The 61,201-nt window shown below is 29.4% G+C and overlaps 2 protein-coding genes across 3 annotated transcripts in view; one reads left to right on the forward strand and one right to left on the reverse strand.

Moving 5' to 3' along the window:
* Positions 1 to 6,667: 6,667 nt before the first annotated feature.
* Positions 6,668 to 53,841, reverse strand: LOC111629506. Its single transcript, XM_023373423.1, has 5 exons — positions 53,749 to 53,841; positions 40,486 to 40,591; positions 33,388 to 33,458; positions 14,064 to 14,178; positions 6,668 to 6,993 (listed from the first exon to the last, which is right to left on the reverse strand). Exons 1-5 carry the CDS (start codon positions 53,799 to 53,801, stop codon positions 6,916 to 6,918), a joined length of 423 nt encoding a protein of 140 aa, XP_023229191.1. The 5' UTR covers positions 53,802 to 53,841; the 3' UTR covers positions 6,668 to 6,915.
* A 4,262-nt stretch (positions 53,842 to 58,103) lies between these two features.
* Positions 58,104 to 61,201, forward strand: part of LOC111629514 (exostosin-2-like) — an 11,910-nt gene continuing 8,812 nt past the window's right edge. Inside the window, exon 1 of one of the 2 annotated variants that reach the window (XM_023373432.1) lies at positions 58,104 to 58,496. In XM_023373432.1, the coding sequence (XP_023229200.1) occupies positions 58,201 to 58,496 (296 nt within the window). In that variant the 5' untranslated portion in view covers positions 58,104 to 58,200. Of the gene's footprint in view, positions 58,497 to 60,067; positions 60,457 to 61,201 lie in introns of those variants that run through there. The other variant, XM_023373431.1, reaches the window with a different exon arrangement.

Here is a 61,201-nt window from a genome sequence, read left to right on the forward strand (position 1 = left end):
ATTTAAATAATAAATATGTTCTAAGCTGGGGACACATGTACCGGTATACATGAACATCTGGATGACAGTTCTGTCATCTGTACATTCAGGTAACTGGTACGTGTGTACATGGCTCTAAAGGACAATTTAGCATTATTTATATAAAAGCAATATTAAAAAAACTTTTTATTTGCATTTTTTAATTCATTCAAAAAAAGTAAACAAGCTTTAAAATAGTAAAAGCTTAGCTCATACAACTGAAGGTAGTGTACATAATTAAACTTATTAAACATAATAAATAAAACTTTAATGAATATTAAAGTTACATTAAATATTTTACAAATCAAAAGAAAAGAAAAAAATGCTAGTTTTAAAAATAAGCATTACGTATATATTTGAAAATAAACGTTATATATGTATACAAAATAAATATTTATATTTTATTAACAAGTTATTATTTATTTAATAAAATAATTATTTTCATTATTTAGAACATTTCTAAGCTATGAGCCTAGAAATGGCAGTTCTGGATTAAATTTAAATGAAATCAAAGAAAGCATCTCTCATTAGAAGAAAATAATGATTCTTTCTTGATGTCGTACGTATCATTACTCAAATGTTAGATTTTACAGAAATGAAAAAATGATAAATGTCAACCATCCATCATAAGATAAATTTTACTAAAGAAATAATTACACAGCTCAAAGAATAAACAAGATAAAGAATTCATATCTTTACTTATAAAGACAACTTACAAACAGTAAATGAGAGATGAATAATGTCAGATTGACAAAAATATAATTAAGGCATTTCATCATAGGTGGTTATTATTATTATTATTACATTTTGATTTTGATTTAGAATTTATAAGTGTGATTAAAAAAAAAGGTATGTATATACTTTTTTAAATATTGAAGAAATCATTTTAACAATTATGCAAAGAATATTTTAAAGATTTATTAACTGTCACTCCAATAAAGTTGGGGAAAACAACAGTATTCAGTGACAAGAAAAGACTTAAAATATGATAATATTGGAATGACACAAATAATATTGCACATCTTTTATATCTTGACATTTTTCATCTAATTTGTTATACGTACCATCTAAACAGAATTTAATGTCAAAAAAATTTTGTCGGCTTTAGATTAAGTATGAATATATTCTGGAGACGGTCATTTTGCTAACCACTAAACAATTATAAAATTACAAAGAAAATTAAATTAATTTCTATTTGTTTAATATAAAAAGTAGTTAAACAGCTTCTTCTCAAGCAAATCTTATAAATCTCACCATAACCAAATATTTGAATATCATTAAGACTATAAAGAGACAATAAGCTAAATTTATTAATTTTTGTTCAAAATTTCAAAAAAAAATATTCCAATCGAACAGTGTTACTTTGATATGTATTATTTCATGAAAATTTTACTGATTCTATGTAAATGATTCTTAATATTTAAATAATAAATATGTTCTAAGCTGGGGACACATGTACCGGTATACATGAACATCTGGATGACAGTTCTGTCATCTGTACATTCAGGTAACTGGTACGTGTGTACATGGCTCTAAAGGACAATTTAGCATTATTTATATAAAAGCAATATTAAAAAAACTTTTTATTTGCATTTTTTAATTCATTCAAAAAAAGTAAACAAGCTTTAAAATAGTAAAAGCTTAGCTCATACAACTGAAGGTAGTGTACATAATTAAACTTATTAAACATAATAAATAAAACTTTAATGAATATTAAAGTTACATTAAATATTTTACAAATCAAAAGAAAAGAAAAAAATGCTAGTTTTAAAAATAAGCATTACGTATATATTTGAAAATAAACGTTATATATGTATACAAAATAAATATTTATATTTTATTAACAAGTTATTATTTATTTAATAAAATAATTATTTTCATTATTTAGAACATTTCTAAGCTATGAGCCTAGAAATGGCAGTTCTGGATTAAATTTAAATGAAATCAAAGAAAGCATCTCTCATTAGAAGAAAATAATGATTCTTTCTTGATGTCGTACGTATCATTACTCAAATGTTAGATTTTACAGAAATGAAAAAATGATAAATGTCAACCATCCATCATAAGATAAATTTTACTAAAGAAATAATTACACAGCTCAAAGAATAAACAAGATAAAGAATTCATATCTTTACTTATAAAGACAACTTACAAACAGTAAATGAGAGATGAATAATGTCAGATTGACAAAAATATAATTAAGGCATTTCATCATAGGTGGTTATTATTATTATTATTACATTTTGATTTTGATTTAGAATTTATAAGTGTGATTAAAAAAAAAGGTATGTATATACTTTTTTAAATATTGAAGAAATCATTTTAACAATTATGCAAAGAATATTTTAAAGATTTATTAACTGTCACTCCAATAAAGTTGGGGAAAACAACAGTATTCAGTGACAAGAAAAGACTTAAAATATGATAATATTGGAATGACACAAATAATATTGCACATCTTTTATATCTTGACATTTTTCATCTAATTTGTTATACGTACCATCTAAACAGAATTTAATGTCAAAAAAATTTTGTCGGCTTTAGATTAAGTATGAATATATTCTGGAGACGGTCATTTTGCTAACCACTAAACAATTATAAAATTACAAAGAAAATTAAATTAATTTCTATTTGTTTAATATAAAAAGTAGTTAAACAGCTTCTTCTCAAGCAAATCTTATAAATCTCACCATAACCAAATATTTGAATATCATTAAGACTATAAAGAGACAATAAGCTAAATTTATTAATTTTTGTTCAAAATTTCAAAAAAAAATATTCCAATCGAACAGTGTTACTTTGATATGTATTATTTCATGAAAATTTTACTGATTCTATGTAAATGATTCTTAATATTTAAATAATAAATATGTTCTAAGCTGGGGACACATGTACCGGTATACATGAACATCTGGATGACAGTTCTGTCATCTGTACATTCAGGTAACTGGTACGTGTGTACATGGCTCTAAAGGACAATTTAGCATTATTTATATAAAAGAATCTAATATAACCTTTTAACTATTTAATATAATTTATTCCACAAGTATTAAAAATGTTTTGGAATGAAATATTTTGACTTTGTTTAGATTTAAACAAATAGAAATAATTATAAATTAATATATCTCAACATTTCTAAATACACTTAGTTAAATGTAATGATCTTTATTCGTTATGTAAATAAAAAGATTTCAATACATTGAAAATGTAAAAGTACACTTTGCAGTTTGAGTTATTTTTTTTTTAATAATTGCAATTATTATTAAAAATAATTACCTTCAAATTAAAACAGAATCACAATTAACCTGGAACTATTTAACCAAAGTTCTCATTTTTATCTAGGGTGAATTATAAATGTTTAGTCCATAAAAAAAGAACACAGAACAGTATAGTTCATTTCAAAAATCTTACTCATGCAATGTCTAGTACTATGTCAGTATGTTTTAAAAAAAATTTACTCTAGTGACTTCTCACAATAATACAAATTTTAAAAAATATTAAAGAAAGGTTAATATAGTTATAAAATACTTAATTTTATTTATTTTATAGTCATTTAATAGTCATTATGTACAATAAGTAGATTTAAACTAGAAATATAGTACATTGTATGTTAATGCATACAAATCCAGTTTATTTAATAAATTACCAAATATTCCATTTTATCAAAATATTTCATTATTCAAGGTATTTTTAGTCCATATTATCCTGGATAGTTAAAACTCTACTGTATTTGCAATTTATGCCCTGACTGAATTTAAATTTTGATTTTAAGTTTCTTTGAAAAGTACTAAAAACAGATCTGGAGCATTACAGATGTAAGAACATAATGTTTTATTTTTATCATAATACTTCCATATTAAATAGATATCCACTAAGGATATTTCAAGTTTTTGATATTTATGAGATTTCAATAATTTCTAAAAAAAAAATATTGTAAAAAGAAGAATTAAAAGAATGTTATGCAATTATAAAAAATGTAAATAATATTAATCTAAATACAGGCATGCAAAATGAAATGCTGCAATAGTTTCATAAATATAAATGTGTAAACTGATTGTTAATGAATAGTTGTTGTTTGTTGGCAGATAAATTGTTTTAAACTTGTGTAATGAAGAGAACACGATACAAGTTCGAAATTACAATGTTTCTATTAAAGCTTTATGTAAGTCATACTTTATGTATTTTATTTTGTTACAACTGAAGAGAACTATTTATAGCCAAAATGCAATTTTTAACAACAAGCGGAATAATAAATATGTGTAATTGGTAAAACAGTGCATCAAGATTTTTAATTTATTGCTGGAACCACACTTGGACTTATAAAATGGCTGTAGAAAGAGAAATCCTAGTAGACACCTATTTAATACAATAATATTACAATAAAAATAATATTTACCTAGCCACCCTTAGAAAAGATTAGAATTCTTTTATGATTTTAATATATAATTTCTATAATTTAATACATTCTTAATTGGACTATACTCTTAAATCATAATTGATTAATTAAAAGCTTATATAATGCATTAAATCATTGCTTTAAATAAAAATAAATTAACACTAAACTTTTATTTTTCAATAATTAATACGTTATTCACATTTTTTAAAGTCATACTGTACATTAAATGTATAAAAAAGTACTGTTTTAAGTACAAAATAATTTATATGATCTAATATTTTCATGTATTTGTGCATCCATTAATTTATGATAAATAGAATATACTGATCCATTGAATCATATAATATTTAAGTTTAAAATTCTCTACTTTAACAGGCTTGTTTTCTCTTTTCTGATTATAACAGTATTTCTTAATGATGTGAATACCTGTGTTAAAGTAATTGGATTAAGTGGAAATATTTTTTTTGTCATGGAGCAAGTTTGTAAACTTTTAAACCTAGACAGCATATTGTAATGAACATAAAAATACATTACTTTCAAGAAAAAATTTTAGATATGTTTATGTCCATTTTCTAAAATACTTTAATATTAAATTTTTATAAAATTTAACTACTAATTTAATTATAAGTATAAATCAACAATCCTCCTTCTACATATTATTTCAAAATAATTAAATAATAATCTAATTTTTGTTATAAAATTACTTCAAATTTAAGCTCAAATATATTCCATGAGATTATTAAAGAAGAGTCACTTAAAATTTTTCATTTTCAATTATTAATTGCATTATTAGCAGATTTAAATTAGTATCACCTTTTTATTTCTTAAATAAATGAAATATTTTGCTTTTCCTCTTAAATTTGCATCAATCATTACCTAATACACTAGAACTACTTTAATATCTCATAATTAAACTGAATGGTTTGATTAATGTTAGGATCAAATGATTAGAGATGTTCACTGCTAACTAAAGTTAAATAAATGAAAAGACATTTTATTTATACAAGAAAATAAATAAAATAATTGAAGAATACTTCTATTGATCATTATTTTAAAAATTAATTAAAATTCCACACAAAATTTGGAAAAAAGAAACCTATACTTTTAATCTGACACAAATGCAAGAAAATAATTTTGATATTACAGAATTATATATATTCACATCAAATATATACAATATACTCATAGATAATTTTTTGAATATTTGAAAATGATACTAGAGTTCATCAATAGTTTTAAAAATATTGCAAGATAAAATTTAAAATAATATATATAATTTTATAAAAATCTCATAGAATTTGATTTTAATATACATATATCATAAATATAAATAATTTTCTAAAATTTTAATTTATTTAAGGAATCTAAATGAATAAGAATAGTCTCAAATCCATTAGAATATTTGATAAATTTATAAATTCTAGAGTGAATACTTTGGTAGTCAAATTTACAGATGTAAGAAGACATTCTTTAAAAAAGTTAAAATTTGTGAACTATAAAAATAAGTAACTAAATCTATTATCACATTAAAAATATTTAAAAAATTTAATTCAACATATTCTATAATTTCTAATAAATATAAAAACTTTAAAAAATATGTAACAAAATTCAATAAAAATAATAATGACGACGATCACCTTTTCTACAAAAACTAATACATCATATTACATTTAACACAAATACAAACCTATAATTTAACACAAAATTTTTAAAAACAATACATCATGATGTGTCCTCCACCCTTCATTTCCAATTATCCAATGAAAGTTAATGGGCGGATTTAAAGAACACATTTGTTGATGGTTATATACCTTTACTCTTACTTTTCCTATACAAATTTCATTACACCGACTAGAATATAACAATCTATGGCACACAAGTAATCCTTCAAAAATATACACATTAATCAAATTTTCAAAGAGAAAGAAAATATTAACACAAAAGGAGACAATAGTTTTACCAATAAAATCTTAACAATTCCAAACGACACCAATTTAATTTAACTAAATTTACAATATTGTAATTAAAATTATACTTATATCATGAAGCACAGAGTTTAATTAATGATATAGCATATAATGCCATAAAATAATTTACTTTACTATATTTATTAGCAAAAATCTAATGTAAGGATCAATTTTTAAATATATATATTTTTTTCCTATATTAATGATTGCTTTTTATTTAATTACAGTTCATTTAACTTGTATATTTGAAAAATGTATATAAATACATTCTTTTTATGTTTCTTGACTGATATTTCTCATTTAAAATAAAAATATTTTATTTATAAATTAGTTTACAAATTATATAAAATAAGGAATCTTATAATAAAAATATAAATAGGAATTGTTAAATTTAGAAATTTTATAATGCCCTACTCAATCTTCAGCAAGTGGAAGTGTTATGAATCTTAACATGTCAGATAAATTTCCAATTCTACAGTTTGCTATAATTTCAAGATCTTTGAGCATTCTGTATGAGTAAACCTGACATAGATATCAGAAAGACATTTCAGGTCGTTGGTTTTCTGGAGGTACTTCCGAACTTTCACCACTTATGTTCAAAAGAGAGACCACCTATAAAATTTAAGTATTATAAAAATAAAAAACTAAAATTAACTTTTAAAATTAATTATTAACACTATATAATTAATATTAAAATTTTAGCATTCTATTCTTTATATTTAAATTAGAAAAAATTAATTTATGCATAACTGAAAGTAATTTATAAATTTTACATGTAAAATTATAATTAAATGAAATCAAAAGCTACCCAATTCCATTCATTTATATTAAATATTTTGCTACATTTTCAACATTAGGTCTACATAAACTATATAAAGAATGTTCATTAATTTTCATTTCTAAATTGAAAATTTTTAACTTTCTGAATTTTTCAAACAAATCTTTAAAAAAAATTAAATCTTTCATAAACTAGGAATTCCCCTGTCAAGCATGACAGAATACTTTTTTACAAGAAAGTAGAGATTGAAGAATTGAGAAGAGTACAAATTTCAAGAAATTCGAGAAATGTTGTTAATATAAACTTTTAAATATTAATTTGCAGAAATACTATCATCACTATAACACTTACATGCAGTGGCGTTACAGGAGTGGAGTCCTGAACACAGAAATTTATCCTACTTTTGGAGAAAGCTCTTATCCGCTAGCACTTTCAGTAGTGTAAAACTATCATCATCAGGCAGTACATAGAATACGATAGTTTAAGCTTTCCAAACGATATTCCAACGGTTGTACAAATTTCAATATCGAATATTTTGAACAATATTTCTGACAGTTCAGCTGATTATGGTTTTAGAATGTTATTTAAAGGTTCTTACATCATAGTGCGTAGATAAGAATGATAATAAATAAAATATCATAGTGAGAAATGGCCGTAAAAGAGCTTAGTTCATGCATGTAGTGCGCACCAAAGCAAAATAAGCATATGAACAACAAAGGAGTATTAATATCTTGGGTTGAGTTGTTTCAAAGCTGTTATTTAAATTTATGGGAGCTTGAAAGTTGGGGAGTTGCACGGTGTGGTAGTAGAAATGTAATGTGTCTCCCAAATAAATAGCTTTTTTTGTTCATTACAGCATTTCAGTAATTTTATTTCGTTCCATAGAGGCTGGTAGTTGTAGTCAAGTACTTTCTTTGCTAATTCTGTAACTGGCCTGTTATTTTTGATGTCTTCTTGATGTTCATGGATACATTAACTTAATTTTCTGGCAGTAGCCCCCACATAACTAGTTTCTTCACCAGATACTGTGTGCTTTAGCAGGATTTGCTAGACACCAGATTTTTCATTCCACTGATACTTAACCCTATCATTACATAGCAGTCTTCTTAGATTTGATTGCGGTGTAATTGATAGAATATAACCATTACTTCTAAAAAGAAGTGCAATTAAAAATATAGGATCTAAGTAGGGTTTTGGGAGATGAACTATTTTTAAGTTTTCTTGATTAGAAAGAAAAGATTGTGGAAATAAACTGTTTTTTACATGATTTTTAAGAAAAATGAATTTTTAGTGCGAGTAACCTGCTTTTAACATGGTAGACAGAATAATGGCTAATTCATCTTCTACTAGCACCTGAGTAGAAGGGAGAAGGTAAGTCCTCCATATTAGCGAAGATATAGCAGAGTTTTTGTAATATGGTGGTTGGTAAGCAGTGGCTGGAATGATTTGTGGAACATTATTATTTCTATGATGGACAGAGAATATAAGCTCCGGAGATGTGTGTATATCTAAGTCTAGGAAAGATATTCTATTGTTTTCTTGCTCTTTGACAGTAAAATTAATTATAGGATAAATAGAGACTAATATTTGAGTATATTGAAGCAAATTCTCATTGGAACCATCCCATGCAATTAACACGTCGTTGATGTACCGTAGATACATAAGAGGATATTGGATCATTAAAGGGGCATTGAAAACCCAATGATCTATATTTCTCATGACCAGTTCAGCTAGAATAGGAGATAATGGGGAGCCCATTGGCACCCATTGTGTTTGTTTATATATTTTTCCATTAAATTGGAAATAATTATTAAAATAATAAGGCGAAGAGCTTCAAGTAGGTGTAAAATATGTGATGCTGGGTAACTAGAATTGAGGAATAGGGTATTTGCCAGCATGATGGCCTCGAAATACGGAACAGAAGGATATAAAGAAATAACATTGACTTTGTAAAATCGGTAGGAACTGGAGGGGAGGTTTCTTAATTTTTGTAAGATGGTAAATTTGGCTTCAGTGGAGGCTGAAGTTACAAACTCAGAGTGTGGGATTAAGGATGTGATATGTTTTGCTAGTGCAGCTTCAAGACGGTACATGGGATGGGAACGTTTGTTGACCAATGGTCTTAGACGCCATGATGGTTTATGGGTTTTGGCCTCAAAAAATAATCTGGGGCATGCCATTTAATTGGAGCAGCCACTTAATTGGGCCAAAATGGATTAGTCCCAACATGTTCCAATTAAGCAGAATCAACTGTATTTGAAAATACCGTACTTCACAAGTATTTGAAACACACACAATAAATCATTTGAACTATTTAATGGAAGGTGTTTGAATTGCTTAAAAATATGGCATTCACTTACAGCAAACTCGCTTCCATGGAGAAGGAAATGGAAGCAGACAGAAATTGTACAAAAAGTCGGGACAGCTCATACCCTCCTATATGACAAGAACATTGTCTACATAATACAAATATAGAAACGAATAGCAAATAGTGAGTCAGAAAATAAATATTTTAAACTCTATCAAGGTAGCTCACATGGGAGCCCATTGGGATCCTATACTTTTGTAAGTAGATGTTACCATTAAAGCAGAAGTAATTGTTTTCAGTAATGAACAAGAAAGTCTCCCATATATCCAAAACTTGTTACAGTAGAACCTCGAAAACTCGGCTCTCGATAACCCCGGATAACTCGGCCACACCCTGGCAGGGCAAAAAAATCCTTAGTTAATTAATTTTCATTATAGACAGCTTTATAAAAGTATAAAAGCTCTCATAAAGTATTTTTCTGAGGTCTGTCTTATCAGGTAAATTACTGTACACAGTGTATTCATTAATTTTCATTTTCATGTAGTAAAGGCTCTATGCCTTCATAAAGGACGTACTTTTCCTTTGTTTAAGGGTATTTGGGCAGTTTATTCTCTGTTATATTCTCAAGTAAACAATACATACAAGTACAGTACAGTATTTTCTGAGGAAACACTCGTACTTATTTTTTTTAACCCCATTCCCGATAACCCGGCATTTTCACAAACTCGGCCACCCTTCGGTCCACATTAGGCCGAGTTTTCGAGGTTCTACTGTATACAGTTAAACCTTTTACGAGGAGAAGGGTATTATCAAGCATGATTGTCTGAAAATACAAAATGGATGAGTATAAAAACACTACATCTAATTTAAAGCAGCAGTATATTTTTGAAGATAATGAACTGATAGCCCTGATGATGGCAAATTTAGCCTCCAAGGATGTGTGGGTGACTAAGTACGATTCTGGGATTAACAACAAGAATCCTTTAAGATGCAGTCTTTTTACTTAAACTTCTAATGTTTTTAGCCAGTTGACAGACCTTCAGGAAACATTGAATAATTCTGATTTTCTGGGATTAGAGAACCAATTTTCTTGGAGAGAGCTTTTTCCAAGAAGTAGGTAGGATGGGATTGCTTCTTTACTAAAGATTGCAATGGCCACCCTAGCTGGTGTGTTTTTGACTCAAAGAACAATCTAGTGTACATGACATTGGAAGGAGGATCAAGTGGCCCAGGTAAAGTTGATGCAATAGTACATAGAGCCACAATTTTCTTGCTTTTGTTAGTACCCTATGGGTGGAATCTTTGTTTAATAAAACAATCAGATTGGCACAGAAACTCATTAGCTTTAAGCAGGAAATTCTTCTCTTCACAAAGTACTGTACAAACTTCTTATCTTTGTCTGAAATGAGGAGTCTTAAGTCATTGTCAGTAAGAAATTCAACAGTTCTATCATGTACAGTGCAGAGGAAGCCTGAGTCACTGGAATGATGTAGCACAGGGATGGGCAACCTGCGGCCTTCGGGCTGCATGCGACCCACAGTAATATTTTTTGTGGCCTGTGTAAAATATGAATAAATATATCAATTTCCCAGATTAAGGAACTTTGCAGCAAAAATTCAAATTTTATTTTCTACAACTTATGTATGTGAATAGTTTTTCCACAATGAATTTAGTAAAAATTAAAGCAAAAAACCAACTAACAGATACATCAGAACTAATTTAAATCTAGCAGTGACTAATATTTAAACAAATATTTCTGACATATTCCATTTACATCAGTTCTAGAAGCTAAATTAAGTATACCTATTATAATTTATAATTATATATGAATAAATAATTGTGATTTACTGGCATTTTCCATCTCTTTTCTCTTGTATGCGACCTGTGTCAGTTCAAGTTTCAAAATGCGGCCCTTACATAAAAAAAGGTTGCCCATCCCTGATCTAGCAGACATGATTTGTGTAAAGATAGCAAGTTCCAATTGAGATTGCAAGTCCATATGTTGACAAGCTTTGAGAGCTGCCAAGGAAGCTGGCATTAGTTGGCCCAACTTTGTTTTAGCAGGAGGGATAAACTTATGGCCTTGTTGTAAAATCTGATAAACACTCCTTGGAACCACCTTTCCATAGTAGTAGCAGTAATATGGAATGTTGATTTCATTTCCATGCTTGGGATGAGAAGAAAAGATTAACCAATGAAGTTAGCTGTTTTTTAACCAAATGTTAACCATTTTAAATTTGAATTTCTTTTTGCATATTGGTTCTATTATAGAATGATTGTAAACATTCCAGAAAATTGATCAAATTGAAAACAGTTCATATGATTCTCAGCAATTCTCATCATTATCAGCTGTAGGTGTTATATAAAAATTACCATGGTTGTTGAAATACTGAATATAAATGAGGTTTGCTTACAAAATCCGCGCGAGCAAAGTCGCGGGTAACATTAGAGTTCTTAATAAATAAATTCCAAATAAATACAACCACCAACATCAAACATTGTTTATTTCAAAAATATTCAAAACCTAATCTTGATACCCATCTTTACTAGTTATTCTTTTTATGCAACTAAAATTAACAAGATTAAAACTTGGCCATGTCTAACAATCTGAAGTTGCATTATGTAATCAAACCTTAATTTTAATAGAGTTAAATTCAATTTTTAAAAATATCATATAAGAGTTTATTGGCAATTTTTTGTGTTTATTTTCAGAATATAATATTTAAACTAAGCCTTTTATAATGCTTCAACTTATAATAGAATCCTTTTAAATTTTATATGTTAGAAACACTGAAAATAATGATACTTTTTTTTAGTATTTTATTTTTCTATATCATATATTATGCATTAGTTTTAAATTCTATAACAGTAGCCAACTTATGTAAATAATAGATTGGGTCATTATGTTTTATATAAATTTTTATTTCTTTTAGTTGAAGTTTTATAGTCAGTTTAATTATACAGGTGGGACAAAAGTCACTTTACCATTTTAAAATGAAATAATGTTTTACTTTTAATTATTTTATATGTTTCTTTTTAACATTATAATGTACACATCTTGGGATATTTTTTTTGGCCAAAATATGAATGATAACATTTTTTAAATGCCTCTAACATTTTCCACTTCACAAAGGCAAGCTCTTTCTATGGTAAAGTGACTTTTGGCTCACCCTGTATTCAAAACATCATTAGAAATTTTAAGAATGAAGAATGTATTGAAATAGTATTGAAGAGATGATATATCATTTTATGTGGGTAAATTTACCATTTCACTTAATATGATTATTAATTTGATTATGCATCAATAAATTAACAATTCAGTTAATTCCGTTTTAATTATATACAGTCGACCCCCCTATAACACGGGTTCCTATAGTTCAGATTCCTATATGATGGTGAAAAAATTGTGATGATATCCATACATGGAAAAACTCCTATAATTCAGTAAAACGTCATCGGGCAGCCGACCTACTTTCCACCATCCAGCGCCACGCTACGGAGAGTTTAGGTGGTAAATTGTGTTTACTATCGTCTGTACAGTATTACATATAAATTAGGTACTGTATATATAATTATATATTAACTTAATTTATTGTAACTTTATTATAATTATACATATACTTTCCGCCGTCCAGTGCCACGTTACGGAGAGTTTAGACGAGTAAGTTGACTTTACTATCGTCTGTACAGTATGTAAATTAGGTACCATAAGTCTAATACAGCACTAATTTTATACATTTCTTATTCAACGGCCATAAAAATTATTTCTGTTAATGATGTCTCCAAAGTTCAATGAAGTTTTCGCAGAAAAATAACTTATCAGAAATTGCGCCTGCCATTTGGTGCGCTGCTCCGTGACGTAAACAAGCTTAAGCAATGGCGATGTTGAACAGTGCACACTCGGTAAGTAATCCTACAATTTTTTGTTTATAGCATAGTTTATACGGATTATTCCCAAAAAAATATACGTGTTTTGGAAATGTTAAGTCGAATTAGTCTAGAAATCAATTAATTTTATGGAAGAAAACCTTTCAAACAGCCGTAGTCCGTAAACTTCACACGTGTCGGGCTGTGATTGGCAAGGTCTCCTAAAACATCAATTTCATAAAAAACGGAACGTATCTACCGTCTTATAGGGGGGGTCGACTGTAATTATGATGAAAAATAATTACTAAAAATATAATTAACTTAACAATAAAACATTCAATTTTAATTGTAGTTTTTAGATTAACAAAGACAAGTCTATTTTCTTATTTTATACTATAATATTAATGAAGAGGAATTAAAAATATCCAACACACACATCACAATCATATTATTACTATTATTAAATTATTTTCATAATGGATGGGGTGATGGTGGTGGAAGTAGTAATAGTCTTGTAATCATACATAATTATTTTTATAACACTACTTTATAATTAATTAATGATTAGTAGTTATGCAATCTCTTGAACTACCTTAGCTTGTATACTATGCCTCTGCTTTCTTGGAGATCAAAAATTAAAAATATCATAATAGACTAGACAGAGAAGTATAATTATTATTATTTTTATATAAAAAATATCAAAATTACTTTATAAAGCAATTATTTTACCTGTTTGAATTTGGCTCGGATTTTTTGTAATCGTTCTGTGGATTCTTCTTCATGCATACTTGTCTGAGAAAAATTTTTTGTCATTTCTAACAGTGACCTTAGAGCAATTAGCTTTCTATTAAATAAAAAAGTTAATTATAAATATCCTTAAAATAAACTAAGTGAAAATAGATAAAACATTCATAAGTTAAATTTTGCTATAATTTCTTGTGGATAACCCATGAGATCTGTGTTTAAAAGTTAATTTAAAAGTAGATATGGGCTATTTGATAATATGAATAATCTACCAATTTTAACTCACAATTATAAATTTCATCTAAACCAGGATTTCCAACCTCTATCATGTATCAATCTTTTAAGAAATATTTTATCATCAATGCCTTTACACACACAATTAGCATATTTTTAATAAATGTTTTTGACAAGACTATGTCTTGTTTATAAAATTGTACTAACTGCTGTGTTACCAGCTTAGAGGTATGAAGGAGTACATGTCAGGAAATGCAATTTGGCACAGAGTATTAGGTGCACAAATCATGTGCGCGTAAAAAAACCAGACTTATAGGTACTCGGGACCAAGAACAGAGTCAAAATAAAATACAAAATGATGACTCTCTCTACAAACAGGAAAACCAAAGTCAGGTGGTGAGAGCACCACCCACAGGAAGAGAACTCTGAACCTAGGAAATGAACTCTGACCCTAGGACTGGACACACAAAATTTTCTTTGTTAAATAAAATTTGTAATCTAATTTTGTAAATTTGGGAGTGCTTCAAATATCACATTAAAACAGAGTTTTATGTTGTTACAAGTAGGTTTTTTAACACTATCTAGTATACATAGCCCTCAGTTTACGCTGCAGTTCCGTTCCTGCAAAAGCCAGTGCAAATCGAATCAGTGTAAAATGAACCCATATTTACAGTGAGGTGTAGGGTTAGATTCTACATAAGTGAAAAATAAACAAATAATTTTGTTTATTAATACAATATAATATAAAATACATTTTAAAAATTAAAAAAATTATATGTATTTTATCATAAAATAAAGTGAAATGTTTTTATTAAAAAATTTTATTTTCAGATCTCTTACATTTTTCGGAAAAAAGTATCCATCTTTAATTGCTTACATTTTTGTTTTCTTTCATTGAGAATTTCGGAACATGGTTGAATGGATGCGATGATGTTTTTACATTTGCACTTCGCTCCCAATTATTGTCTAACTCACAAAGTTCATCCGTCAAACTTTCCATAGTTGAAAGAATACATTAACCTGACGTAGGAGAGCGGAGACACTGATTGGGTCGACCACCGGTTGCCGTAGCACATGTATAAGGTCAGTTTGAGCAGGATAATTCAAGGTGGCTAAGGAGTGATAGATATCGTCTGGCTAATAAAAAAAGTATTGGCTGGCCAACGAGAAGTAGATTTGTCTCACTAACAGTAGTTTGTGATCGCTGGAAGTGCTACTGCATCGTAAGGTGTTTTCCTGAATAAACTGATACGAGATACATTCATTGGCACTATGGATTTGGACTCCATTTATTGCACTATTAAGTTTGATAACTTGACTCGTGGGTACCTAAACGTTTAGTGTTTTAATATTACTTTAATGCAAATGTATATATACCCAATAATATTAAACAGAAAAACTAAATATATTCAATAAAAATCTTTGTTTTAATGAATGTGCAATGTCATGGCTCGGTAAATACGTCAACATTGAAATGAAAATCAGTCTGGAGAGAAAACTGGGAAATTACACCGCAAAACGGCAAATTGCTTAGTGGCGTTATTGTGAATCGGCGTAAATTGAGCCGGCATAAACCAAGGGCTACCTGTATAGTAAAATTGTGGGTGGGACAGATAAAAATTTGACATTATATTAGGGTTGTTGTTACATCCAGTGACATTATAATCAGGTTAAACTGTATATTGCTTTTGCAAAATAAAAAAATAATTTCAGACGATACAATAACCACAATTATTTTTCAAAAATGGGAAATTTTCATTATGCATCGACAAAAATTCAACCCGGGCCAACACACAACAGAGAGAAATTTTGAAATTGGATAGGTTAATTTCATCGAAAATGCATCGTGGACGGCCTTGTAGTCCTGGCCGGCAAAGTTTGAACAATTGCGCCCAAAAGCAGCGATAACAAAGAATGAGAACAAGACCCACCTTGAGCATCAAAGTTATTCCACTTAGTAGTGAGTCTCCGAGACATAGTCTTGTCCCAAATACAGTTTTGCCGTTTTACTTGTTATATATGAAAAGTTTTGAAAATGATAGTGAAAAATATTTTCAAGAATTTTTAAATGATTGTATTAGTAAGTAATTTAACAATATTAAAATAATATATTCATCGTCTTTATTGACTGTATCTAAAAGTAAACAAAGCCTGAGGCAAGTCACGTGACTGGACCTATTTCAACTTCCAGTAGAACATGGATGGTGTGTTAATAGTCGATGCGAAAGACCTCGTGTGTATCAGTCACAATCATTTCTGTTCCAAAAAATGTCCAGCGAATATTATAAAGGTTTAGATGAATTAAGCAGGCATAGGTATAAGCAAAAATTAATGTTCAACAAGCAAGAACTGCCCAATCCAATGGACGACAATTTAGCAAAAATGTTATTTCATGATAACATGAAAGCATGGCCTAAGATCATGTTAGTGGATCTCTATGCCTACTTTGTAGATCAGCTCTGCTTTTACACAAAACAACAAGTGAAAAATTATACTTCACTTGAGTGTTAGTGAGTGGAAAGGTGAAAGAAATCACTGTTTACCCGTTGACAGATCTGAAGGTAAGAATTAAATTTGCTACTTTAGCACCTGTTGCAAAACAAGTTAGAGTGTGAAATCTTTATTTATAATGTTTAGTAAATTTAAAATATACATAAACAAAAGATAATTTTTCATAGCTAAAGAAATTCTGAAGACTAACCTCTTGTTTCACAACCCATGATCTCGAGTTTGTAAACAACTGCCTAAAACATTTTTTCCCTAGATTTGCATGTTAAAAGGAAAAATAGTCTGGGCAGAAGAAAACATTTCAACATCCCTGCACAGTGGTGCAAATTAATACAGTAGAACCTCGAAAACTTGGCCTAATGTGGACCGAAGGGTGGCCGAGTTTGTGAAAATGCCGGGTTATCAGGAATGGGGTTAAAAAAAGATAAGTATGCGTGTTTCCTCAGAAAATACTGTACTGTACTTGTATGTATTGTTTACTTGAGAATATAACAGAGAATAAACTGCCCAAATACCCTTAAACAAAGGAAAAGTACGTCCTTTATGAAGGCATAGAGCCTTTACTACATGAAAATGAAAATTAATGAATACACTGTGTACAGTAATTTACCTGATAAGACAGACCTCAGAAAAATACTTTATGAGAGCTTTTATACTTTTATAAAGCTGTCTATAATGAAAATTAATTAACTAAGGATTTTTTTGCCCTGCCAGAGTGTGGCCGAGTTATCCGGAGTGCCGGGTTATCGAGAGCCGAGTTTTCGAGGTTCTACTGTAGCATTATTGTAAACCGTCACTGCACATGTATGGCTGGGTATGCAAATTTTATATTAATATTAGATTATTATTATTATTTACTGACCAAGATATAATTTTAGTCTTGGTGAAAGTTGCAGCCACCTTGGTGCATTACTTTTAACAATAGAAGCAACACTGAAAGCTAATGAAGAAACTCCATGCACTTCTCTTTCACGTTCACGGAAGAAATTTAACAGAGAGGTAATAATGTTCTGTAATGGTACCATTATTAAGAATCATTACGTAAACCGTTTTTACTGTGTAATTTTTATTAAAATTATTCATTTACATAATGTAGGTTGAACCAAGCCAAATTTCAAATATTTGTTTTTCAAAATCAAAGCATAATAATCCATTCCTACCAAACAAAAAACAGATATATTATCACATCCTCCAACTCCAACACTGTTGGATCAGAAATTTTTCCTGGAATCTCTGAAGGTAATTATATATTTACAAAATATAACTAATGTCTTTATAACTCTATCAGTTATGATTTTTACTAAAGATAGATTTATGTTGTTGTTCATGAATCAGGCCACTGGTAAAAAAACATCAATCATAGAAGTCACTCTGTCTGAAAGTGATGAAACAGAAACAGCCAGCGAATCAGAATTTGACTTAGCACCAAACGAACAGTCACCTGAACCATCAATTATTCATAAAGTTCTGTGTTTCAAGGATGTTTCATTATCACGTACTGAACTTGAAAACAAACTCATCAACGAAATCAAGTTAACAAAACAGGAAATTCAGTTAGTGGAATCTCAAACTAGAAATCAAGCAAATGAGGATTTGTGGTGGAAGTATCGAAAAGGAAGATTAACTGCATCTCTGTTTGGTCGCATTCTTAGATGTAAAACCGCACACAAAAGCATTGTAAAAGATGTAATGCAGTATCAAGAGGAACTACATGTCAACAGCATTGAATGGGAGAAGAAGAATGAGTCAGTAGCAAAAAGCTTATTTGTACAAAGAATGTTACCACTGCACTCAAATTTTCAGCTTAGCAGTACTGGTCTGTTTATTGATGAGGCACAGTCATTTCTTGCAGCAATACCAGATGGTCTTGTTACCTGTGACTGTTGTAGTTCGGCACTATTAGAAATAAAGTGCTTATGTTCTAAGAGGCATTTCAGTGTCAGAGAAGCTAAGCCAGAATTTCTAGATGAAAATTTGCAGCTCTGTGAAGAACATGAATATTACACACAGATACAAGTACAGATGAGGATTGCAAAAGTCAAGAAGTGTTTTTTGTATGTTACAGTGCTAATGATGTACGTGTACAAAAAATTAATTTTAATCTGGTTTTCTAGCAACATATAGTGCAAAAAAACTCATCATTTTACTTCAATTACATAGTAACTGAAATATTTTCAGAATCTGTTAAAAAAGAATTGTTGTTAGTTAGAAACACCTGTTTATGTAAGGGAATGAAATCGGGAACTGTGATTTTGTGTAGTATGTGCGAATGTGCTTTTCATATTAAGTGTGTAAATTAGTCTAGAACAAAACAAAACTGAAAGTGTGAATCATGCAACAGCAAATAAATAAATGAACAAATAAAAATCAAACCTTTTTTTTTATTTATTTAATCAGTGGAGAGTTTAAATTGCACAAAGCTGCAACAACTGTTAATATTTTGTCAATTGTCGCCATATCAGCATCACTTTCTCGTTTGATCAATGAAATCGGCATCATTGTTGAAAGTGTGAAGGTCCGAAACCCTTTTTCTGTTTTAGATCAGTATAAATCTAGGAATTTTCCTAGTAAAAGAGAAAAGGGGGACTTCTACGGTCAATGACCGAGACAATCTCCTCGAATAAGAAAAAAAAGGAGAATGTTAAAATATCAATAAGAGAAATCATCTCTATTTGTTTAACAGTAATTCTATAGACGTTAGTATCAACAAGAAGGGAATAAGAGATGTTTCTTATCACCTCTTGGTTGCACGTAACACGTGGTTACGGCAATAAATCGCCTTGTTCATAGTCAAACACGACGTTTGATATAAACAATATCTAAATAGTTGACCAGGTTAAAGAAATTATTGTCAAATGATTGTTAATTTATGGATGAGAGCCATCAAACCTATAGGAATTTATATCATAAAATCATATCATTTTGACACCAATAACAATAAATTAAACAAACTTCTCTTAGTCATTTGTCCGAACTATCTAGATCCAAATATCAACACACTAGCAGGTGTGTGGATAAATCATTAATAACGTCATAGTTCTCACCCCCTCAAAATTAGTATATAGAGGGCTCGGCCCAGATATCGGGGTGGCTTTCAAGAAAACAGCAACCAAGGGATTAACTACCTTCAACACTGACCATCGACACCGGACGTATAAGCAAAAAGGCTCGTCTATCTACAAATTAGTAAGTAGAATTCTCTCCCTTCTCTCAGGTGGACTGGGGCTAATTCCTAAATAGATTTTAAGAAGGATCAAAGAATATCCTCTATCGTAAATATGCGAGATGTATGCCGGAAAACCGCCTATTGTAACCTCGGTTAGAGATTAGCAGTATTATTAATTATTGTAACCTTTTCAAATATATCATTAGTTAATTAAATATATATATATATGTTATCTTAAATATGTGTGTTTACTCGTACTCGGTTAACACCTTATCGACTTATCCGCGACATCCCACTCGATTTTCGCCCTCCTAAATTGCCATCCACTGACCCTGTGAGCGGGACTCACCTCCCCGTTGTCGGAAAACGGCTTAAGCTTTGATGCTTAAACCCCGATTCTCACAAAAGTATTCTATAATTTTTCATTCTTCCAATAGCTCATTCAACGTGAACTTGTATTCTTGACATTGCACGAGAATTGGTAACATCAGAACCAGCCAACTGATTTTTACCTCTGGTGCTACATGGAACCAGAAGGCAAACAGATTTTGAGGCTAACAGATCTGTTATTTGAAAACCCCGATTGGCTAACACTGTATCGCCCATCTAGTAAATCAAGTAGACCACTTTCTTTGGTAAGAACCTTGTCGCTGACTCTACCTCCCCATGCCTTAGATATAAAACTCACACAACCATTAGGAGCTATGGCAACCAAAAATTTAATGGTATTGTTGCTCTTGTAGTTGGAGTAAGTCTGGCACCTGGCCAGCAAATTACTGGGTTTTTCAATAAAAACTTCACTATAGTCGATAATACATCTTATTCCTTCAAAGTCTGGATGCTTGTAGCAAGAAGGCAAGCACTTTCTGATTTCTTATCTGGAAGGCCACTTAATCAAAAATTTTAAACTATTATATAATGCAAAACTTCTAACTATTCATGAAAGATTTTGCTGACCATTGAAGATGGTATTTGAAACCGTACAGCAAGAGATTAGGAACATTGAATGTTCCTAATCTCTTGCTGTACGATTGAGTTTATCTTGAGTTTAGTACGATTGAGTTATCTTTGGTACTCTTGAGTTTATCTGAGCAGTTTTTGTTAGTACTAACAAAAACTGCTCAGATAAACTCAAGTGGGTTGATAAAGTTGGTTTCCAGAAACGTTTCAAATAAGCAATGACACACTCAAAAATGTCAACACTATTTATTCCTGAATAAAAATTTAATGCTTATCATCTGTTAAAATAAAATCTGTATCGCTCATGGTCACTGTCTTCTGAAAGTAGTTCGCTCGTAACGTCTGGGTGTCCAACTTCAACTGCAATTCAGCATTTTCTTGTTGAAGTTGTTCATTTCTCTCTACCAACTCACAGTATAACTGCTTTGGTGTGGTAACTTGTTCAACAGCACATTCTTGAGATTGCACTGATTCAGCCACTGCAGCAATTTCATAGTTGTTGTTAGAAGTGTCTGTAAAAAGAAATGAAAGAACATCTCATAAAATTAAATTTATGCTAATTACAATACTATTCAAACTAGTATCAGAGCTAAATTTATACTAGTTGAAGTGCATAGTTGTTGACATACAGAAGTTAAGCAACAGCTGAAATTAACACTTGTTCTACTTGCTCACATATACAAAATAAAATTAATTTTGTCTTCATTGTGTTATATTACATTGACTTCAGTATGATTTCCAGAAGACAAGAAACATTTTAATCCTCTTTTAATACTTTAACATTTTTTGCCATTAAAATGCTAGTAACTTTTTAAAATATCTGATTCATTAACCATGATCTAATTACCAAATTAATAAACTAGTTATGGAAGTTACTAACTTCCTGGCTTTGAGAATGGTACTAAAAAGTTGAACCTTGATTAACATAAATTCATAAATGCTTTATCTACTGGTAAGAACAAAATTTTTATCCAGTGTCAACATTAAACATACCTGAAGCAATTATTTTTCTTCTTTTTTTTTAATTGTTCAAACCTTGCAACATTTTGATGAATTTGCTTCTCATTACATATTGTGTTTGGTAGAAATAATGTAGAAGCCCAGTCAGGGTTATTCTGCTCTGATGAAAGAGCACCTGTAAACACAGTAAAATCAAATGTTTACATTTACACAATCGCTAATTGTGAAGTTCGTAACAATCTTCATATGCTTTTAAATGAATTCTTGCATACCTGAAATGAAATGTTGTGAACACAGCCTACTTGAAGTTGACGGTTGCCAGTTTTTCGAGCAATGGCTGACACCCAACTCTGTGCTGAGGTTCTTGTTTTGGGAAGCAAAACATCTTAATTTTGGATAATAAATTCATCCCAGACCGCATGCTGCAGACTACTGCTACACAACACATACCACTTGATGTCATTTCAGTGAAGATTATAAAAGATTACATTTGCAAGAAGTGTTCGGAACAGATATTGTTTACTTGGGTATGCAAGGAAACAAAGCGAACCAGAAGTATTGTAGCTGTACGCTATATTTTGTATATATTAATATATTAATTTAAGTTTAGTTTAGTTTCTTCCTTCTATCCTTTGCCCTTTTGTTCCATCTCTTTCTAGAACTTTCCTATCTTAATCCCTGTCCCTTGGGTGGGATGACCAGTTCCGAGAAACGAAAGAACAAAGGAGTTAGAATAACCCTTAGAACAAGGATAGAAAGACAAAGGGCATTTGAGGACAGAACGGCGAGGTGTACGGAAGTGGAGAGTGGGCACTCCGGGTCGCTTAAGCAACAAACGGAGATATTGAAACGAAGTTAAAAAAAAGGTTCTTGTCCGGCGACAGCGAAAAAGGAATTTAGAAAAGAAAATATAAATTATAAAGGAAGACGATGACGAGTCGAATTAGAGAAAGTCATCGTGTGGCATCCCACCCGACAGTACAATCAATCCGAACACACCAACAAAAATCCCGGGTGTTTCTTTCCCTATCGTATGTATTCTTCCTTCATTCTTCTACTTTTATTCTTCTCTTTAACTAGTATTAAGTTAGCATATAAGATAAGGTCAGGCCCTATTTGTTATCGCGGTCAGAAACGGTACCGTATGTTTTAATCTAAATATTGTCATAGTAGTAATCTCATACCGTCGTGTTGTATTGTGACGTTGGAATCCATAATAAATATAATTTTTATGCGCAAAATTGTTTCATTGTATAACATAATTTTGCCCTTATCACTCACAGTATCAATAGTCCAGGATGTTTTGGTGCTGGTGCTGCCATCTGGCATGATGAATACAGTCAATACGCAATAGCATTACTTTCTGGATTTTGCTATTAAAATTTAAACAAAAGATGTCACTACCATTTTGATTTAATTTTTTCACTTTTTAAACTATAATGTAGTAATCTTCTTTGCATTATTTAAAACATTAATACACAATTATTATTAAGTAACTTCCAAGTCAGAAGACACATAATTTCATACAACTTCCAAAAGTAATTAAATGAATGAAACAGTTTCAGCATCTTATTAAATTATCTGACCATTAAAACCCATCAGGTATTTACCACATAAAAAAAATTCATTTTTTTCTGAACAGAATGATTATTATTATTTGATAAAAAAATAATTATATAAAATAATGATAAAATCTTTTTCATTTGATGGCAGTTTTGTATTTTTGACAATTCATTTGACATTCAGTCTCCAATATTTTGTTTTCTTTGGTTTGGTAATGATTTCATGTAGTCTAAAAATGTCCTTTAACAAAATCAAAATGTTTGTGATTAAAAGTTTTCTGCTGGAATTTTATGGTTTATTGTGCTAATGAATTTACAGCTATCCAGTTATGATATTGTATGATCACTTATTTTATAATTATGTAAGGAACCAAGTCTGAGCTTTATTTTTATTTTACTTTTATTTTGCTTTCATTATATTTTGTTTGGGGCTTATGTTTATTTAAGATGAAGGTTTCCTCACCATTCACCTTAGTAACTTAAAAATAGAAGAAAAACCAACTCACCGACGAAAGAAAAGCGCCGTAGAAAAACTCGCGCACACTTGCGCTTCCCAAGCGGAAAAAAGTAAGTCCGCACCAAGAAAAAGGGGGGAGACCCCACAACCCAGTTAGGAATCGCTAAACCTTTAAGTGTTAAAGCATCCCGATAATTGTTAAAAAGAATAATGTAAAAGGTTAGCGAAGTATTGTCGGAAAATAATCTGCCAGATAAACAAGAAAAATTTAATGTTACAGATAAGTATGTAAATGAGGAGAGTGAGCTCATTCAGAATTGTGACGTCACCTCACACTATAAAGCCTCTAACTCAAGTGAAAACGAACGAGGTGAATTCCTGATAGCAACGAGCTTTGGTGAGCTTCGTAGCAGTGAACGAGAGAGGTGTCCGATAGGATTTTGAAGTTATTCGATTTGTGGATCGACGATTATAGAAAGTCTTGAGAGTTTGAGGAAATAGGTTCCTAGTATATTGAGGTGACGATTAGGATCTTTAATTTATAAGAATTATTGTTTATAAGTTAATTCTTTGATTTTGTCGAATTCCAAAGGGGAATAGAATTAAGTTAGAAATAGATTGATTTGAGTTTGTCGGATTGATTCTTGTTGAGTTTCATTGAATAAATTATTGTTTGATTTTTACTAAATACTGTATAGAGTTTATTAATAGAAGTTTAATTAAATATTTGATTTTTGTTATTGACAAACTTTGTCATTATTTAATTCGGTGCACGCTTAAAGTCCAGGCCTGGCACACTAACGCGAATCCGCGTAAAGTACCCGTTAGGGAACGGCTATTTCCGGCACACAGTAGTGTCGATAATCGTTGGAAAGTCGAAAAAAATAATATAGTACTTTACAATTATATCTACAATGAAGCGATAATGGAAATGAAAATGGATAAAAATGAAATCATTTAGATCAGTGTTTTTCAACCTTTTTTATCTCATGGCAACATTTGGATCTATAATTAAATTTCTGACACAAATTTTCATGGGGGAAAATTGCATAATTTAAAATTGTGTTCGTAAGCAATCTATTGCAATATTACTTGCGACTTAACCTCATTCTTTTTGTCTTTATTTTTTGTGAATTAAATAAAGCAGTGTTGCTGTTTCTTAAAATAGCAGTAGAGTACAGTAATACCCCGAACTTACGCGATTGGTGGGACCGAGCAATAACCGCCTAAGTCGAATTCGCGTAAATCGGGGTATATTTTCGCAATTTGTGTAAAATCCAAATCTGACGTATGTAAGCTAATAAATGTTCTTGTTAACCTTACCTCGCCTTTTGATTCGTTCACGGTTACAAGAAATCACCACATAGAGTCTCTCAAGTATCCATAGATATAACAAACACAGAAATAAATAACATAAATAAATTGTAGCTATGCGTCGATTCCGCGTGGCACGTTTGAACATGTAAGCTAAACAATAGTGTGCGGGGTGTGAGTAATCAAGTCTTATGTGGCTTTCAAACAAAAGACGAATTGACGAGATTTGAAAATCATGTAACTCCGGGTTCGCGAAAGTCGGGGTAGCGTATGTCAAGGTATTATTGTACAATAATACTTATTTAAATTAATAACTTTCATTTACATAAGAAAAGCAATTAATATTGTCTTAATTTCCATTTAAAAGTGGCATGATAATTGCCTTTAGAAACCTGACCAATGTCCCGCTACTTATAAGTTAAAATAATTTGAACTAAACATGGATAATTATAGATACATTTTTTATTAACAGAAAATTTCTTTTTAAATGAAATAACCCAGTATTCTACTCATGTAATTTTGCTTATGAATATATATCTTACTACATTATGCATACATTTATTCATTAACAATGAAAAATCATATAATCAATTTAAAGAGATTTTAATTTTGACATGTACACTTATTGCTCTTTGGGCTTCTTTCCAAAATAGTTTATTTAATAACCTTAAAAAATTTTTGCAGCACACCTACAATCCTTTTGTGGGACACTGGTTAAAAATCACTGTTTTAGATGATACCTTCTAAATTACCACCAGTAAATGTCATATTTCAATGACCATTTTGGAGATGCATGATATATGCTTGCATGGGTCATGTAAAGGTTTTATTTTCATTCTATTAGTTTTCTGTGGGAATATTACTAATGAAGTTTATGAAATGTCATGGGTTATCTGCAAAAAATTACCATAGATAAAATTTCAGCATAAGAACAGATAATGCAACTGAAATACTTTTTTAGCAATTAATGTCAAAAACATTTATTTGCCAAGAACTAGAAAAAAATATTTTTAGCAAATAAAATACAAATCATATACTTGTTTAAAAAAATGCATTTAAGTATTTAAGTAATTTTAAAAGCAAAATAATCAGAAGTAAAAAGTTATAAATTACTTAATAATAGAGTAGAAAACTTTAAAAATAAAAAAATATTTTAAATTAAATATGAAAAATGTTCAACTACTTTTGTCAAATGTTCAAGTCTTTTGAAGATGAATCATTTAATTCATCCTCAAAGACTTCAAAAATGAACATAGTTACTATGGAAAACTTTTCTGAGGATGAATCAGTTGATTACAATATCTTTCATATTGTATGTTTTTTAATTAAAATGACTGTAATCAAACAATTATTAAGTTAAAACTAAATTATAAATTAAATATCAAGTTATTTCAAAATTACATAAAGCAACTGACATATTGACATAATACTAGATTATTAATGGTTCTCAATTTTTTTTTATGACTATTTCCATAACTGATAGTAATAATGAATAAAGTAAAAATTTAATTAATGAGAAAATAACACAAAGAGCATAAATAACTAGTAATGTACAAAATAAATGAGGCAAAATTCAAACAATGTGCCAAATGACATGCCAAATTTAGAACCAGTAAATTCACAAAAACATTAGAGAAGAGATCAACAGAAAGATTAAAGTGGAAAGCTAAAATAAGAAATAACTTTATATAAAAGCAATTAATTACAAAATTGTCTTATAATAAGCATAAAAAAAATATTAATTGATTTACTGAAAAACTGATTGTTATGAAGAAACCTCATATAAAACATTATATTAAATCAATTACTGTAACAAACTAAAGAACTAATCCAGGTAATATCTTCTCAAGCTTTACTTGTAATACACAGTTAAGTTCTCAAATCACCACCTTGTACAGATATATTTCTTAATGTGGTAACATTGTCACCAACATCAAAACTGAGATGCATATCTATGATTTATTTACAAGTAATTGATTGAATACTCAATCTGATAGTGGAATCAAGAAATTGTAACATAATTTTATTTAATGCTTAACATGTTATAAATAAGATCACAAGTAAATTTTTTTTTACATTGTCTTAAACAATTTATTGGGTTGTTCAGAAAGTAAGTTCATTCTTTTCCCGTGAAAAAAAAAACAATCTTTTTATAATAAATAAATATTTTATTGAATTATATATCAATCATCTTGGTCAAATACCTGTTGTCATCGTTTTTGGTAGTAGCATGATTTCACATTCTTAAAAGTTTTTATCGTTGCTTACAAAAAACTGATCCAAGTGATTTTTGACATTGTCATTTCAAGTAAATGTCTTGCAGTGAAAAAAAATTTGTATAGACCGGAACAAGTAATAATCCGAGTGTACTCAATCTGGCAAATATGGTTGGTGTGACAGCACGTCCCATCTAAGTTATAACAGTTTCTGACAAGTTACCAAACTTGTGTGAAATTTGACATTATCGTGGTAAAACACTACACCTGTTTTGTTGATCAATTCTGGCTGCCTTTTCTGTTTGATATTACTCAATTTGTTTACTCAATGGCAATACACTTTCAAATCAATTGTTAAATTGTCTGGTAAAAGCTCAAAAAAAAATTTCCAAAAAAATCCAACAAAAGAGAGCATCTCTCTTTAAGAACATGCGGAACCCATATATCGAGCTTTGAAATGAAACCAATTTGTTTCAAGAAATCATAAACGGTTCAATTTGACAAATTTAATCTCTTAGTGATTTCATGTGTTGTTATTTGGCAGTTTGCTTCAATCAGTGCCTTCATTTTGTTTTCATTGGCTTCAACTGGCCATCCAGAACGTGGTGCATCTTCAATATTGAAATTGCCAGAACGAAATTTTGTAAACCAGTTTTGGCATTGTCGTTCTGTCAACACATCATCTCCATACATGTACCCCAATTTTTTCCTTGCTTGAACAGCATTTTGATTTTTTGGTAATAAAAAAGCAAAATATGACGAAAATGATGCTTTCAATCTTCCATGTTTGATGGGACACGAAAAATAAACAATTGCACAAAATCAAACAAAATTTTTTACAAATAAGCCTTAAAACGCTAGCTGTCAAAATATATATAGATAATACGATTTAGAATGAAAATGGCGGGAAAAATACGATTAATCCATCTAGTAGTAAAAAAAACGAACTTACTTTCCGAACAACCTAATAAAACATTTCTCACATTTTTAGACTGACTTAACAAATCACTGTCATGCTATTAGCATCTAACTGTTAAAAATGCTGCATATACATTAATACATTGTCTGCTACCTGTGCAATTGTTGATATCTATTGGGTTTCATCACTGTTTTCTTTTGATATTTTATTTCATTCTAAGTTCTAATTAATTTTGTTTTTATATTTATTTTTTTTAATTCTTTTGTTTACAAATAATTTTTAAAGCATGTTCTTAAACTTTCAAAAGTCTATTCTTAGTTATATTTTCAACTTTTGTTTTAACTTTTATGATCTAATGATGATTCAGACCTAAATTCAATATATTAATTATGATTCACATCTGAAGTTGGAGTAAAACAGCTCCAAAAAATGTTTAATTCAGAAATAAAGTTTCAGCTTCCATAAACCGAGTAATTTATGGAATTTAAATATTTTAGTGATGACTAATAATAACTCTGTTAAGTATTAGCCCTGTTTTATATTACACAAGATTTTTAGTTGGCTTCTCCACTATTGCTTAAGATAGTCAAAAAATCTAGTGATTTGTATGATTTATAGTTTTTTAATGTTTCATTTTTTCTTTGCTACGAGGGTCGTCCCAGAAGTACCCAACCTGACATATAAATTATGGTACTTGTTTGAAAAAGACAACTGTGTTCGAAAGTATCAACCTTATAAAGCTTAAGTTTGAAGACACTATGTTGTTTAATATTTTTTTGGCAGCCATCAATAGTGAACAATCTCAGTGAATTTGAAAACATGGAAAAAATTGGTCATCGTTATGTGATACAATACTTTCATTTGAAAAGTTTCAGTCCAACCAATATTAAAGCTGAGCTAGATTCTACTCTGGGGGAGTCTGCTCCCTTGTTTACAACAATAAAATATTGGGTGGCAGAGTTTAAACGAGGCCGTACGAGAACAACACAAGATGAACATCACAGTGGGCGACCAAGTAAGGCGACCATGCCAGAAATTATGAAAAACAAATCCACAAAATGGTATTAGATGATCGTCAACTCAAAGTGTGAGAGCTAGCAGACATGGTAGGCATTTCAAAAAGTGCTGTACATCACATTTTGACTGAAAATTTGGACATGAGAAAGCTGTGCACAAGATGGGTGATGCGTTTGCTCACAATGGGACATAAACAGCATCGTGAGGATGTTTAAATTGAGTGTTTGGCAATGTTTCACCACAACAAAGCTGAGTTTTTGCATCGATTCATAACCATGGATGAACCATAAGTCCATCATTTCACACCTGAGATGAAAGAACAGTTGAAACAATGGACTGAAAGGGGAGAATCAGCTCCAAAGAATGCAAAAACAGTTCCATCTGCTGGCAAGATCATGGCGTCAGTTTTTTGGGATGCACATGGAATAATTTTCATTGATTATCTTCAAAAACAATCAACGATGAGTATTATGCAAACTTTTTGTAGCACTTGAGTGATGAAATCAAGAAAAACAGCCATATTTGGTGAAAAAGAAAGTGTTGTTTCATCAAGACAACACACCAGTTCATACATCCATTATTGCAATTGCCAAAATCAATGAGTTAAGGTTCAAATTGCTTCCTTATGCACCCTATTCACCAGATTTAGCCCCATAGGATTATTTTCTCTTTCCAAATTTGAAAAAATGGCTTGGTGGTAAAAGATTTGCCAACAATGAAGAGGTGGAATCTACTGTTGATGGCTATTTTGAGAAGCTTGACAATTCTCACTATAAACAGGGGATCAAAGCTATTGAACAGCAATGGGAAAAGTATATTGAGCTAAAAGGAGACTATGTTGAAAAATAAAGATATGTTTTCCCAAATTTTTTGTGTCTTCTTTGTTAGGTTGGGTACTTCTGGGACTACCCTCATATTTTATTTTCATTTACTCCTACTTACCTTCTTATAATGTGTTAAGAACTGAAGGAACTTCTGTACACCTACACAGTTGTTTGTTATATCATTATATATACTTTATTATTAATACATTGAAACAGAAAATAAAATGATATACAGTAAGTATAATGATTTCAACATGTTTTTGTTTTTCTTCTATTAAAATTTTAAATTGTTTGCTCTAATAGTTTTTTTTTTTTGTTTACTATGATGCAATGCTGTCTTAATCCAAAGTATTTAGTTAAATCTTATATCTTATTGAAATTCCAAAATGTTATTGTTACAAAATTATAATTTATAATGAGATTCAGAATTGAGAAAAAATGTATTTGGCTCTTGAATTAATATTGTAGCATTGTATGATTTCTCCATGCTTAAAATAAACATTTTTTATATTTAATATAATTAAAAATACATTATATAATTAAAAAAATTTTAACTAAACTATTTATTATGAATGATGCAATATAATCAACAAATCCATGCAATATGTTAAAATTTAAGTTTAAAGATGCTTATAAATAATATTGTTGCATATTTTGTAAAGAATTCAATAAACATCAATAAAAAATATTTACAATCTTCTTTTGCATTAACATCAGCTTACAAGATATTTTGTAAGCAGATGCTAAACCAAGAAAATATATATATTATTCAATATTTCCTATATTATCATCTGCCCAAAATAGTATTGAGAATAAATCTCATTAAAATTCTATTCAATTCCTAAAAAGCACAAAACAATATAATTTTGTTTATAAATTCATAAGGTTTACTAATCAGTATTGCTAATCATCTCTACTTATGTTCCTGATATTAAGATCTGTTCTTTTTTTAAATTTATGTTCCATTCTCTCTCTCTCATTTTTATTTAAAGAGAGAGGAGGGAATATTAGAGCACTGTAAAATAAACTGAAACTGACATATCAAGAAAATTCTGATAAACCAACACATTGGTCTGGCTATTATCTGTAGATAATCAAGAAAAAAATTAAACATCAGTTTGTGAAACAAACTGATTCCAATATGTCAGGAACATTCTCATACACTAATATATTCATCTCTAAAATGAAACAATTTTTTATAATCATCAAGTATGCAATTTATATTTAAGAAATTTATTTCCAACCATTTATTCCATAGTTCAAAATTAGTGGGCAACAAAGTCCAATCATCTAGACCAGCGATTCCCAACCTGTGGTACGTGTACTCCTAGGGGTACACGATAGGTTGCTTAGGGGTACAGAAAAAAGTTAGTTATTATGGCAGAAAAAATAATATATTATGTATCACAAACTAATAGTATTAAAAAATTATTACGTAAAATATTTCCTTGCAACAATCACAACTTTATTATACATTTTTTCATTTAGTTTTTTTTTCTTTAATTTAAAGTTACAATATGTAAAATTAACAATACGGATACTCACTAAATTTCTTAAATGAGGGGTACAATCTAGAGATATGACATGTCACGGGGTACGCTAATGAAAAAAGGTTGGGAGCCACTGATCTAGACAACCAAAATTTACTTTGGACTAATGAATGTACTTTCAAACTGGTCTGGCAGGCTACTTTATTAGTTTTTCAATTTTTCTTAGCTTTTTTTTGAACTTTGTGCATATTTTAATCCATTTGGTACTTTTAGTAAGAAGTAATAATAATGTTAATAGTAAAACAATCAAAAGTCAATTTAAGACATCAAACTCCATCACAACAAATCCAACATGGTCACCATGGAATATAGAAACAGAAAGCATTGAAATGAGAAAATAAAAAAATTAAACATTGATTGGCAACTGAAGAAAAATATCAATAATTTATAAAGTAATAGTTACCTGTATGAATTGCAGAACACTGTTAAATTAAATGAAAGTCCTTAAAAACTTAATGAATACGAGACAATAAAATTATTTATTTACTCTCCTTTGCATTTAAATTATAAATTTGATTCAAACCAAAATAAAAGATTTTCTAAAACTTGTTACTAAATTAAAATGCATTTTTAAGATTAATATTTTTTAGTATTAGGTCCAAATTAATTTTGTTTTTGGTTTTACACAAAATAAAAAATACTGCATAAGAAAAGGTTCATTTTTGTCAGGACTGATAATTTTTCCAAATTAGACAAGTTCTCCTTTTATTTGTGTTCCAAATTGAGCAAGATTTATTGTATTTTCAATATATAAAATCTTATCTTAATAAATAATTACTTTGTTTAATGATTAACAGTTGCTAACACCTAATTAATGAACTCTTTAATTCATTAATCATCCATTTATATTTTTATTTTACTTCTATGAAGTACTGAGAAGTAAATTTCATTCACTATAAAATTAGTTATTAGTTTTGTATCTATTAAAAATATTTTAGCATGTAATTCTTAATGTGATTTTTAATAGTAATTTGTCTGTAACAAATGATTATTTTTTAATAGTTTTTTTTTTAATCACAGAATTTTTTCTTGTTTGAGTTTTTAAATATAATTTTACATTGTTAAAAAACTTTTTGATGAATTTTGAACACATCCAATGAAAATTTATACTCTGTTTATAATAGATGCCCACTTATATAAATATCTGCAAAATTTTGAACATCTACAGGTGATGTTCAAAATTTTTTGTGTGTAGATCTAATAAATGGCTATATAGTTTGCAGACAATAAAAAAGCTTTATTTTTTTATATTACCTGATAGTATGTAAAAAAATATGCACTCTGCAGTATGGACAACTAGTTTCATTACAGGACAACCAGAAATAAAGAGCTGATTGCCCTCTGGACAACTAGCAAGTTATCTTAATTTCTAATCCTGCATTCTAACAAAAAAAATAAGCAGCATTTGAGAATTTTATATATTTATACAGTCAATGACTTTGCCAATGTTATTATTAAATAAATAATTTAATATAAAGATTAAGTAAGATGTTTTCTTACATCTTACTCTCTTCTTTTATGCCTTTTTTTATTTAGTTACCTTATCAATACCATATTTACTGAATTAATTTAATAAATTATAATTAGAAATTTCATAAAAATTTAAAACAACAATTATAAACCTTTGTTTAGAACTCTCTTCTCTTTCTAAAACTGTTATCCATGCATGAACAAAGCCTTGATAAAATCCAAGCTATAATATAAAATAAACATAAATTTATAAATACTTATATATTAGAGAATGTATAATTAGGATAAGCTACTCAAAATGTTAATGTTATTTTATATTTAAAATTAAAACAACAGAACTATATATTTTTTTCTTTTCCACAATATATAAAATAATTAATATGTTATTTATAGATATCTGATAATTGATTAGCTGTCATAATTAGGGATATATCCATAAGTTTTAATGATCAACAGTCCAGCTTATTTATTGGTTCTAATATTCAGATATTTTATTAAAAATTAAAAATTACATTTTATTTCTTTACTAATGTGATGAAATACTGAATTCTTAATTCAGTTGTAACTCAAGTTTTAAAAAGCCCAAAAATGCTTTATTTAATATCTTAAGTACTGAATAACATTTTTGAATAAAGAAAGGATCAGTTATCTCAATACACTTACCAAATTTAAAAACCTTATTCAAATAAATTTTTTGATATAATATTGATGGCAAGTTTTGTTGGAAATGTTCTAAATATACATTTTTCTAGTATACTGTATTGCAAAAATACAATGCTAACACTTTGATTAAACTTTGACACTTCACTATTAAAAATATTTCATTTTTTCAGAGTTTAGAATTTTTTGTAATGTATTTGACATCAATTAATTATAACAACACACCTAAATTTTTACAGAGTATAAAATTCAGATGTGTTGTTATAATTAATTGCAATTGCTGAGAGAAAGGTGGATAGTATTTGACATCATCTTTCAATTGTATCATTTTACTTTTTATAAACCATCTGTTTCTATTCACTATTTGGAATGCCTCATGAATATCAAATAAATATACTCGTCACTAATGATTTCACATGCAATTACTTACAATGGCATAGGAAGCTTTGTTTTGCAGATGGTATAATGAATTTGAATTAGTGTAATACTGTTGTTAAAAGTAGTGTGACCATCATAGCCAGAGATGCATTTTATCTTGTGTATATGTTAGAATAAATTAAAGAACCTAACAGTATAAACTTACAAAGATAAACATTTTTTATGGCACTTGTGACAAAGGTCAAAATCAGGATCTTGCATTTCCAAATATTTGAAAATGACTGACTTTAAACTAGGATTTCTCAAATGGGGTCCCAGAATCCTGGTTGTTTTTTTAACTGAAAAATTCTCATTCCAAGGAAATCCCACAAATTTCTTAAAAGTTTACTTTTTTCTTATTGTGTGTTAAGGTTGAGAAAATTTTGCAAATAGAAACTATAACTAACTCATAAACTGTCAGAATACATTTGTATTTTTAATTTTAAACCTACTTACTAGTTTTTTAAATTTTGCTCGTTATGACATGCCACAAATGGTCAATAATCAATATGTAGCTTATTTGTGGCAGGACTCTGAAAATTCTTTGTCAGAACCTGTAATATCTGGCATAACTGTGCTTATGCTGTCTTAATTTTTTACCATGCCCAGTACCTTCAATTACTGCGTAATGCCAAGTTCTGCAAATTGGGCAAGGGTACAAATGAGTACGAAGTCTGCAAGTACGAAGTTTTTCTTCATAAACCCAATTATTAAAGACAAACAAACTGCCTAATTATTGGGCTATAAGCTTGATGTTTCTATTAAGGCAGCTGAGATAGACAAATCAACAATACTACAGACCAAAAGTAGTACTACAATCTCAAAAACAAACTAGAAATCTTCCAGGCTATAGGTGAAAAAACACACATTTGTCTTCTCTTAAATGCATTAAACATGATTCAACTCACATCAATTGAATTGGAAAGGGTATATAAGGATACAATTTAGTAATGAATAGTCCTCCATAGTAAGACTTTTCATTACTAAAATAAGAATCAGATTGAGTGATAGGAGTATTGACCATCTTTACTTTATAAAATCTTATAAAAATTTACAATAATATTTTGTATTATGTTTTATTTAAAAATGAAACTTACCTTTTAAGTTAGAAGTTTGATTTAAGTTCATTTTTTAAAAATTTTCAACTCAATTCAAAGCATTTTTTTTTGTTGTAAGCAGTTTCCAGCAAACTTTAATAAATTTTTTCTATTTGTGAAAATTTCTATGTAATTCAAAGGTAATTTTTAATATATATCTTACACAGCATTATTAATATGATTTTGGAGGTTGCAGAACATATTAAATTACTTTAAAAAATGAAAAATAATTATATCATTTGATTTCAAGATATTTTGTATATCTGAAAAATAATTAATTCTATCCTGGGAAACAGTTCACTTTTTTCCCCAAATCCCAGGACAAGCAAAACACCGGAAAATGAGAAACCTACTTTAAACTTTGTTAATAAGCCATTAAAAGATAGTGAAATTATATCTGATTTAGAAATATTTATTTTACTTCACTACTATTATTTTCTTATTATTAAATTGAATAAAATTAAAATTTCTTAGACATGTAAAAATATGTACCTTAAATTTTTTTGACATGTAAAATATGTACTGTACTTTAAACTCATAAAACATATATTACATTTTTTTCTTGTTTGAACATGTGATGCTAATGGTTACAAAGTCAACCATTTGAAATGTTATGATCTGAAGATGAACTAATTGTGTGATAACAGTAATAGGAAGTCTATATTTAAACTTTTCTCTCAAGCAATTAATGTTAACTTTTACATTAAGTAGAGTAGTTATATTAAAAATAGGCAGATGGCACTTAAATTATACTCAACCTTACAGATGTCAAAGTATTCCATGAGGAATTTATTATTGAACATTGACATGACATAGGGTCAAACATTTTACATTAGACTTTTCTGTTAACCTACTTGATGTCTTTTTCCAAATGTACCATTTTATTTATTTTTGTAAGAAGTCTGTTTCTACTGACACATTTCATTTTAATAAGCAAGGCTAATATAGTTTTATTGCAACAGATATGCTTACATATAAAGTTTTATTAAAAATACTTCTCATCAATCTATATTTCTATAGAAATATGACCTTATAACATATGGATCAGATATTTCAACAACATATATAGCATAGTTAATAATTATCTTATCATTTATAATATAATCAAGTATTTATTATGCATGATATGAGTTTGTTAATACATACCAATTTACACAAAAATTTAATAAATAGGCAAGTTTCATTAATTTTTTTTATATTAAAAATGGACTCTCTTGTAAAAAACATAAAATAAATTTTCTTATTAAATCTTAAACAAACAGTNCATAAGAGTCCTTCTGGGGATAAAATAGATATTAATTTATAATTAAGAAAGTAAATCAGCTCTTTCAATTCCATACTTAATCATACACATTTATATTTAAAAGGCCAAAAAAACTAGTCCTTTGCAAGGCATCACTTCTGTTTATTGTTTATCAAAATCTTGTGTGTTCTTCAGAACTAATACCAGAATTAAAAAACATCTGAAACTGTAATACATATCATGTTATATCAGTGTTTCCCAATCTTTTTTGTGCTATGCCCCACCTAAGCCTTTCTAAAATTCTTATGCCCCCCTAACACATACAGCGACTATACGGTTAACTTAAACTCTGGACGAGTCCATTTTCGAATTGCCTCCCTGTGGGCATTGGGAAACACTGTTATATCATATTAAAATAAATCTAAGTTTTTAAAAAAAATATTAACATGGTATAAACAATTTAACATTTATAACATCAAATTTTTGGATATGTCTACATGTTAAAAAACTGATGTAGCAGCTTATTCAGAAGCATGCTCTAACTGAAAAAACTAAAAAGTCAATGTCATAACTGGAAAGGAACAAAATAATGATATGGAGTTGAAGCAAACAAGCTTTTAAAATATTTACCAACAGTTTATATCTGACCCTTATAATGTAAGTTTTCAGCTCCCTGTCACAGAAAAAATTGAGATAATTAAAATATTAAATAATGTAATAAAAAATTTTCTATCTTAAAACAAAAAATTTTAAGTAAAGACTCTTAATTTAAGATCATTTTAATTTTTAATTTAATATCAATGTAATTTCTTTTACAGTTTGTTTTCATTCAATTTCTTCTTGATATTTATGACTTCAAAATCTTAAAACTCCAGCTAACTTATTTAGTTTAAACATATCAAGTATCTTTAAAATATCTTCCTCTTCAGGAATATGTACAGTACATTAGAATCATTTAAAAAATGCAGAAAAAAAAACAATTTAAAACAAAGAATATTACAACAAATAACCAAATATTCTATAATTTTAAATTGTGTAACATTATTTTAAAATGTGTGCTTTTTCTGCATTCTTTTAATGATTTTAATATATTTATATTCATGAAGAAGACATAGATGATTGAAAATGTTTGAAATAAATAAGTTAGTTGGAGTTTTATGGTTTTTAAGTTAATTTATGGACTTATACAAATATCAATTATTTAACTGGAGAAACAATCAACTTCTGTAGAACACCCAAATTTCAGCAGTAATGTGAAATAATAATACTAAAACAAAAATTTTCAGAGATCTTATGCCTCCTTCAGCTTCTGAAGTCTTTCAAATGTAGAATAAAGTTTGTGATAAACATATGATTATACTTGTAGTGAATGTTTTTAATTTCTAAAAATAGAACATTGTTCTAATTGAAAGCCTTCAGAACCTGAAGATGGAGGCATAAGATCTCCAAAAACATTTATTCTAGTATTAATATTTCATATTACTGCTGGAGTTTGGGTTTGTACTTAAGTTATGACAAACTGTTGCAAATGAAACAATCATTAAAAAGTTGTTAAATAAGACCAGTTTTCTATATGAAGTAGTATTTTTAATTATGACACACTAATAAATAATCCAAAATTTTATTCTAAGGTATATTTTATTGTAAAAATATTTATCTTAGGATTTACTTATTACTTCTTTTGAGTGTAGAAAAGAAGTAAAGGATAACTATATATATATATATATATATATATAGAGACAAANAACAAACTAGAAATCTTCCAGGCTATAGGTGAAAAAACACACATCTGTCTTCTCTTAAATGCATTAAACACGATACAATTGCAGAAAAAGAACAATTCAAACAGGAATTTATAAATTATTTCCTGCTTATATTTTCTGCATAAACAATCAGTCAAATTAAATTCTGTAATAAGTTTATAACAAAATTAAAAATAATTTAGTTTTAGCATGAAAACTATCTCTCTTACTTTCAATTCTTGATGTAATTTGATTCAAATTTCCTATGCAGCAACTTATTTTCTAATGCTATTATGTTTATTTCTTGATTTCAAGCCCAAAATCATTGTGTAATAAATAAAAAAACTTATAATGAGTGAAAATCAAGTTTCTATATATTCTTTCTTGAAAGCTTTTAATAGAAACATAATTACAGTTTACTATGATCAAAACTATATTAAATCTTATTTGACAATCAGAAAAAATTTTCACATTGATTTTAGTATTTTATGCATTATATAATAATCAATTGTAATTATTCAGTCAATCCAAATCTGTCTATGTCTGCATATATAAAATCCAAAATATGTATTATATCAGTAAACAACTGAATGATATAAATGCCAATATGTTATTGACTCAACAAAGGAAACAAAGAATGGTATAAAAAATTATTTCTGACATTGCTTCCAGTTTCTGTATTTTATTACATTAAACAGTTAAAATTTCAATATACTCTGCAATTAATTTATTAGAAGTAATATTTTATAAACCTCACTTTCTAGAAATCCTCATAAACTAAATTTTTATTAGAATCTGGTGTAAGGAACCAAGTCCGAGCATTATTTTTATTTACTTTAATTTTGCTTTTTATTATACTTTTGTTTGAGGCTTATGTTTTGTTAGGACGAAGGTTTCATCACCATTCATCTTAGAAACTTAAAAATAGAGAAGAAACCAACTCACCAATGAGAGAGAAGCACCGTAGAAAAAACTCGCGCACACTTGCGCTCCCAAGCAGAAAAAAGTAGGTCCGCACCGAGAAAAGGGGGGAGACCCACAAGCACAAATTAGGGACTTGCTAAACTTTAAAGAATAAAAAACATCCCCAAAATTGTCAAAAAGAATAATGTAAAAGGTTAGCGAGTATTGTCGGAAAAATAGGCTGCCAGACAAATAGAAAAAGTTTATTGTTAGCAAATAAGTATGTAAATGAGGGGAGTGATCGCATTCAGAATTGTGATGTCACCTCACAGTATAAAGACTGAACCTCAAGTGAAGACGGTCGAGGTGAGCTTCTTATAGCAACGAGCTTGGTGAGCTTCGTAGCAGTGAACGAGAGAGGTGTCCTATAGGATCAAATAGTTCCAAGGCGATTTTGAAGTTATTCGATTTGTGGATCGAAGATTAGAGAAAGTCTTGAGAGTTGAAAAAAAGGGTTCCTAGTATATTGAGGTGACGATTAGGATCTTTAATTCATAAGAATTATTGTACATAAGTTAAATCTTTGAATTTTTGTTGAATTCCAAAGGGAAATAGAATTAAGTTAGAAAATAGATTGATTTGAGTTTTGTCGGGTTGATTCTTATTGACTTTCATTGAATAAATTGTTACTTGATTTTACTAAATATTGTATATAGTTTATTACTAGAACTTTTATTAAATATTTGATTTGTTATTGACAAACTTGGTCATTATTTAATTCAGTGCATGCTTAAAGTCCAGGCCTGGCACACTAACACGAATCTGCATAAAGTACCCGTTAGGGAATGGCTATTTCCGGCACACAGTCGTGTCGATAATCGTTGGAAAAGTCAAAAATAATATAGTACTTTACACTGGTATTTGGAATTTAATTTTAAATGTTAAAGAAACATTCTTCATTCAAATCCATTTATGTTCATTATTTTTCAAAATGGATATTCAATGTTGTTGAGATATGCGAGTTTTGAGAAACAATTATTCTCAGTTAATAAATAACTTCTCTAGCTTATTTAATATTGCTTTTTATCTTATTCTTATTAGAATCAAATTTTTCAAAATTATTCTTGATTTATAATGTTATACATAATGATTATAGAATTAAAAACAAATTAATGTAGTAATACTTACTTCAGATGCAATCTGTGCTCCTCTTTGTAATCCATAACTGTAACCATCTCTCCAACCAGCTTCTTCTCCAAGACTAAAGCCACGTGTAAATCCCATTTGTCTATATCTATCAATATAAAAAATTTGCTTATTTTATTCATGTATATGCATATTAAATATTAAACATTACTTTTACAAACAGATTTGTAAATTTCAATCTAGCCTATACAAGAATATACTAGGACATCATACGACTTTCTTGTATCACGACAGAAAGAAGAAATCCTTACACTTGTCAGTTTTCTATAAATTTATTAGTTAATCCTTGTAACAATTTTGGAATTTTGGCACTCCATCATCTTGGTGCTCTGGGCACATACTCCCTCTGACCCTGCATTTCCATGACCTGGCTTGTACCTGCTAGCCACAGAGAGATGATCCTTGCACTAGGCAGAGACAATCCTTAACTTGCAAACATGGAGAGGCAATCGAAGAACAATCCTGTGTTTTGTTCATTTTTTGCACCTATATTCTGTTAGGCTCATGCAATTGTTTTTTATTTTTCTCTTTTAAATTCCATTAAGCACATTCAACTGCATCAGGGAGCATGGACATTGTCACTTTGATTCCGCTGTATATCGAAAACGAAACCATGAATCCCTATTTTTTTTTACATTTAAATGAACCTTCATTACATTTTTGGTTTCCTCATTGCATTTAATGGAAAATGGCAAAGTTTTATCAAAACTGGCCATCAAATTTTAAGAACAAACTTAATTCTATAAGCCCATAGAAGATGTGCTAGCAACCTCGGGACATTTCCTGACTAAGTCACAAGATTCATTCAATATTGCTTGTTGCAATATTCTTCTGCTACAACCTTGCATCTCAAAAATAAAGCAATGGACTCCCATCTTTTATTATATTTTTGGATTCCTCATCTCAACTAATGGAAAATGGCAAAGTTTAATCAAAGTCAATCAAATTTTGAGAATTGAGTAGGCTGATTAAATTGCAGCTAAAAAATATAATTTATCAGATCTAACAAAACTAGTTGCTAAATATCAAAGGAAACATTCTTTCCAGTATAATAAAATAACGTTGTAATTTGATTGATTTACAACAAGGGTTTCTCAAAACGGATCCTGATTGTTTTTTAATCTGGGAAATCCTGCAAATTTCTTAAAAGTTTACTTTTTTCTTATTGTTTCTTAAAGTTGAGAAAATTTTGCAAATAGAAACTATAACTCATAAACTGTCAGAATACATTTGTATTTTTAATTCTAAACCTACTTATTAGTTTTTTTAATTTTTGCTCGTTATGACATGCCACAAATGGTCAATAATCAATATGTAGCTTATTTGTGGCAGGACTCTGAAAATTCTTTGTCAGAACCTGTAATATCTGGCATAACTGTGCTTATGCTGTCTTAATTTTTTACCATGCCCAGTACCTTCAATTACTGTGTAATGCCAAGTTCTGCAAATTGGGCAAGGGTACAAATGAGTACGAAGTCTGCAAGTACGAAGTTTTTCTTCATAAACCCAATTATTAAAGACAAACAAACTGCCTAATTATTGGGCTATAAGCTTGATGTTTCTATTAAGGCAGCTGAGATAGACAAATCAACAATACTACAGACCAAAAGTAGTACTACAATCTCAAAAACAAACTAGAAATCTTCCAGGCTATAGGTGAAAAAACACACATTTGTCTTCTCTTAAATGCATTAAACATGATTCAACTCACATCAATTGAATTGGAAAGGGTATATAAGGATACAATTTAGTAATGAATAGTCCTCCATAGTAAGACTTTTCATTACTAAAATAAGAATCAGATTGAGTGATAGGAGTATTGACCATCTTTACTTTATAAAATCTTATAAAAATTTACAATAATATTTTGTATTATGTTTTATTTAAAAATGAAACTTACCTTTTAAGTTAGAAGTTTGATTTAAGTTCATTTTTTAAAAATTTTCAACTCAATTCAAAGCATTTTTTTTTGTTGTAAGCAGTTTCCAGCAAACTTTAATAAATTTTTTCTATTTGTGAAAATTTCTATGTAATTCAAAGGTAATTTTTAATATATATCTTACACAGCATTATTAATATGATTTTGGAGGTTGCAGAACATATTAAATTACTTTAAAAAATGAAAAATAATTATATCATTTGATTTCAAGATATTTTGTATATCTGAAAAATAATTAATTCTATCCTGGGAAACAGTTCACTTTTTTCCCCAAATCCCAGGACAAGCAAAACACCGGAAAATGAGAAACCTACTTTAAACTTTGTTAATAAGCCATTAAAAGATAGTGAAATTATATCTGATTTAGAAATATTTATTTTACTTCACTACTATTATTTTCTTATTATTAAATTGAATAAAATTAAAATTTCTTAGACATGTAAAAATATGTACCTTAAATTTTTTTGACATGTAAAATATGTACTGTACTTTAAACTCATAAAACATATATTACATTTTTTTCTTGTTTGAACATGTGATGCTAATGGTTACAAAGTCAACCATTTGAAATGTTATGATCTGAAGATGAACTAATTGTGTGATAACAGTAATAGGAAGTCTATATTTAAACTTTTCTCTCAAGCAATTAATGTTAACTTTTACATTAAGTAGAGTAGTTATATTAAAAATAGGCAGATGGCACTTAAATTATACTCAACCTTACAGATGTCAAAGTATTCCATGAGGAATTTATTATTGAACATTGACATGACATAGGGTCAAACATTTTACATTAGACTTTTCTGTTAACCTACTTGATGTCTTTTTCCAAATGTACCATTTTATTTATTTTTGTAAGAAGTCTGTTTCTACTGACACATTTCATTTTAATAAGCAAGGCTAATATAGTTTTATTGCAACAGATATGCTTACATATAAAGTTTTATTAAAAATACTTCTCATCAATCTATATTTCTATAGAAATATGACCTTATAACATATGGATCAGATATTTCAACAACATATATAGCATAGTTAATAATTATCTTATCATTTATAATATAATCAAGTATTTATTATGCATGATATGAGTTTGTTAATACATACCAATTTACACAAANAATCCTGGGACAAGCAAAAAACTGGGAAATGTAAAACCCTACTTACAACCAAGAACTATTTTGATTTACAAAGCAATAAAACAAATAGCAGCTCATTGGCAATAGTAGTAGTTAGTGTGGGCTGCACTGACAATCCATTCTGAACTTGTAAGATAACACCTTCTTCTCAAATTATACACAAAACAGATGTTAACATGTGTTAAGTTGAAATAATTTACTGAGAATTTCTGAAATTTATGTTTATTTTTGTGTTTTTGAATCAAATCACAATAAAATAGATATAAAAAAGTATTTTCAACATTACGCAAGTATTTTACATTGTTAGAAAGAAGACAAGATAAAATTAAACATATAATTGTAGTTTTTGACGTAATGCTGACAGTTTCACAATTTTAGAATACAAACTGATATCTATGAGAAGTCATGCAACATAATTCATTCATTTTTTTCAAGCGTCCTCTAGAGAGGAATGTATAACCCTCACTTGAATCATCATGCTGGTTTTTACCATATGGAAATATCTGATTTCATGGTTTTACTGGATAGATCAACATGCCAGACAATCTGTGAAAATAGTGTTTCTACATTGCAGAACTCTTTTCCCAGTGGCACTCTGGGTAAAACACACCCATATATTAAGTCAACATTTCACTAATTTAATATCTTATATTGGTTTTAATGTTATTACCATCAACAATCCTCTATCTTTGTTTAAATTGTAAGAGAAAAACACACAGTAGACCCCCATAACACGGTAGATACATTCCATGTTATATGAATTCCATATTGTACAAGTCACTTAAATACATGAGCCAATCACAGCCCTGCAGGTGTGCAGTTTAGGGGCTATGGCTGTTTGAAAGGTTTTCTTCCATAAAATTAATCAATTCTAGACTAATTTGACTCAACATCCCCAAAACACACATAATTTTTTCGGAATAATCCATATAAACTACACTATAAACAAAAAGTTGTAGGAATACTTAACAAGTGCACACCACTCGTTATTGACTTGTTAAGACGCCATTGCTTAAGCTTGTTTTCGTTGCGTAACAGCTCATTGGACGACGGTCATGTGTTTCCTGATAAGTTATTCTTTCTGCAAAAAATTCACTGAACTTTGGAGACATCATTAATAGAAACATAATTTTTATGGCAGTTGAATAACAAATGTTTTTTAGTAGGTCCACTGCATGTTTAAACTCAACGGTTTGTGCAATGTCCACTATTGGTCCAGATTTGACCAATCCTTTGAGCAAACAATACATACAAGTACTGTACAGTACAGTATTTTCTAAGGAAACACTCGTACTTATTCTTTTTTAACTCCATTTCCAATAACCCAGCATTTTCACAAACTCGGCCACCCTTCGGTCCACATTAGGCCGAGTTTTCTAATGTATTTTAAAAATCATATTATTATTTTCCAACTATCAACATTTTCTTGAAATTAATTATTGCCTCTTGAAATATATCATTTATTTACCCTATCTACTAGTATATGTATAGTGTTATATATCATCTGGTTCATCCTACAGTTAAATTTTACTAAAGAACAAATTATCTTAAAAGTTTGAGGGGACCATTAATGGTTCCTCTAGATAGTCGAAGTCAGTTAGATCGCTCAATCTGATCACATCCACAAACAGGATTGTCTTGGCGTCGAGTTATATATTCTGGAATTGAAGGAAGGATCCAAATGTCGTTATTACTTGTTTATTTACTGATAATTACAACTCTATGTACAGAAGGTTATAACAACGCCGATCATGTAGACAAAGGTCAGAGCACTGAAGACGAACGTCCAAAACAAAGCACGTTGAGTCGAAAAGTGGTCAACCTCGACCTCTGACGTCACGCCAGTTGGGGACGGTGGTCAGGCGCAGGTTGCCGCCCGCCGCAAGTTCTTCAAGGAATGTGCACAAGTATTGATTTATTTTAATTCAATAATTTATGTATACATTTTCAAATTCAAGATATTGCATTTATACATGTTTTTATTTTTTTATAGATAAGATAAAACAAACATTCTAATTTTTACAACATTTTGTAAATTTTGATTTTGCCATTTCCTATAGACAGAAACTGTTTTTGATATGCATTTTACTTGCATAGANAGTATTGATTTATTTTAATTCAATAATTTATGTATATGTTACAGTCAAAACCCGTTTTTAGTTAGAACGCGTTTTAACTAGTTGAAACTAGTTTATACTGAATGTGTTTGTTAAAACCCGTTTTGTCTAGTTAAAACTAGTTTAAACTAGACAAAACGGGTTTTAACAAAGACATTCAGTATAAACTAGTTTCAACTAGTTAAAACGCGTTCTAACTAAAAACGGGTTTTGACTGTAACATATACATTTTCAAATTCAAGATATTGCATTTATACATGTTTTTATTTTTTTATAGATAAGATAAAACAAACATTCTAATTTTTACAACATTTTGTAAATTTTGATTTTGCCATTTCCTATAGACAGAAACTGTTTTTGATATGCATTTTACTTGCATAGATAACACACATTTCAACTTTTCCTGTCTTCAGAAGATACACACACTATATCTGGCTTTCTTTTCTGAATGGAAACATTCTTGTTTTTGGACATCTTGTTAAATAAATAACTTAAACAATGACTTTAGGGGTGTCAATTTCTCTCCTTGTAAATGATGTAGGTTCAGGATGACCTTACAATGTTGGTATTTTGCTGTTTACCTTCCAGTATAGGTGGTCAAAAACACAAACTTCTTTCCTATTTTTATAGATTATCAATGTAACTATAGAAATATTTTCATTTCCTATATATCCTTCATCACTTGAGACTTTGTCAGAAGAGGAACCTGAAGAAAGTTCATCTGCATCATCCATCTCTTTATCAGATGAGTTGTAATTGCTGACATCACCTTCAACCTCTGTGTGAACTTTGTTTTAAAATCTGATAAGAGTTCTGTATTTAATAGGACTCTGTGCATTTTTGTAATAGACACAGTATCAGTGCTTATAATTTATGTCATTATATAATATTTCTTTAGAGTGAGTGATAACTTTCTAACGAACAAACTATTTCCTAAGAAAAAAATTATACCTAACAAATTTCTGAAAACAAGAAAAAGTTTAGTCATGCAGTGTTAACAATGTTTCCTAACAGTCAAAAAAATCATAAATTAATTGAATCCTAATACCCCGTTCGCACCGAACATTTCAATCTAGATTGTGACTAAGGTCGGAGAGAGTTCCGTGGTGCGAACGCTCTCGACCGTTTCAATCTCGACTGAAACAAGGTTCTATCGCGATCGACTGGAGAGAGTTCTTGAAACTAGATCCAGTCACAAGAGAGATCCCACAATCTCACGCACGCGAGAAAATACAAGATCGCTGCGGAACACGTGTCGGGCTATCAACAGAGAAATAAAAAAGACAGCTGGAGAGATGACGACATCTGTCAATTATTAGATGTACAGCAAGAAAAAGTATTTATTTCTAACCAAAACTTCCGTTTTGTTTGTTGGTGTTTGTGACTTACCGCGTAGTTATGTCAGTCTTATTATCGCGTGTAATAGCCGGGTTCTTCTCGAGCTGATTGCCTGTGCGAACAGCACGACTTTCGAGATCGAAGTGAGTCGTGGATTGTGTGCGAACGTAGTATTATACTATGTTCGCACACAATCCACAACTCACTTAGATCTCAATTTACCCACAATCTTGTTTGTGACTGTCGCTAGTCGAACGTCGTGCTGTTCGCACAGGCAATCTGCTCGAGAAGAATCTGGCTATTACACGCGATCATAAAACTGACGTAACTACGAAAGAAATTATTACTATCTTGTAAGAAATTTAACCATTTTATTTCATATTTTCGTCCACCTACGACTTCGACCGATTGAAATGAGCACAGAATAGTGTTACCATCCATCCGGATAGTCAGGGAATTGACTCGCCATCTGGGGATATCATGTGCAACCTGTTGACCTTTTTTTTTTTTGTTTTTTTTTTTGTTTCTACGATTTATTTGTATATATATACACCTCCAATATCCAATACAGCTAGGTCACTTGCGTTACTCCTATCCAAGTCTCCCTAGTCGCTACCTGTAACTGATTTAGAAACAGCATGCACTGTACATTATTCTTCGCATTGCAAAATGACATATGCATGCGTCAGGAACTTCTATTCGAACAAACCTCACCTGCCATCTGGGTCAGCGATTTTAATAAGGTGGCAACACTAGCATGGATATTTTCATTACTTATTCTGTGACAAAACTGAATTTTAGTCTTTTAAATTGAGATACTTAAATAAGGGGGGGGCGAAATTTTCCTTCGCCCCGGGCAGCTGACACCCACACTACGCCACTACTTGTGAGTGTGATTGTCATCCTTTATGGAAAAGAACCAAGAATCCATAAACTTATTTCAAACAAGCAGCAACAAGCTTCACACTAATTTGCTATAATCAAATTCGGATAAACGACCCATTAGAGCGTCGTTTATCCGAAGGAATTCCAGTCGACAAATTTAAATTTTTGCCAGTGCTGTGGCGCTGTAATCTTTGGCTATGTCTTGGGCTACTCAAATATTTTACGTTTTTGATACTAAATTAACTTCAGAAGTATAATTTTTTATTGTTTTTATATTTTTCAATATATTTATTTTGTTTGTACAAAATTAAAAAATAATTTTTAACGATACAATAGTCTTCGTTAGGCTTAACATCGAAGAAAATTCAACGCGAAGCGACACGCAACGGAGAAAAATTTCAACACGGGATAAATTAATATATTTTTTCGTACATAATTGGTTATCTGAACAACCCCAGTCCCCAATTGATTCGTATAAACGACGCTCTACTGTAATTTCATATTAATAAAGTAAAATGGAGCATTTATGATCATTATTTTATGGATGTTTGTATCATTTAAAAAAATTCATGATGGTGGTCTGCTGGATTCAACACTGTGAGTTTAGTGGCACATGAGGTCAGAAAGATTGACAACTGTTGATTTAGATGATTCAAAATTTTTCTCTGGTAAAGATAAGCTTGGCACTTGGAAGCAGTATCCCAAGATTTTTACCTGTATTATTATTTTCTTAATTTTGCTTCAAAATCTACATTTTTACTTGGCACAATTTTTTTTACATCTCAGATGTTTTTCTTTGGATATCAATTGTTTTTTGTTTAATAATTGTATTATTACGTAAATATATTATATTGGCGACTTCTGTGGTGGTTACTAAGCGTCAACAGAACATGCTGCTGACTGAATGTGTCACCGACCAACATGCTGCCAATCAAACATCACTGACCAATGCTTTTGATACACTGTTTAGAAAAATTGTTAAAGGTTTTAACTTGCATAAATTTGAGCTTTTGTTATTCTGAGTAACATTTTAAATAAAATTCATTTCTTTCAATGCAGTTTTATTCTTAGAAGCATAAAATTAAGCTAGAAAACAGAAATATCTATATTGAGAAACCCTTTTGAACTTTGACCTCTCGACTTTGAAGTTTTGTGAGCATGTTGCTGATCACAAGGAAGGCTTAAGTTTAAAATTGAGTTTTCTAGACCCAGTAGATTTTCTCTCTGACATGTGAGTGTCTGCAGTGCCAGATGAAGAAAAGGAAGAAAATATGGTGTTTTGATAATTTTGCACTTTTCAGTGCTTATGTTTTGGCAACTGCTTTACAGAAAATTTTGCACACTACCTAAGAAAATAATTACCTTTCAAATGAGATATTCAAAATTACTGTAGATGTTTGGGGGGAGAAATTGATCCCTAAATTTGGCAACTCTGATTCCTGTATATATAGTTGGTCAGTGACTTTTCTACTTGGCAGGGAGTCTTTGCTGTGACTCTTGATCAGTCAGTTATTAACACCTGATGATAATTAAATAAAAATTGTTACTTATGAAGCCTATGGCTTTTCTATATTTAGATCATAGTATATCTTGGTCAGTTTGGAATGTCAATAAAATGAAAACTTGTCTACTTCAGAAAAATTATCAGTCCTGGCAAAAGTGAGCCTTTTCTTGTATTCTTCATTTTACTTTGTATAAAAACAAAATTAATTTAATATCACAAAATATTAATAGTAAAGGTATATTTTTAATTTAGTAACATGTTTTAGAAAATACTTTATTCCAGTATGAATTAAATTTATAATTTAAATGCAATGTAGAGTAATAAAATTAATCTTCTAACTACCATCCAGATCTAATGGACTTGATGTCACTGTTACATATGATGTTATTCTTTAAAGTTTCATCCAATTCTTCAAAATTTATGATTTTTTAAATCTAAGTAATATGGATATTTTTGGAATAAAATCAATATCTTGAATAATAGGCATAATGTAACCCAATATAACTTTAGTTGCCATTTGGGTCCATTGGACCCACTATAATATGTAATGGAAAAAAGTGGAAAAGTTTTTTAGTTCATATTGTTATACCCCGTTCGCACCGAGCATTTCGATCTAGATTGTGACTAAGGTCGGAGAGAGTTCCGTGGTGTGAATGCTCTCGACCGTTTCAATCTCGACTGAAACGAGGTTCTATCGCGATCGAATAGAGAGAGTTCTTGAAACTAGATCAAGTCATAAGAGAGATCCCACAATCCCACGCGTGCGATCTGTCTATTATTAGATATACAGCAAGAAAAAGTATTTATTTCTAACCAAAACTTCCATATTGTTTGTTGGTTTTGAGCTACAGAAATTACCATTATTTTAATGAGATTGCAAATATTGCAATAATGTTGTAATAATAATGCAATAATTGTATGAACAATATAGTTAAATTTTAAATATGACATAATAGAGGTTGCAGCCGATGTTTTCAACATGAAAACATGAACATTGGGCGTTCAAGCACCGCCTTCCTGTAAGCCTAGAAGTTTGACAATGGCATTTGGAACGTCAGTGGAATCATGCTCGACATTCCAAATGCTATCGTCAAACTTCTAGGCTTACAGGAAGGCAGAACTGGATGTGAATTCAATTTGCACATTGAAAACTTTGGCCACAACATCTCTATTGTTTCTCAAATATTATATATTGTAAATAAATATATAAAATATTTGTAACATTAATGAAAGAAATGTGTTATGTAAGTTTCATATTGACATCCTATTGTTTTACACTCAATTGTCACTCACTTGAAAAGCAAACATTTTCATCTTTAGCCTGAGGATGTTTATTTAAACTGGATGACAACATTTACTTTTCAAGTGAGTGGTTACATTTGCTGGTTTTTAGGTTATCGAGTTAGGTGTTCTTAGTTTGATATTAACCAGTATCTAGCAGTATCCTTATTTTTCCTTATTGACAACCTACAAAATATAGACAAGAGACAAAAGCAGAAGGCAAAGACAATAAGAGCATTAGCCTAATCTTCCAAATTATTCAAAGGACTCAGGTCAGATCTTGAGAAATTTGAATGGTCTAGCCCAATTTTTCAATGTCTTGCTATCCTACTATAGGTCTGGTTAAACCCATAATTGCCCTGTTGTAAAATCCTTCTTAGTGTTAAAAGAATGAAAAAATATAGTGCTGTATGTAGCTTTCCTATATACATTTTACAATTTACATGCTTAGATCTTTTCCCTATTCTAGGTTCTCAAAAGCAAGTCTTCTCCAATTCATCCTCTCTCTGAACACATTGTCTAACAACAGCCAACAAAGATCTGCCATATAAAGGTAAAATGTAAAATCCAAGAAATCCCATGAGAGATTGCTTCAGAAGTCTGATCTGTTTAAAAAAAAAGACAGTAGACATCTAAAGGAAAGCTGAGGGATGCCACTAGGTATCAATAATGTATAAACTCAGAAGAACAAATCTATCTGAGCAAAGATTTGTACATTCAGAAATAATATGCAAAGAATTTGCAAAAGCAGTGAAAGGCTAAGGAGGAAAGTTTCAGTCAGCATAGGTGTTTACAAAAGTGATAAAGCCAGTCAAACACCAGTCATAAAGTGATATGATTCTTGTCAAAAGCCAAGAAATCCTTAGTTTTCAGAGAGCATGCTAAGCAAAAAAGTCTTGGTCTGCTTTAAACCAGGAGTTAACTTCCATTGCTTAGAACAATTAGTCCAGTTTATTACACAGAATAAGAAAGCTAAGTCAGCTGAATCAACATTTTAATCGAGATAAACAATGCTTGACAAAAACAATACTTAGTGACAATTCACAGAAAAATTATTTAGTCCAATAAAATAAAATCAGAAAGGTTGACAACAGAAACAAGATATGATTTTTTTTGTTTTAGCAGCTTGCTGTACAGTACTTTCTACAGTATTGTGTAAGTTATATGCCATCTTATGATACATTATGAAAGTTAATTTAGTTAATTCAATTTAGCATAATTTTACATTGCTTGTATTTTTGCTTTTGGATGTTTTGGATGTTACTTGTTTTTAAATTTTGTCCATTTATTTTTTCTTTTTCGAATATTTATATTCTTAGAGTTCAAATATTTTGAATCATGTTCTAGGTTAAAGTGACTTTAGAATGCCAATGTGAACATACGTTCAATTTTAAAATCTATCTTATGAGATCTGAAGCTAAGACATGAAGACTTAAAAAAACATTTTATCTCTATTAACATACTGACACTTTAACTGATTTAGTAGCAAACACACTAGACACTTTTATGAACTAGTATTTGTAGTAGTATGTAAAAGTGTGTATATTCTACTTATATTTTTGTAATTTATATAACAGATATTGGGAGACACACAAATAAGGCAAAATCTTACTTTTTGTAAACATGTTCAATATGCAATTTAGCAATATATATAAAAGGACCTCATCAAACCGATAGCAAGTTAGGGCCCACCAACAGCTAGTTCTGTTCCCCGAACACTAGCAGTTTGGTCGTGGATTTGCACCTCACTGGGACAGGCCAGCCACGTAGTTTTACCAGGTTTTATCCACATCTCTAATGCCTAAATAGGGGTCAGTTACCCCTAAAAGATCTCCCAAAAGGCATTTTCCCATCTCTTTGCAAGTAATTTCATACAGTCGAGCAAAAAAGCTTTGGCCAGCTCTTTGGAGGATAAGCAATTATACAATAACCTCTGTATTAACCCCAATACAAGACAGAGAGAGATAGCAAGGTAGCCTTCACTTTGGCCAGTTAGTCTAAAGTCAAAAATAAAAATGACTTTCTTCACTTCTAGTAGAAATATTGAAATGTTTTCAACCTACGTAATCAGTTTTCATCAGGCCACAACTTAAGATTCTAATATAAATTCTTATGAAATGTTCATATGTAGTATATTCAAGGATTTGAACGTATCATCATACATGTTTCTGCAATAGTATTTAGAAACATTCAAATTCTGCAATATAAAGTAACACAGGGTTTCTGTAATTAAAACTATAATTTGAACATTTAATTCAATATCGGGGCAAAAATAAAAATACTAGAAGACACTTGGATCCAAAGTTATATTAATAAGTATAATTAAAATTTTAGAAAAAGTAAAATATTTTCTCATATTCCAGAAGAAATTGTGCATATTATAAAGTAACAAAATAAATAATTTATATTTTGACAAATAAATCAATATTGGAAAAATTTAAATATACTAATTCTGAGCATACACAAATATTTCATTAAAACGAAATTTTCAGCTTATATTTCCTTTTTTTACGATTATCGCCGAATATAAACAATAATCCACATCATACATAAAGCGCTTTTCAATTTTCATACATAAATATTGAAATAATAAATTATCAATATGTAATTATTTACTAGATTTGCAATATTCCCAATAAATAAATATAAAAATCAAAAATTTTAATTACTTATAATTTTCATCAAAATTATTTATATCGATACACATGAATTTTTTTGTATATATCTGTATTTTTTTTTTTAATCTCCGTGATTTTCTCGATAATCAATCATCGATAACATTTAAATGGTGGAAAAATATTTTAAAAAAGTAAAAATTAAATGAAACGCAAGAAATGGTTAGAGTGCACAATTAATATCGACGTATAAAAATCAAAAGTTAGAAAACTAATCCCATTACACGAATATCATAATAAAAAAAAAACAAAAAAATCTTAACTTGCATGGCGAATTTAAATAGAAATCGATAAGTTTTACTTTCTAATATATTCATTTATTTGTTAAATTTAATGAAGTTTGCAAAATTTTTTCGGAATCCGTTACCTATTTTCTGTAAATGCAACATCGTTTAACACATCGTTGAAATCTTTCGCCATTTTTCGGCTCCCGTTTGTGACTGTTGTCAAACCTACTAAAACACCCCCCCAAAAAAAAATTACTGACGTCACGAAATTGCTGAAATTTAACTTTAAATTTAAAAATAATTTAAATAACAATTTTAGCCTTTATTACTTTGAATATTAGTAAATTGATTAATAATATCTAATATAGTTGTTATTTTATTAATAATGAAAAAAATACCAGATATACATATTTTTTTTTAAAACTTTAAGTGATCATATACATATATAATAATAATTAACTACCTTTAAAATGTATTATTAATTTCGAATAAGTAATTTTACAGTTTATTTTTGCGTTTAGTGATAAATTTGATCGCTAGAGCACCGATTTGTGCATTAATGAATTGCGAAGTGCTTTTACTAGTTATTTGGTCAATTTAAATTTACTTTAATTATATTTAACTTAACGACAATAATTAACGATTATGATTAATTTATAAGTTTATAAAATTTGAAGCAACGATTTTTAAGTGACACATTTGAGGATAATAATTTGAATTTAAAGTTTGTTTCAATTTACTCATTATGTCTTGACAATTGCTAAAGTCCGAGGTTGACAAAAATTGTCGTCAAAGGTAAAATGTAGTTAAATGTAAGACATTTAACATAAACAATCACAATTCATATATTTTATATACAATATATACACTTGAAAGACCATGCTAAATATTACAGTCAAAATAATCTTTTTCTCGGTGTGTAATATTTAAAATGATTTAAGTTTACTAATTTACGTAATATAAATTTGAAAATAAGATATATAGTAGACGAGGATCAGATGTATTTTATAACAGTGGGTCTTAATGATTTGAATTTACAGTATATACTGGCATATAAATTGACCAAGATTTTTGGCTCAAATTTCTGATAAGAGTTTAGTCTTGTATGTTTGGGCATTGACTTAGTCAATCCTAAAACATATTAGACTATTGGTAGTGGGATCTATCTGAGGGAAGTATGAACTGTGCACTAGCACAGAGCCCTGATTGTATTTTAAAGTAAATATGAGAAAATGCAAAATAAGGGCTTATATTTTTGTAATTTATATAACAGATATTGGGAGACACACAAATAAGGCAAAATCTTACTTTTTGTAAACATGTTCAATATGCAATTTAGCAATATATATAAAAGGACCTCATCAAACCGATAGCAAGTTAGGGCCCACCAACAGCTAGTTCTGTTCCCCGAACACTAGCAGTTTGGTCGTGGATTTGCACCTCACTGGGACAGGCCNGTAGTGGGATCTATCTGAGGGAAGTATGAACTGTGCACTAGCACAGAGCCCTGATTGTATTTTAAAGTAAATATGAGAAAATGCAAAATAAGGGGGAATGAATATATATTTATTTATCTATTTCATATATAAATAAACAGATTATTTCTTTGTCTTGTTTTTTTTTATCTCATGTAAAATTCTTATTTAAAAGATGTTTAATAAACTGTCTAATAACAAAATTTAAAATATTTATATTGTGTTTATTGTTAAGATGTGTTTAGTGTCTTAATGTATTCGTGAAGTTCCAGCTTAGTCTATTATTGATTAAAAAAAGTTTACTTAATTTTTTTACAAGGCATGGGAATTTTTGCACCTGGTTCCACTTTTCTTTTGGCTGACTCTGATCGGTAGACTATAACTAAGATTGGATACAGCAAATGGTAGCCTATGGCAAAAGCACATAATAAGGGTATTCACAATCCATAGCTTTTCTCATTAAATTAGCTTTTGCAGCTTTCTTAAAAGTCACAAAAGTATCACTTCTCTTGACATTGACAGGTGATATAGCAAAAGCTATTTGTTTAAAAGAAAGCTGCTTTGGAACAATATTTGCTGATTATTGAAAACCAACACATCAAAACCTTTATTTTAACACCAGCAGGAATTTAATTTTTATGTGAACAAACATTTTCAACCTAATTATAGGACCTATAATTACTTCCTTTAAGTATTTCTTGTCACCATAAAAGATTTTTTTCCTCTTCCTTTTCAAAAGTCTTACTGTGTAAACCTGGATAATGGTGACTAATTTCACCTGTGTTTTGAATCTTACTATGATGTATTTTAAAATCAGTCACTATTCAAGAAGAACTATATTTTGAGAGCTATGAACATAACCCATATCATTGCATGTACTGTACCTTTTCCTCTTCTCTTTTCAGAACCATCTCAATCGGTTCAATCAGACCGAAGATTTTGTTTATATTATTCAAATTCCTTCACTACTAAATTTTTCACTTTGTCCAGTTTATGTCTCCTTTTTCATAGCAAAAATTGTATCTGTATGGGTTGTTTGACCTATTCTTTTTTCAGTATGTTAGCATTTTTCAAGTGGAACAGGTTATCAGCCCATCTTGTTAATATGTTGATGTTAATTAAAATAATAAAAATTTATTGACTAAACAAATCTTCTATTAACTTTGAATATTCTAAAAAGAAGAGGAAAAAGTAGTTCCAAAAAACTTGTACATAAACTAAAACGTTACTTACTGCCATTTATATCTGTTAATTTTAAATATCTTCAGATAAATTACATAATATAATAGAAATAGAATATAAAATTTGATGCTCACGAAAAAATATGATTAATTTTTCCATAATTTATATTTAAGAGTAATTATATTTAGTTTAAAAATTACAAGAAATATTTTATGTAAATTAAAAATATATTATATACTTGTACAAGGGAGGATTTTCTCATGTCAGTCTTGCATTTTAATAAAATATATATCATTTGATAGAGGAAAAAATAAGAGGACCCATATTTTACTTTTGTCTGTCAGGTCAACTATTTGCAATAAATAGAGTTCTAAAATGTTCTAATATAATTCAAATAGAAATATAGCATTGTGACTGATCTGGGCATTTATGTATAAGCAATTATGTGCTTCTGTTTTTAAACATATGTTAATATATTTATAGCAAAAGTCAGGTTGTGTGATAGAAGAGAACATTACAAAGTTTTCTAATGTTATCAATGGAAATTTTACATTTCCCAAAATGGTATTTATTAGAAGATTGTGATAGAAATGCCTTTATTTCATGTGCTTTTTTGTAAACAGTTAATTAGTTTTAAACATTGTATTTTTCCTTTACATTTTCAAACACCATAAAAGTAAAAACCTTGAACAGAATCAATCCCTTGACATTCCCAGTCTAGCCAAAATCCTACTACTGAATCACCAGTGCTAGTTTTCTATTTGAATTACATTAGAACATTTTAGAACCCCATTTCTTGCAAATGGCTGACCTGACAGACAAAAGTAAAATATGGGTCCTCTTATTTTTTTTCCTCTATCAAATGATATATATTTTATTAAAATGTAAGACTGACATGAGAAAATCCTTCCTTATTAGATGTAAAAGTTTATCTAGAGAGCTTATTCATTTTTAACAAGTTTGTTTTTATTTACAGATTTACTTGATAAATTAAGAATAAAAGCTAAATGAAATATAACAAAGTTATATAATTGTATTATTTGATATGTCTGCCCAACGACAGCGAGTTGTAAGACGAGGTGCATTATATAATGCTCTATTTTTTTTAATGTTTCTTCTTGCTTGTTTTATTGCCATNAAGGATTTTCTCATGTCAGTCTTACATTTTAATAAAATATATATCATTTGATAGAGGAAAAAATAAGAGGACCCATATTTTACTTTTGTCTGTCAGGTCAACCATTTGCAATAAATAGAGTTCTAAAATGTTCTAATATAATTCAAATAGAAATATAGCATTGTGACTGATCTGGGCATTTATGTATAAGCAATTATGTGCTTCTGTTTTTAAACATATGTTAATATATTTATAGCAAAAGTCAGGTTGTGTGATAGAAGAGAACATTACAAAGTTTTCTAATGTTATCAATGGAAATTTTACATTTCCCAAAATGGTATTTATTAGAAGATTGTGATAGAAATGCCTTTATTTCATGTGCTTTTTTGTAAACAGTTAATTAGTTTTAAACATTGTATTTTTCCTTTACATTTTCAAACACCATAAAAGTAAAAACCTTGAACAGAATCAATCCCTTGACATTCCCAGTCTAGCCAAAATCCTACTACTGAATCACCAGTGCTAGTTTTCTATTTGAATTACATTAGAACATTTTAGAACCCCATTTCTTGCAAATGGCTGACCTGACAGACAAAAGTAAAATATGGGTCCTCTTATTTTTTTTCCTCTATCAAATGATATATATTTTATTAAAATGTAAGACTGACATGAGAAAATCCTTCCTTATTAGATGTAAAAGTTTATCTAGAGAGCTTATTCATTTTTAACAAGTTTGTTTTTATTTACAGATTTACTTGATAAATTAAGAATAAAAGCTAAATGAAATATAACAAAGTTATATAATTGTATTATTTGATATGTCTGCCCAACGACAGCGAGTTGTAAGACGAGGTGCATTATATAATGCTCTATTTTTTTTAATGTTTCTTCTTGCTTGTTTTATTGCCATATTATTGTTTTGGCCATGGAAGGCAGACCATCAAGAAAAATTTGTGTTGAGAAGTTGGGAAGGTACACCTGAAGTTCAGATTTTAAGCAAAAGTAGTATAGCAGAAAAAACAGATGGAAATTGCAACTACTATAATTGTTTTGATGTATATAGATGTGGACATTCTGACAATATGATATCAATTTATATATATCCAATTTTAAGGTAAGAACTAAATTAAATGTTATGTATTAATTTAACTACTCAAACTGGATATATGTAAATAAATACTATACATATAACCAATATCCAGCAAGAACAATTATAAGACAGCAAATGTTTTCATTTATATTGAATGGGTATTATCAAGACAGGAATAAGGAACTCCAAACTATGCCCAGTATGCCAGACAACATGTCTACTCTCTGAACACCATTAAAGATTTAATTAATTTGTTGTTGTTTCTCTACCACCACCATCACACCCAACAATTGCTTCTGTAACACTAGTAGCCCGGGACGCCCCCTAGTGGGCGTTCTTTACAAATTTCCATGAGGCACGGTTCCTTTGACTTTTTTGTTCCTATCAATATGCTGTACAGCTCTGTTAAAGTCCCAATGGTAAGATTTACCCTCCGAATGAAGAGGTGGCGACCCCCCCAAACTGTAGCCCCTGTGCGAACAATAAAGTCAAAGGAACCATACCCCTACTCGTGATCCTTCGCGAGATATAAGCCCCTGAAATAATAAATTCCTATTACAAATATACTGAATTATTTATATTGTTATATTGACCAAATAATAATTTATGGGCCAAATGAATAATAATAATTCATATTGTTAATTTAAATAAGAATTAAAATTGTTAATTTGAATGTTTGAAATATGACACACGATAGGGGCGCCTCTAGTGTCCGTTATCAAACGGTTACGGGACAGACGGACACTTTGAATGGGTTATATATATAGATNAATATGATTAATTTTTCCATAATTTATATTTAAGAGTAATTATAATTATAATTATATTTAGTTTAAAAATTACAAGAAATATTTTATGTAAATTAAAAATATATTATATACTTGTACAAGGGAGGATTTTCTCATGTCAGTCTTGCATTTTAATAAAATATATATCATTTGATAGAGGAAAAAATAAGAGGACCCATATTTTACTTTTGTCTGTCAGGTCAACCATTTGCAATAAATAGAGTTCTAAAATGTTCTAATATAATTCAAATAGAAATATAGCATTGTGACTGATCTGGGCATTTATGTATAAGCAATTATGTGCTTCTGTTTTTAAACACATGTTAATATATTCATAGCAAAAGTCAGGTTGTGTGATAGAAGAGAACATTACAAAGTTTTCTAATGTTATCAATGGAAATTTTACATTTCCCAAAATGGTATTTATTAGAAGATTGTGATAGAAATGCCTTTATTTCATGTGCTTTTTTGTAAACAGTTAATTAGTTTTAAACATTGTATTTTTCCTTTACATTTTCAAACACCATAAAAGTAAAAACCTTGAACAGAATCAATCCCTTGACATTCCCAGTCTAGCCAAAATCCTACTACTGAATCACCAGTGCTAGTTTTCTATTTGAATTACATTAGAACATTTTAGAACCCCATTTCTTGCAAATGGCTGACCTGACAGACAAAAGTAAAATATGGGTCCTCTTATTTTTTTTCCTCTATCAAATGATATATATTTTATTAAAATGTAAGACTGACATGAGAAAATCCTTCCTTATTAGATGTAAAAGTTTATCTAGAGAGCTTATTCATTTTTAACAAGTTTGTTTTTATTTACAGATTTACTTGATAAATTAAGAATAAAAGCTAAATGAAATATAACAAAGTTATATAATTGTATTATTTGATATGTCTGCCCAACGACAGCGAGTTGTAAGACGAGGTGCATTATATAATGCTCTATTTTTTTTAATGTTTCTTCTTGCTTGTTTTATTGCCATTTTATTGTTTTGGCCATGGAAGGCAGACCATCAAGAAAAATTTGTGTTGAGAAGTTGGGAAGGTACACCTGAAGTTCAGATTTTAAGCAAAAGTAGTATAGCAGAAAAAACAGATGGAAATTGCAACTACTATAATTGTTTTGATGTATATAGATGTGGACATTCTGACAATATGATATCAATTTATATATATCCAATTTTAAGGTAAGAACTAAATTAAATGTTATGTATTAATTTAACTACTCAAACTGGATATATGTAAATAAATACTATACATATAACCAATATCCAGCAAGAACAATTATAAGACAGCAAATGTTTTCATTTATATTGAATGGGTATTATCAAGACAGGAATAAGGAACTCCAAACTATGCCCAGTATGCCAGACAACATGTCTACTCTCTGAACACCATTAAAGATTTAATTAATTTGTTGTTGTTTCTCTACCACCACCATCACACCCAACAATTGCTTCTGTAACACTAGTAGCCCGGGACGCCCCCTAGTGGGCGTTCTTTACAAATTTCCATGAGGCACGGTTCCTTTGACTTTTTTGTTCCTATCAATATGCTGTACAGCTCTGTTAAAGTCCCAATGGTAAGATTTACCCTCCGAATGAAGAGGTGGCGACCCCCCCAAACTGTAGCCCCTGTGCGAACAATAAAGTCAAAGGAACCATACCCCTACTCGTGATCCTTCGCGAGATATAAGCCCCTGAAATAATAAATTCCTATTACAAATATACTGAATTATTTATATTGTTATATTGACCAAATAATAATTTATGGGCCAAATGAATAATAATAATTCATATTGTTAATTTAAATAAGAATTAAAATTGTTAATTTGAATGTTTGAAATATGACACACGATAGGGGCGCCTCTAGTGTCCGTTATCAAACGGTTACGGGACAGACGGACACTTTGAATGGGTTATATATATAGAT

The sequence above is a fragment of the Centruroides sculpturatus genome, unplaced genomic scaffold (assembly GCF_000671375.1).
Source record: "Centruroides sculpturatus isolate CEXI.00-Female unplaced genomic scaffold, Cexi_2.0 scaffold364, whole genome shotgun sequence".
Taxonomy (NCBI): Eukaryota; Metazoa; Arthropoda; class Arachnida; order Scorpiones; family Buthidae; genus Centruroides; species Centruroides sculpturatus.

Excerpts from the sequence above, each read along its gene's own strand:
- LOC111629506 (XM_023373423.1), bottom strand. The coding sequence starts at position 53,801 with ATGGCGAAAGATTTCAACGATGTGTTAAACGATGTTGCATTTACAGAA. Across the intron at positions 14,179-33,387 it reads GAAGAGAGTTCTAAACAAAG|AAAGCTAATTGCTCTAAGGT; the intron begins GTTTATAATTGT and ends TTTATTTAATAG. Across the intron at positions 6,994-14,063 it reads TCCGAGCCAAATTCAAACAG|GTGGTCTCTCTTTTGAACAT; the intron begins GTAAAATAATTG and ends TAAATTTTATAG.